At 28.7% G+C, this 71,617-nt stretch overlaps 7 protein-coding genes across 12 annotated transcripts in view; 4 read left to right on the top strand and 3 right to left on the bottom strand.

The window, feature by feature from the left end:
* LOC101504555 (phospholipase D alpha 4-like) overlaps nt 1–412 on the top strand; it is a 4,967-nt gene extending 4,555 nt beyond the window's left edge. For both annotated transcript variants that reach the window (XM_004510308.4, XM_004510307.4), the window contains exon 4: nt 1–412. This exon is cut by the window's left edge. The gene's annotated coding sequence lies outside the window, so the exon portion shown is untranslated.
* Nucleotides 413–21,441: 21,029 nt separating this feature from the next.
* Nucleotides 21,442–25,878, top strand: LOC101505072 (calcineurin B-like protein 10). 2 transcript variants are annotated; one of them, XM_004510309.4, is made up of 9 exons: nt 21,442–21,623; nt 21,713–21,893; nt 21,978–22,060; nt 22,907–22,966; nt 23,813–23,921; nt 24,030–24,082; nt 24,352–24,432; nt 24,519–24,631; nt 25,469–25,878. In XM_004510309.4, exons 1-9 carry the CDS (start codon nt 21,603–21,605, stop codon nt 25,542–25,544), a joined length of 777 nt encoding a protein of 258 aa, XP_004510366.1. In that variant the 5' UTR covers nt 21,442–21,602; the 3' UTR covers nt 25,545–25,878. The 2 variants fall into 2 exon arrangements, with proteins under 2 accessions (XP_004510366.1, XP_004510367.1); XM_004510310.4 differs by having other exon boundaries at nt 21,454–21,623; nt 21,750–21,893.
* A 996-nt stretch (nt 25,879–26,874) lies between these two features.
* Nucleotides 26,875–30,935, bottom strand: LOC101505609 (3-epi-6-deoxocathasterone 23-monooxygenase CYP90D1). 2 transcript variants are annotated; one of them, XM_012718599.3, is made up of 8 exons: nt 30,678–30,935; nt 29,935–30,259; nt 29,146–29,295; nt 28,806–29,060; nt 28,603–28,692; nt 28,332–28,517; nt 28,116–28,237; nt 26,875–27,214 (listed from the first exon to the last, which is right to left on the bottom strand). In XM_012718599.3, exons 1-8 carry the CDS (start codon nt 30,890–30,892, stop codon nt 27,124–27,126), a joined length of 1,434 nt encoding a protein of 477 aa, XP_012574053.1. In that variant the 5' UTR covers nt 30,893–30,935; the 3' UTR covers nt 26,875–27,123. The 2 variants fall into 2 exon arrangements, with proteins under 2 accessions (XP_012574053.1, XP_004510368.1); XM_004510311.4 differs by having other exon boundaries at nt 28,815–29,060.
* Nucleotides 30,936–35,263: 4,328 nt separating this feature from the next.
* On the bottom strand, nt 35,264–38,350 carry LOC101505934 (uncharacterized). Its single transcript, XM_004510312.4, has 3 exons — nt 38,178–38,350; nt 37,926–38,105; nt 35,264–35,879 (listed from the first exon to the last, which is right to left on the bottom strand). The coding sequence occupies exons 1-3, from the start codon at nt 38,236–38,238 to the stop codon at nt 35,572–35,574; spliced, it is 549 nt and encodes a 182-aa protein (XP_004510369.1). The 5' UTR covers nt 38,239–38,350; the 3' UTR covers nt 35,264–35,571.
* A 16,079-nt stretch (nt 38,351–54,429) lies between these two features.
* LOC101506247 (beta-galactosidase 1-like) lies at nt 54,430–61,452 on the top strand. 2 transcript variants are annotated; one of them, XM_027336299.2, is made up of 19 exons: nt 54,430–54,572; nt 55,101–55,196; nt 55,328–55,440; nt 55,533–55,599; nt 55,741–55,833; nt 55,997–56,140; nt 57,046–57,134; nt 57,401–57,506; nt 57,602–57,689; nt 57,813–57,931; nt 58,033–58,197; nt 58,570–58,748; nt 58,897–59,006; nt 59,127–59,236; nt 59,402–59,512; nt 59,598–59,708; nt 59,859–60,064; nt 60,162–60,498; nt 60,820–61,452. In XM_027336299.2, the coding sequence occupies exons 1-19, from the start codon at nt 54,453–54,455 to the stop codon at nt 60,928–60,930; spliced, it is 2,475 nt and encodes an 824-aa protein (XP_027192100.1). In that variant the 5' UTR covers nt 54,430–54,452; the 3' UTR covers nt 60,931–61,452. The 2 variants fall into 2 exon arrangements, with proteins under 2 accessions (XP_027192100.1, NP_001266102.1); NM_001279173.1 differs by lacking the exon at nt 54,430–54,572 and adding an exon at nt 54,724–54,947.
* Nucleotides 61,453–61,580: 128 nt separating this feature from the next.
* On the top strand, nt 61,581–64,612 carry LOC101506575 (uncharacterized). 2 transcript variants are annotated; one of them, XR_012163880.1, is made up of 7 exons: nt 61,581–62,075; nt 62,534–62,586; nt 63,100–63,187; nt 63,265–63,363; nt 63,861–63,985; nt 64,219–64,382; nt 64,449–64,612. XR_012163880.1 is itself a non-coding variant. In XM_004510314.4 (6 exons), exons 1-6 carry the CDS (start codon nt 61,725–61,727, stop codon nt 64,253–64,255), a joined length of 753 nt encoding a protein of 250 aa, XP_004510371.1. In that variant the 5' UTR covers nt 61,581–61,724; the 3' UTR covers nt 64,256–64,612. The 2 variants fall into 2 exon arrangements, 1 of the variants encoding a protein (XP_004510371.1); XM_004510314.4 differs by having other exon boundaries at nt 64,219–64,612.
* Nucleotides 64,613–67,220: 2,608 nt separating this feature from the next.
* LOC101506912 (transmembrane 9 superfamily member 7) lies at nt 67,221–71,367 on the bottom strand. Its single transcript, XM_004510315.4, has 7 exons — nt 71,187–71,367; nt 70,069–70,233; nt 69,848–69,957; nt 69,574–69,682; nt 69,372–69,484; nt 68,807–68,957; nt 67,221–68,718 (listed from the first exon to the last, which is right to left on the bottom strand). The coding sequence occupies exons 1-7, from the start codon at nt 71,316–71,318 to the stop codon at nt 67,561–67,563; spliced, it is 1,938 nt and encodes a 645-aa protein (XP_004510372.1). The 5' UTR covers nt 71,319–71,367; the 3' UTR covers nt 67,221–67,560.
* Nucleotides 71,368–71,617: the final 250 nt, after the last annotated feature.

Below are 71,617 nucleotides of genomic sequence, written 5' to 3'. Positions count from 1 at the left end.
GAATTTAAACAATTGTTATAAAATTCCTTAATATCGAGAAGTAAGTTATTTTAATATAGTCAAATATATTTAATTATGAGATTGATTCTTCTGATGATTATAAATAGGTACACATTTCATTAGCTAGCACATCACGATAAGTTGATCTGTTAGATTTGTTTATGGAACAAGTTGAGGTATAATAGATACTTCACTAAAGAAAAACCAAAGGTGTGCTTGCCATAGCCTGAGTCAATAGCCGTTGCCATGTTGCAATTATCCTCCTCCTATTCTTGAGAATGCTACTAGTAAGTCCTAAAACATTGTAGCTCTTGTATAAAATAATCTAGTTGAGCCACCGAAAATGTCCAATTCGAAAGTAATAATGTGTATTTAATAATTGAATTATAAGATTATATTTGAGAAATTACAATTTTGTTTCATATATTTTTATTTGAAAAATTATTTCCTATTATTGTTTGCATTTTTCGTGCTTTCAATAGAATATTTTTTCTTAATCCTTCGATATTAAGAAAAGGAGTATAATCATTTCTCCTTTGCTGTTATACACAGACTTGCATCTCTCACATTTGTAGTAGTTAAATATTCTTTTTTATTTAGACAGAATAAGTTGTTACATAGAAATTAGCAAGCAGATATTCTTTTTTATTAAGATCTGCTGTAACATGTATTTTTTTTTCTCTTCTTTAATAAGACAACTTGCATGAGATGTTTATTAAATTATTAAATTTTTATAAAAAAATCTTGTCAAAAATAAAAGTCAAATACAATTTTGGTTTATGTATGGACATAGACGTCGATATATCATGATAGTTCTAAAATGTATTTTATTTTTAATAAATTAATAATTATATAAAATTATTTAAAATGATTAATTAGATGTGGTATTTTATTAATTTTTGAGCGATTATAACACAAGTGGTACAATTTAGGGTTTTAAAGTTTATTTTTATAACCAAAGTAATAAAATAATCCTTGAATTTTCGAGGTGCGAGTTGTACAACTGAATAGTCTTAAACTTCATATTTTAAAATAATTATTCAAATTAAATAAACTCATTTTCTTTTGTCAAAATAACTTTTTTAATCAATAATGAAACACACTTTTTTTAAAAATAATCAATTCATATGTATTTCTTATCCAAGAACTATATAGCTTTGATTTCTCGATCGCATCAGAAGATACGCAGAAGCAAAATCGTACTCTTGCCAATATGGGTGAGAATAGGTTAGGCTATGCCAGACTTTGAAATACCTGAGTCTGACATACGATTAACTTTTTAGGCTTAAGTTTGAGCTACGGCCTATCATAGTTTTTTTCCGGCTCGGTTTGACCTTTTTAAAAGTCTGGCCTGACCAGAAAGCCTATTTAAAAACCTTATTAACATAAAAATATTTAAATGTTATTTTACGTATCTATACATATTAAACAAAAAATGATTTTTCTAACAAAATGATTTTTAAAAAATCTGAAACAAACACCATTTAAAACCTAAAAAATGATTTTTGATTTCAAATAATAGATTTTTTCCTAAAACAAATGCAGACATTATTACCTCTCAAACAAATATGAAACGACTACTAATATATATATATATATATATAGGTCGGTCTGTCAGGCCTAATAGATTTTTTTATAAGACTGAGTCTGACCTATTTAAACAAATAGGCTTTAAAAAAGTCTGAGTCTAGTCTTTTTATTAAATAAGTCAGGTCAGACCATAAGTAGGTGATAACTATTCATCATATGCATATTTTTCATTGTTTTTAGTCTTATCTATCTTTAATCATTAATTAATTTGAAGAGTTATTTGATATATTTTGTTGACTTTAGTTCTTTGATTTAATAAAATGTTTATGTTCTTATTTCCTTGATTAAGTAGAGATTTTTCGTAGTTTTGCGTTGTTTCTTTGCATTAGTGCAGTGCTGAATTTTGGTGAGAAATTAATATGACATGTGTGGAGTATTTCGGTCATATGTCCAATTGGAGTCAAACCAAGTGCAAATGAAATCTAAGATCCATAGCTACAACTTGCATGAAGACACCGAAATCCCATTAAGACTCAAAAGAGGAGAAAAATACAGAAAACGTCAAACAGGCGCATGAAGCGCAACAGCTGCGTCCGGGGCACATTTCCCCCCTTTTGAATATGCCGAGTCGCGCTTGAAACGCAAATTCCGCGCCTGGGGCGCGTGGCACACAACTGAATGTTTAAAAATGCATTTTTCACTTTTTAGGGATCTTTTTTACTATTGGGAAGTTGGGATACTTGTGCCATAGCATAAACACTCAAAGCAACTATTTCAAACACTATTGGAGCAATTTTATCAAGAATCATTCATGAATATTTCTTGTAATTCTTCTCCAATCTCTATCTTTTTTTATCTCTGTCATGAGTAACTAAATCATATTTGTTAGGGATGAGTGTAACAAAATAAAACCCTGATTTTTCTGATTGTATTTCTAGTTATATGAATGAGTTTATTAAATTATTTTTCGCATCTATGTGCTTAATGATTTTTATTGCTTGATCAACATTAAAATGTTCTACAATTCGTATTTTGAAACGGAAGTGGACTTTACGAATGCTTGAGATGAGAAATTCATGAATTTTTAGTCTAGGAATAGATGTAGGTCATGAAATCAATTAAATTAGTTGTAGAGGCAATAGTTTAAAAATAGAAAATTCTTGTATGCTTAATTCTAATCTTAAATCCACTAAGGAATTATGGATTACTTTGAAATTAAAGGTTATGTCACTAAGACATTAGGGCAAGAATAATAAAGAGAATTCGGTAATAATTCAATAAAAGAATTCAATAACTAGGATCAAATTAGACACCAAGGTTGAATTTGATAAATATTTAATTTTAATAAGTGTTAGTAATTTTATTATAAAAATAAGGAATTACAAATTATTTAGTAATATGAATTAGTATATGTCTTATCCATAAATGTTTCATTGGTGTTTTCCAAAAACTTTTTAAAATGGGAGGAGAATCGAGTCAATCTAAAAAATTTAAAAATAGAGAAACCATAAACAAAGTTCAAAACTCTGATAAAAGAGAAAATTATTAACTTAAACATATTAAGATTTGCTTATAAGAAAAATATCAATTGATTCTAAATAAAAATCTTTAGTAATGTTGGTAAAATAATAGAAATTAAAAAGTAATAGAAATATCTTTAGTAATGTTGGTAATTTTTAACTTTATATTTAAAAAAATTATCTTTATGATAAATTATTTTAAAATAATAGAAATTATTTTAAAATAATAGAAATTATTTTAAATTCATTATTATAGATTAAAAAAATAATTTTGATATTCAATTACTTACCTATTCATTGTTAGAGATTTTAATATAATAAAAAATAAATTTCTCAAAAATGATTTTTATGATTAGTTACTCAAAATACTTTCTCATTTTAATTTTTTTTATCAAAAAAATTTATAAAAAATAAAATAAAATACTTATGGCAATTTTTCATGAGAAACTATTTAAACTAATTTTTCATTTAAAGTTATTTTTATTAAAAATTTAAAAAATTTAAAAAGCTTTTTTTTTAAATAGTAACTAATGTGGCCAATAGAGTCAAATAAAATGAATATTCTTTGTGATTATTATTTTTATTCGATTTTTTTTTTCTAGTTCTCTGGAGAACAAGACAATCGAAAATCAGAATTCAATTGCAAGGTAAATAAAGCCTTACCAAAAGTTATTCTAGTAAGGAATTGAATTATGACGATTCTAAATGATTAATTTTTAAGTAAAGTTTAATGTGGTGTTGATATCCACTGCTTTAGAATATACCTTGCTAATAATATTATTGTTATTTTTAAATTTTATTTATATGTATAAATTTAATATTAAAAATTATAACTTCCTTTCTATAGAAAATATGATTTAATTTTTTTAATTTTATTATTATATAATAATTATTTTATTATATTAATTATAATAAATATAATTTTAAAATTTATTATTTTATATATAAATGAGTGCATGATAGAAAAATCTAAATCTCGTCATAGACGAGAATGGAAATTTAAATTTCAGGGTAAAAAAATCTGATATGTACAATTATTTTCTTACTAGTTGGATGTAGATGTTGAAAATTAAAAAACCTACTAGTAGACCATAATTTTTTTTTGACTAATGAATGATTAAAAATCAAACTGAACATAAAAATTATGTAGTTAAAAAGTAAATTACTACTTAATTAATAGTCAAATATAACTGAGAACATTTTTGTCAGGTGTATAAATAAGAAAACATTGCATTAACATAGCACAATAACAAGTAGGAATTACAATGGAAACTTCAGGAAAGATGGTGTTGAAGTTTTTGGTGTTGCTTTTGGCTATTGTTAGCACACTAGCTGGAGCCATTGATAGTGTACATGAAAAACCAATCTTGAAGGAGTGCTCATCAGTTCTGCCATGCCATAGACCATTGATATGTTGCAAGCCTCCTAGTACTCTTTAGAATTCTACAGAGTCCTAAAACACTTACTATGTAATAATAAGCTAGTTGGACAGCAAAAAATGTCCAATTAATATATATGTAATAAACGAATTATAAGATTATATGAGAACTTACAATTTTATTTCTGGTATTATTATTTTATTTTATTTTTTGAGGTATTATTACTATTGAAAAATGATTTCATATATTACTATTTGCTTTTTTATTCTACTGCTTGTGTTTGTTATTGGGATTTTCTTTTAATCTCAACCCTCGTATTCTTAAGAGGATCTCTAACGATAATAAAATAAGTTCTTCTATCAATGTATATTTACGTAAAAATTGGTTTTTGACGAATTTACTATTAAACCTATTTAATGAATATGTTGAGTTCACATTTGCCTCACATTCTCTCTTTATTTATGTGTAAACCCTAATTCAGTGTTTCAATGTGTAGTCTCATTAGTTTTCCTTTATGGATTCAAGTTTAGTATATATAACCAGCTTAATTAAACTATTATAACGTAAGCACTTATTGTATAAGTGCATATGCATAGACTATTTCTATAACAAATGATGAATTTAAGTCGAACTGTTTTCGTATAAATTGGTTACATAACCTATTTTTGAGAGTTTATGGACATGTTATAATCTATTTGTATAAGCTCGCCCAAACAATCTTGTAAGTGTTTATGACAATAGACAAGTTCAATGTAATATTGTAATAATGCAGTAATGAAATAAGGCATTGTTGCATTCACCATATATGAGTTATTATTGCATAGAAATATGACGGCTCGTATCATGACACCAGCAAATTGGGTTTAATACACAAATTTGGAGTTCGCTGGTTCCGATTTGCAGTGAATGAAACTACTCCGTGGTTTCCAATTATTGAATCCAAGTTTGTTAACAATTTTTTTCACCAAATTTGCTCCTATAATTTTTATTTGTTTTTATCAAATGCAGCTACTATGTGATTCTCATATAGTGTAGTTATGCAGCTAACATCAATGAAATGATGTGAAAATAACAACTTTGATTGTGATTGTTTTTTTTAAATCCTAATTGTGTGCTTTTTTTAAAGACAATAATATGTGTTTGGTTTTGAGTCTGTTAGGCTTATTGTGAATATATGCTTCAAATCATCCAACTAAAGTTGGTTAAGCTTTAGTGGTTGTTATAACTACCTTTGACCATGTTAGCTATAACAAGGTAGTTATAGTTAGTAAAACTTGTTTGCTTTTATATACAATAAATAAAGCTGTAATATTGTAGCAACTTGTATGTTATTGTAGCAGTAATAGCTGGAAACTAAGAGAGGCGTATGCAATTATGGATTTATAGAAATTAAGAGAAAGAAGATTAAAGGGAGAGAAATAAATATTGAGTGAAAAGACTAGTATTGCTAGTTCATAAACAATGATAGATACTTGGAGTTCAATCTTGAGAAGACTTTAATCTTGTAAAGTTCAATTAACAATAGTGGATTAATCTTCCTTGCTAGCCCGTGACATATGTCTTATCAATTGAGACCGAACACGCAAAATCTAGATGTTATTCTTCCCTTATACTTCTTTACTTTTCGTTTAATTCAATCGAGAACACTGTTTTTTCAGTTCTGTCCAGAACATTCTCATTTTTCTGGCTATTCTGGTATTTCAGTTCTGTCCAGAACGTTCTCCGTTTTCGTTTTTCATCTACAATTGTTTGTTTGTCTGTTTTGTTGGTTAATTCTTGTTGCAGATCCCAATACTGTTTTAATAATTTGCGCCTTTTGTGGTAAATGGAGCAATAATTATTGGAACCACAAAGAATGATAATCATGTTGAAATTCTGAATGTGACCAGAGGAAGAATTGAAAAGAAATGATCAAATGGAAATAAACATAGGTCCAATTCAAGATCAAAATATGTCTTGAGATGTTCTTGAAGAGGAAATGCTATGAATTAATTATTCTGATATTGAGTCAAGGTGGAGAGCTGTGAATATATACATGAAATAGATTATTTTCTGTAAAGCAGAAAGTTGGTACATGAGAGCAAAGACAATGATTGAATTATTCTAATATTGAGTCAAGGTGGAGAATTGTGAATATGTGCCTCAAATCATCTAACTAAAGTTTGTTAAGCTTTAGTGGTTGTTATAAATACCTTTGGTCAAGTTAGTTATAACAAGGTAGTTATAGTTAGTAAAGCTTGTTTGCTTTTGTATACTATTAATAAAGCGATAATATTACAGCAATTTGTATGTTATTGTAGCAGTAATATTTGGAAACTGAGAGAGACATATGCAACTCATGATTTATAGAAAGAAGATTAAAGGGAGAGAAAGAAAGATTGAGTGAAAAGACTAATATTGTTGGTTCATAAACAGTGATAGATGCTAGGAGATCAATCTTGAGAAAACTTTAATCTTGTAAAGTTTAATTAACAATAGTGGATTAATCTTGTTTGCTCGCCTGTGACGTATGTCTCATCAATTGAGACCGAACACGTAAATCTGGATGTTATTCTTCCCTTATCTTTATTTATTTTTCGTTTACATTGATTGTGAAAACTGTTCGCAGAACATTCTCTGTTTTCAGCAGAAAATTAAGAACGTTGTCCGTTTCTGGTTTTTTGATTTTTTTGGTTTTCAGAACATTCTCCGTTTTCAGCAGAAAACCAATAACGTTCTCTGGTTTTCTGGTTTTTCAGTTACGTCCAGACGTTCTCTGTTTTCAACAGAAAACTCATAACGTTCTTCGTTTTCGTTTTTCCTCAGCAATTGTTTGTTTTTCTGTTTTGTTGGTTAATTCTTGTTGTAGATCTCAATATTGTTTTAACACTTATCATTACCACTTACAAGCATAGTGTTGAATCTGTGGTCAGGTTGTACTTGCACCCTTTAACTTTTTTTTCTTTCTATCTCTCTATATGAAGGAAGATCTTATGTTGGCACTAATTAAGACCACAGTTGGCAAGAATTTTTTCCTTGACAGGGTATAATCAATTTTACAACTGTTATCAGTTCTCTTTGTTTTTTGTTTTCTTGATTTCTTTCATGAATCCTTATTGTATTAAGGAAGTTGATTTTTGGTTTGTAAGAAAAACACCTTTCAAGGAAGACCAAATACATTCACCCCCTTGAATTTTGGGTAAATTGGGGTGAATCTTTGTTATGTGGAGATATTTTACTTTCATTTTGTTCGCACAACTCAATCTATTTATTTTCCTTCAAGTTATTTTCATCCTTTGGAATCTGAAAGCCAAAATCCCATAACATATTCGATCTCCGATCTATCCCTTTAAGATTTTTGATAAAGTTCCACCATTGCAGCCCAATTTTCTCCAATTTTATTTTGATTTCTCTATCGCATCGAAAGATACGTAGAAGCAAAACCGTACTCTTGTCAATCATAATAATCAAAAAATTATTTATATTTTAAATACATTTTTATCTCTAGATTATTTTAAAAAATGGATTATATTTGCATTAAAAAAATGGAGAAATTAATAAGTTAACGTTAATTTTTGCACAATTAATTATATGTAATTGTATTTTAACGGACGTCGTAAGGTGCTAATACATTTCCTAAATTTGATTTCAAAGACCATTTATTTTTTTAAGGTTTCCAAATATTTTTTCTATTTTAAAATAAAATTTCATAACGATTCCATTTAATTCAAAAAATATTTGATATTTAAGACCGCGACGGTTGTTTAAAAGTGTTATTGGAGCACTTGTTAGCTTTTGCCATAAAAAAAAAAAACAAAAAAAATAACAAAAAACAATGTTTAGAATGTATTATGATTGCTTGAGAAGTTTTGTAAGTTGGGTGAGGGTGAGATAACATGATATATAATTGAAAATTTAAATTTTCCAAAATCTTTTAGTTTTAAATTTTTATTTATGGTAATGTCTATGCTAATTTAATTTTTTCGGAACCTTTTATCTTTAAATTTTTGTTTACTAGTAGCAATAGTAACGGCAACAACGACGGTGATTGGCTCGAGAGAGGAGAAAAACGACGAGGATCGATAAAAAATAAAAAAAATTAAGATTTCAAATCTAAAATCTACAAGAAAATTGATTTGGTAAATTTAATAAATATTAAAGTTTAATAAGTTTTAGTAATTTTATTATAAAAATAAGGAATTACAAATTATTTAGTAAGATGGATTAGTATGTCTTTGTCATAAATGTTTCATTGGTGTTTTTCAAACCAACTTTTTAAAATGGGTGGAGATTCGAGTCAATCTATAAAATTTAAAAATAGAGGAACCATAAACAAAGTTCAAAACTCTGATAAAAGAAAAAATTATTAACTTAAAACATATTAAGATTTGCTTATAAGAAAAATATCAATTGATTCTAAATAAATATGTTTAGTAATGTTGGTAAAAAAAAAACTTTTTTTTTATAATGTTAATTCTAAATCAATGGGTCCATTTGTTATAAAAAATTGAAACCAGTAATTTTTAACTTTATATTTAAAAAAGTTATCTTTATGACAAATTATTTTCAAATAATCAAAATTATTTTAAATTCATTATTATAGATTAAAAAAAATTCGATATTCAATTACTTACCTATTCAATTGTTAAAGATTTTTATATAATAAAAATTACATTTCTCAAAAATGATTTTTATGATTAGTTACGCAAAATACTTTCTCATTTTATTTTTTTTAAAATTTTATTATTTAAAAAATTATAACAAAAAAATAAAATACTTGTGGCGATTTTTCATGAGAAACTTTTAAATTAATTTTTTATTTAAAGTTATTTTATTAAAAAATTAAATAATTTAAAAATCTTTTTTTTAAAATAGTAACAAATGGAGCCAATAGAATCAAATAAAATGAATATTCTTTGTAATTATTATTTTTATTCAATATATTTTTTTAGTTCTCTGGGTGACAAGATCCTCATAAATTAGAATTCAATTGCAAGGTAAATAAAGCCTTACCAAAAATTAATTTAGTAAGAAATTGAACTCCGACGATTCTAAATGATTAATTTTTAATTAAAGTTTATTGTGGTGTTGATAGCCTTACCAAAAGTTAATTTAGTAAGAAATTGAACTCCGACGATTCTAAATGATTAATTTTTAATTAAAGTTTATTGTGGTGTTGATTTCCACCGCCTTAGAATCTATCTTGCTAATAATATTATTGTTATTTTTAAATTTTATTTACATGTATATATTTAATATTAAAAATTATAATTTTCTCTCTATAGAAAATATGATTTAATTTTTTTAATTTTATTATTATACAAGAATTATTTTATTATATTATTTATAATAAATATGATTTTTGAATTTATTATTTTATATATATAAATGAGTGTAGGACAGAAAAATCTAAATCTTTTCATAAACAAGAATAGAAACTTAAATTTCACTATAAAAAATTTGATATGCAATTTATTTTCTTACTAGTTGGGTGCAAATGTTGAAAAGTCAAACCATACCACGTTCCACTAAATATGAATTAAGTGAAACTAATTAAAGAAATTTATGGATTCTTTTAACAATGTTTTTATATCAAAATATTGACAATAAATTTTTTTTGACTGACGAATGACTAAAAATCAAACTGAATATTCAAATTATGTAGTCAAAATGTAAGTTACTACCTAATTAATAGTAAAATATAACTGAGAACATTTTTGTCAGGTGTATAAATAAGAAAACATTACATTTACATAGCACAATAACAAGTAGGAATTACAATGGAAACTTCAGGAAAGATGGTGTTGAAGTTTTTGGTGTTGCTTTTGGCTATTGTTAGCACACTAGCTGGAGCCATTGATAGTGTACATGAAAAACCAATCTTGAAGGAGTGCTCATCAGTTCTGCCATGCCATAGACCATTGATATGTTGCAAGCCTCCTAGTACTCTTTAGAATTCTACAGAGTCCTAAAACACTTACTATGTAATAATAAGCTAGTTGGACAGCAAAAAATGTCCAATTAATATATATGTAATAAACGAATTATAAGATTATATGAGAACTTACAATTTTATTTCTGGTATTATTAGTTTTTTTTTTTCTTTGAGGTATTATTACTATTGAAAAATGATTTCATATATTACTATTTGCTTTTTTATTCTACTGCTTGTGTTTGTTATTGGGATTTTCTTTTAATCTCAACCCTCGTATTCTTAAGAGCATCTCTAACGATAGTAAAATAAGTTCGTCTATTAATGTATATTTACGTAAAAATCGGTTTTTGACGAATTTACTATTAAACCTATTTAATGAATATGTTGAGTTCACATTTGAAATCACGATAGTTTAAAATTCATTAAAATACAGGTAAAATCAAATTATAGATTTTTTTTTTGTCAAAATTCCAATTTATGAAAAATACAAGTAAAATCTAATTAATAAAAAAAAAAAAACAAAGTATTGTTGTGAAACTGATGGAGTATGAAGTACGCATCGTGATAGCTTGAGAAGTTTTGCACATTGCTCGATAATGAGATTGAGATTGAGATTGAGATGAGATATGGACTACATTGTATCTCTGGTAATTCAATTTTTCTATAACATTTACATTCGAATTTCTGTTTTATTATAAATCAAAATTTGAATTTATTGTGTTGTGTTGTGTTGTTTATCAGAGATCGAGTTTGACTTTTGGAGAAACACTAGTAGGGTATATAAGGTGGAGGTAATGAACTTGGGAAGGGCCTCAAGGAGCACCCCAATTTTGTGAAGGAGGGAGAACGCAAGCAATATTGACCACCACACACACGCGCGCGCTGCTGCCGTCCGTCCGGCCCGGTTCAGCCCGACCCGACCTGGCTTGGCTTTGGCTTTGACTACGTGGTGTATTATTAATTTTGCATGAAAATTAATTAATCATTTTAATTAACTAATTGCTTGTGTTTTTTCTCTAATTGAAACGTTAATTACGTGTTGTTTAAAAGTGTTATTGGAGCACTTGTTAGCTTTTGCCATAAAAAAAAAAAACAAAAAAAATAACAAAAAACAATGTTTAGAATGTATTATGATTGCTTGAGAAGTTTTGTAGGTTGGGTGAGGGTGAGATAACATGATATATAATTGAAAATTTAAATTTTCCAAAATCTTTTAGTTTTAAATTTTTATTTATGGTAATGTCTATGCTAATTTAATTTTTTCGGAACCTTTTATCTTTAAATTTTTGTTTACTAGTAGCAATAGTAACGGCAACAACGACGGTGATTGGCTCGAGAGAGGAGAAAAACGACGAGGATCGATAAAAAATAAAAAAAATTAAGATTTCAAATCTAAAATCTACAAGAAAATTGATTTGGTAAATTTAATAAATATTAAAGTTTAATAAGTTTTAGTAATTTTATTATAAAAATAAGGAATTACAAATTATTTAGTAAGATGGATTAGTATGTCTTTGTCATAAATGTTTCATTGGTGTTTTTCAAACCAACTTTTTAAAATGGGAGGAGATTCGAGTCAATCTAAAAAATTTAAAAATAGAGAAACCATAAACAAAGTTCAAAACTCTGATAAAAGAAAAAATTATTAACTTAAAACATATTAAGATTTGCTTATAAGAAAAATATCAATTGATTCTAAATAAATATGTTTAGTAATGTTGGTAAAAAAAAAACTTTTTTTTTATAATGTTAATTCTAAATCAATGGGTCCATTTGTTATAAAAAATTGAAACCAGTAATTTTTAACTTTATATTTAAAAAAGTTATCTTTATGACAAATTATTTTCAAATAATCAAAATTATTTTAAATTCATTATTATAGATTAAAAAAAATTCGATATTCAATTACTTACCTATTCAATTGTTAAAGATTTTTATATAATAAAAATTACATTTCTCAAAAATGATTTTTATGATTAGTTACGCAAAATGCTTTCTCATTTTATTTTTTTTTAAATTTTATTATTTAAAAAATTATAACAAAAAAATAAAATACTTGTGGCGATTTTTCATGAGAAACTTTTAAATTAATTTTTTATTTAAATTTTTTTATTAAAAAATTAAATAATTTAAAAATCTTTTTTTAAAATAGTAACAAATGGAGCCAATAGAATCAAATAAAATGAATATTCTTTGTAATTATTATTTTTATTCAATATATTTTTTTAGTTCTCTGGGTGACAAGATCCTCATAAATTAGAATTCAATTGCAAGGTAAATAAAGCCTTACCAAAAATTAATTTAGTAAGAAATTGAACTCCGACGATTCTAAATGATTAATTTTTAATTAAAGTTTATTGTGGTGTTGATTTCCACCGCCTTAGAATCTATCTTGCTAATAATATTATTGTTATTTTTAAATTTTATTTACATGTATAGATTTAATATATTTAATATTAAAAATTATAATTTTCTCTCTATAGAAAATATGATTTAATTTTTTTAATTTTATTATTATACAAGAATTATTTTATTATATTATTTATAATAAATATGATTTTTGAATTTATTATTTTATATATATAAATGAGTGTAGGACAGAAAAATCTAAATCTTTTCATAAACAAGAATAGAAACTTAAATTTCACTATAAAAAATTTGATATGCAATTTATTTTCTTACTAGTTGGGTGCAAATGTTGAAAAGTCAAACCATACCACGTTCCACTAAATATGAATTAAGTGAAACTAATTAAAGAAATTTATGGATTCTTTTAACAATGTTTTTATATCAAAATATTGACAATAAATTTTTTTTGACTGACGAATGACTAAAAATCAAACTGAATATTCAAATTATGTAGTCAAAATGTAAGTTACTACCTAATTAATAGTAAAATATAACTGAGAACATTTTTGTCAGGTGTATAAATAAGAAAACATTACATTTACATAGCACAATAACAAGTAGGAATTACAATGGAAACTTCAGGAAAGATGGTGTTGAAGTTTTTGGTGTTGCTTTTGGCTATTGTTAGCACACTAGCTGGAGCCATTGATAGTGTACATGAAAAACCAATCTTGAAGGAGTGCTCATCAGTTCTGCCATGCCATAGACCATTGATATGTTGCAAGCCTCCTAGTACTCTTTAGAATTCTACAGAGTCCTAAAACACTTACTATGTAATAATAAGCTAGTTGGACAGCAAAAAATGTCCAATTAATATATATGTAATAAACGAATTATAAGATTATATGAGAACTTACAATTTTATTTCTGGTATTATTATTTTATTTTTTGAGGTATTATTACTATTGAAAAATGATTTCATATATTACTATTTGCTTTTTTATTCTACTGCTTGTGTTTGTTATTGGGATTTTCTTTTAATCTCAACCCTCGTATTCTTAAGAGCATCTCTAACGATAGTAAAATAAGTTCGTCTATTAATGTATATTTACGTAAAAATCGGTTTTTGACGAATTTACTATTAAACCTATTTAATGAATATGTTGAGTTCACATTTGAAATCACGATAGTTTAAAATTCATTAAAATACAAGTAAAATCAAATTATAGATTTTTTTTTTGTCAAAATTCCAATTTATGAAAAATACAAGTAAAATCTAATTAATAAAAAAAAAAAAACAAAGTATTGTTGTGAAACTGATGGAGTATGAAGTACGCATCGTGATAGCTTGAGAAGTTTTGCACATTGCTCGATAATGAGATTGAGATTGAGATTGAGATGAGATATGGACTACATTGTATCTCTGGTAATTCAATTTTTCTATAACATTTACATTCGAATTTCTGTTTTATTATAAATCAAAATTTGAATTTATTGTGTTGTGTTGTGTTGTTTATCAGAGATCGAGTTTGACTTTTGGAGAAACACTAGTAGGGTATATAAGGTGGAGGTAATGAACTTGGGAAGGGCCTCAAGGAGCACCCCAATTTTGTGAAGGAGGGAGAACGCAAGCAATATTGACCACCACACACACGCGCGCGCTGCTGCCGTCCGTCCGGCCCGGTTCAGCCCGACCCGACCTGGCTTGGCTTTGGCTTTGACTACGTGGTGTATTATTAATTTTGCATGAAAATTAATTAATCATTTTAATTAACTAATTGCTTGTGTTTTTTCTCTAATTGAAACGTTAATTACGTAATTTCCCTCAACCGAGTCATATCTGATCCAGTCTTCCTCGTGCGTCTGTTTTTGCCCGGTCAAAACCCTAATCTTTGGTCTCACGTTTCCCTTGTTGTCCGGTCAAAAGTCAGAGTCAAATCCCTAAGTTTGGAGCGCACGTTTTGGGGGCTTGGAGCGCACGTTTCTAAGGGCCACTACTTGGAGCGCACGTTCTGATGATCCATGATTTTCTCAGATCAAGTTGCGGATTTCCTCTATAAATAGAGGGTTCTCCTCAGTTGGAAAATCACACCAAAAGCTCTCCGTATCTGAGGCTTTTCTCACTTATCCCCCTTCTTACTTTTTCTTCTCTTTCTTTCGAGTGGTCTTAGTGCCATATTTGAGTATCAGTCGTACGACTGTCATATTGATGGTGTAATTCTAAAACAGTGTTCTATAGTGCAGTAGAATTTCGATATAGAGTATCTGGGCTGTTTTATCCTGGGGACTTCGTGGTTGATAGTATGCCTTGCACAATTTTGGACAGTGCCTCGAAACGTCTTAAAGAGAGCGACCTAGTCCGCGACTCAACCCATTAATTTTTTCGGTGGCATAATTGTTTTCAAAAGGTTTTTTCGAAATTCAAAAACAACAATTCAATTTTTCTATAACCTTTACATTCGAACTTCTTTTTGATTATAAATCAAATTTTGAATTTATTGTGTTGTGTTGTTTATCAGAGATCGAGTTTGACTTTTGGAGAAACGATGTGTGCAGTTTTCATTCCATTGATCGGAATAGTTGAAACCTTGTTTTATAGCTTAGCCGGTTGCTTCGATTTCTGTAGTTCATAGCAGAAGCGGAAAGAGAAGTTCTCTTCTACATTCGACGATTTTCTTGCTCTCGCCAACGATTCTCCTTGTTCGTTTCTCGATTCCTTCCTTTTTCGCTCTTTTTTTGTTCAGGAAAAACCTAATTATTATTATTTGTGATTTGTGGCGGTTAGTGTGAATGAAATAGAGGCGTTGTTTGAATTGTACAAGAAGTTGAGTTGTTCAATCATTGACGATGGACTAATCCACAAAGTATAGTAATTAACTAATTAACTAACTGCTATTTTTAATTTGCCTCACATTCTCTCTTTATTTATGTGTAAACCCTAATTCAGTGTTTCAATGTGTAGTCTCGTTAGTTTTCCTTTATGGATTCAAGTTTAGTATATATAACCAGCTTAATTAAACACTTATAGCGTAAGCACTTATTGTATAAGTGCATATGCATAGACTATTTCTATAACAAATGATGAATTTAAGTCGAACTGTTTTCATATAAATTGTTTACATAACCTATTTTTGAGAGTTTATGGACATGTTATAAGCTATTTGTATAAGCTCGCCCAAACAATCTTGTAAGTGTTTATGACAATAGACAAGTTCAATGTAATATTGTAATAATGCAGTAATTAAATAAGGCGTTGTTGCATTCACCAAATATGAGTTATTATTGCATAGAAATATGACATTTCGTATCATGACACCAACAAATTGGGTTTAATACACAAATTTGGAGTTCGTTGGTTCCGATTTGCAGTGAATGAAACTACTCCGTGGTTTCCAATTATTGAATCCAAGTTTGTTAACAATTTTTTTCACCAAATTTGCTCCTATAATTTTTATTTGTTTTTATCAAATGCAGCTACTATGTGATTCTCTTATAGTGTAGTTATGCAGCTAACATCAATGAAATGATGTGAAAATAACAACTTTGATTGTGATTGTTTTTTTTAAATCCTAATTGTGTGCTTTTTTTAAAGACAATAATATGTGTTTGGTTTTGAGTCTGTTAGGCTTATTGTGAATATATGCTTCAAATCATCCAACTAAAGTTGATTAAGCTTTAGTGGGTGTTATAACTACCTTTGACCATGTTAGCTATAACAAGGTAGTTATAGTTAGTAAAACTTGTTTGCTTTTGTATACAATAAATAAAGTTGTAATATTGTAGCAACCTGTATGTCATTGTAGCAGTAATAGCTGGAAACTAAGAGAGGCGTATGCAATTATGGATTTATAGAAATTAAGAGAAAGAAGATTAAAGGGAGAGAAATAAATATTGAGTGAAAAGGCTAGTATTGCTAGTTCATAAACAATGATAGATACTTGGAGTTCAATCTTGAGAAGACTTTAATCTTGTAAAATTCAATTAACAATAGTGGATTAATCTTCCTTGTTAGCCCGTGACATAGGTCTTATCAATTGAGACCGAACACACAAAATCTAGATGTTATTCTTCCCTTATACTTCTTTACTTTTCGTTTAATTCAATCGAGAACACTGTTTTTTCAGTTCTGTCCAGAATATTCTCATTTTTCTGTTTTTCTGGCTATTCTGGTATTTCAGTTCTGTCCAGAACGTTCTCCGTTTTCGTTTTTCATCTACAATTGTTTGTTTTTCTGTTTTGTTGGTTAATTCTGGTTGCAGATCCCAATACTGTTTTAATAATTTGCGCCTTTTGTGGTAAATGGAGCAATAATTATTGGAACCACAAAGAATGATAATCATGTTGAAAGTCTGAATGTGACCAGAGGAAGAATTGAAAAGAAATTATCAAATGGAAATAAACATAGGTCCAATTCAAGATCAAAATATGTCTTGAGATGTTCTTGAAGAGGAAATGCTATGAATTAATTATTCTGATATTGAGTCAAGGTGGAGAGCTGTGAATATATACATGAAATATATTATTTTCTGTAAAGTAAAAAGTTGGTACATGAGAGCAAAGACAATGATTGAATTATTCTAATATTGAGTCAAGGTGGAGAATTGTGAATATGTGCCTCAAATCATCTAACTAAAGTTTGTTAAGTTTTAGTGGTTGTTATAAATACCTTTGGTCAAGTTAGTTATAACAAGGTAGTTATAGTTAGTAAAGCTTGTTTGCTTTTGTATACTATTAATAAAGCAATAATATTATAGCAGTTTGTATGTTATTGTAGCAGTAATAGCTGGAAACTGAGAGAGACATATCCAACTCATGATTTATAGAAAGAAGATTAAAGGGAGAGAAAGAAAGATTGAGTGAAAAAACTAATATTGTTGGTTCATAAACAGTGGTAGATGTTAGGAGATCAATCTTGAGAAAACTTTAATCTTGTAAAGTTTAATTAAGAATAGTGGATTAATCTTGTTTGCTCGCCTGTGACGTATGTCTCATCAATTGAGACCGAACACGTAAATCTGGATGTTATTCTTCCATTATCTTTATTTATTTTTCGTTTACATTGATTGTGAAAACTGTTCGCAGAACATTCTCTGTTTTCAGCAGAAAATTAAGAACGTTGTTCGTTTCTGGTTTTTTGATTTTTTTGGTTTTCAGAACATTCTCCGTTTTCAGCAGAAAACTAATAACGTTCTCTGGTTTTTTGGTTTTTCAGTTACGTCTAGAACGTTCTCTGTTTTCAACAGAAAACTCATAACGTTCCTCGTTTTTCCTCGGCAATTGCTTGTTTTTCTGTTTTGTTGGTTAATTCTTGTTGTAGATCTCAATATTGTTTTAACACTTATCATTACCACTTACAAGCATAGTGTTGAATCTGTGGTCAGGTTGTACTTGCACCATTTAACTTTTTTTTCTTTCTATCTCTCTATATGAAGGAAGATCTTATGTTGGCACTATTTAAGACCACAGTTGGCAAGAATCTTTTCCTTGACAGGGTATAATCATTTTTACAACTGTTTTCAGTTCTCTTTGTTTTTTGTTTTTTGTTTTCTTGATTTCTTTCATGAATCCTTATTGTATTAAGGAAGTTGATTTTTGGTTTGTAAGAAAAACACCTTTCAAGGAAGACCAAATACATTCACCCACTTGAATTTTGGGTAAATTGGGGTGAATCTTTGTTATGTGGAGATATTTTACTTTCATTTTGTTCGCACAATTCAATCTATTTATTTTCCTTCAAGTTATTTTCATCCTTTGGAATCTGTTAGCCAAAATCCCATAACATATTCAATCTCCGATCTATCCCTTTAAGATTTTTGATAAAGTTCCACCATTGTAGCCCAATTTTCTCCAATTTTATTTTGATTTCTCTATCGCATCAGAAGATACGTAGAAGCAAAATTGTACTCTTGTCAATCATAATAATCAAAAAATTATTTATATTTTAAATACATTTTTATCTCTAGATTATTTTAAAAAATGGATTATATTTGCATTAAAAAAATGGAGAAATTAATAAGTTAACGTTAATTTTTGCACAATTAATTATACGTAATTGTATTTTAACGGACGTCGTAAGATGCTAATATATTTCCTACGCATAATCGATTTTTTGAACCCAAAATTTGATTTCAAAGACCATTTATTTTTTTTAAGGTTTCCCAATATTTTTTCTATTTTATAATAAAATTTCATAACGATTCCATTGAATTCAAAAAATATTTGATATTTAAGACCGCAACAGTTGTTTAAAAGTGTTATTGGAGCACTTGTTAGCTTTTTCCATAAAAAAAAAAACAAAAAAAAAACAAAAAACAATGTTTAGAATGTATTATGATTGCTTGAGAAGTTTTGTAGGTTGGGTGAGGGTGAGATAACATGATATATAATTGAAAATTCAAATTTTTCAAAATCTTTTAGTTTTAAATTTTTATTTATGGTAATGTCTATGCTAATTTAATTTTTTCGGAACCTTTTATCTTTAAATTTTTGTTTACTAGTAGCAATAGTAATGGCAACAACGACGATGATTGGCTCGAGAGAGGAGAAAAACAACGAGGATCGATAGAAAATAACAAAATTAAGATTTCAAATCTAAAATCTACAAGAAAATTGATTTGGTAAATTTAATAAATATTAAAGTTTAATAAGTTTTAGTAATTTTATTATAAAAATAAGGAATTACAAATTATTTAGTAAGATGGATTAGTATATGTCTTTGTCATAAATGTTTCATTGGTGTTTTTCAAACCAACTTTTTAAAATGGGAGGAGATTCGAGTCAATCTAAAAAATTTAAAATTAGAGGAACCAAAAACAAAGTTCAAAACTCTGATAAAAGAAAAAATTATTAACTTAAAACATATTAAGATTTGCTTATAAGAAAAATATCAATTGATTCTAAATAAATATGTTTAAGTAATGTTGGTAAAAAAAAACTTTTTTTTTATAATGTTAATTCTAAATCAATGGGTCCATTTGTTATAAAAAATTGAAACCAGTAATTTTTAACTTTATATTTAAAAAAGTTATCTTTATGACAAATTATTTTCAAATAATCAAAATTATTTTAAATTCATTATTATAGATTAAAAAAAATTCGATATTCAATTACTTACCTATTCAATTGTTAAAGATTTTTATATAATAAAAATTACATTTCTCAAAAATGATTTTTATGATTAGTTACGCAAAATGCTTTCTCATTTTATTTTTTTTTAAATTTTATTATTTAAAAAATTATAACAAAAAAATAAAATACTTGTGGCGATTTTTCATGAGAAACTTTTAAATTAATTTTTTATTTAAATTTTTTTATTAAAAAATTAAATAATTTAAAAATCTTTTTTTAAAATAGTAACAAATGGAGCCAATAGAATCAAATAAAATGAATATTCTTTGTAATTATTATTTTTATTCAATATTTTTTTTTAGTTCTCTGGGTGACAAGATCCTCATAAATTAGAATTCAATTGCAAGGTAAATAAAGCCTTACCAAAAGTTAATTTAGTAAGAAATTGAACTCCGACGATTCTAAATGATTAATTTTTAATTAAAGTTTATTGTGGTGTTGATAGCCTTACCAAAAGTTAATTTAGTAAGAAATTGAACTCCGACGATTCTAAATGATTAATTTTTAATTAAAGTTTATTGTGGTGTTGATTTCCACCGCCTTAGAATCTATCTTGCTAATAATATTATTGTTATTTTTAAATTTTATTTACATGTATAGATTTAATATATTTAATATTAAAAATTATAATTTTCTCTCTATAGAAAATATGATTTAATTTTTTTAATTTTATTATTATACAAGAATTATTTTATTATATTATTTATAATAAATATGATTTTTGAATTTATTATTTTATATATATAAATGAGTGTAGGACAGAAAAATCTAAATCTTTTCATAAACAAGAATTGAAACTTAAATTTCACGATAAAAAATTTGATATGCAATTTATTTTCTTACTAGTTGGGTGCAAATGTTGAAAAGTCAAACCATACCACGTCCCACTAAATATGAATTAAGTGAAACTAATTAAAGAAATTTATGGATTCTTTTAACAATGTTTTTATATCAAAATATTGACCATAAATTTTTTTTGACTAACGAATGACTAAAAATCAAACCGAATATTCAAATTATGTAGTCAAAATGTAAGTTACTACCTAATTAATAGTAAAATATAACTGAGAACATTTTTGTCAGGTGTATAAATAAGAAAACGTTGCATTAACATAACACAATAACAAGTAGGAATTACAATGGAAACTTCAGGAAAGATGGTGTTGAAGTTTTTGGTGTTGCTTTTGGCTATTGTTAGCACACTAGCTGGAGCCATTGATAGTGTACATGAAAAACCTGTCTTGAAGGAGTGCTCATCAGTTCTGCCATGCCATAGACCATTGATATGTTGCAAGCCTCCTAGAACTCTTTAGAATTCTACAGAGTCCTAAAACACTTACTATGTAATAATAAGCTAGTTGGACAGCAAAAAATGTCCAATTAATATATATGTAATAAACGAATTATAAGATTATATGAGAACTTACGATTTTATTATGAGAACTTACAATTTTATTTCTGGTATTATTAGTTTTTTTTTTTTTTGAGGTATTATTACTATTGAAAAATGATTTCATATATTACTATTTGCTTTTTTATTCTTCATAAAAAATCAATTTTTGACGAATTTACTATTCAACCTATTTAATTAATACGTTGAGTTCCCATTTGAAATCACGATAATTTAAAATTCATTAAAATACAAGTAAAATTTAATTAACAAAAACGAACAAAGTACTGTTGTGAAACTGATGGAGTATGAAGTAGGCATCGTGATAGCTTGAGAAGTTTTGCACATTGGTCGATGACGAGATTGAGATTGAGATTGAGATGAGATGAGATATGGACCACACTGTATCTCTGGTAATTCAATTTTTATATAACCTTTACATTCGAATTTCTGTTTGATTATAAATCAAATTTTCAATTTATTGTGTTGTGTTGTTTATCAGAGATCGAGTTTGACTTTTGGAGAAACGCTTTGTGCAGTTTTCATTCCACTGATCGGAATAGCTGAAACCTTGTTTTATAGCTTAGCCGGTTGCTTCGATTTCCGTAGTTCAGAGCAGAAGCAGAAAGAGAAGTTCTCTTCTACATTCGACGATTTTCTTGCTCTCGCCAACGATTCTCCTTGTTCGTTTCTCGATTCCTTCCGTTTTCGCTCTTTTTTTTTTGTTCAGGAAAAACCTAATTATTATTATTTATGATTTGTGGCAGTTAGTGTGAATGAAATAGAGGCGTTGTTTGAATTGTACAAGAAGTTGAGTTGTTCAATCATTGACGATGGACTAATCCACAAAGTATAGTAATTAACTAATTAACTAACTGCTTTTTTTAATTTGCCTCATATTCTCTCTTTATTTATGTGTAAACCCTAATTCAGTGTTTCAATGTGTAGTCTCATTAGTTTTCCTTTATGGATTCAAGTTTAGTATATATAACCAGCTTAATTAAACACTTATAATGTAAGCACTTATTGTATAAGTGCATATGCATAGACTATTTCTATAACAAATGATGAATTTAAGTCAATCTGTTTTCGTATAAATTGTTTTCATAACCTATCTTTGAGAGCTTACGGACATGTTATAAGCTATTTGTATAAGCTCGCTCAAACAGTCTTGTAAGTGTTTATGACAATAGACAGTTCAATGTAATATTGTAATAATGCAGTAATGAAATAAGGCATTGCTGCATTCATCAGATATGAGTTATTATTGCATAGAAATATCATGGCTCGTATCATGACACCAGCAAATTGGGTTTAATACACAAATATGGAGTCCGTTGGTTCCGATTTGCAGTGAATGAAACTACTCTGTGGTTTCCAATTATTGAATCCAAGTTAACAATTTTTTTCACCAAATTTGCTCCTATAATTTTTATTTGTTTTTATCAAATGCACCTACTATGTGATTCTCATATAGTGCAGTTATGCAGCTAACATCAATGAAATGATGTGAAAATAACAACTTTGATTGTGATCGTTTTTTTTAATCCTAATTGTGTGCTTTTTTTAAAGACAATAATGTGTGTTTGGTGTTGAGTCTGTTAGGCTTATCATTACCACTTACAAGCATAGTGTTGAATTTGTGGTCAGGTTGCACTTGCACCCTTTAACTCTTTTTTCCTCTCTCTCTATGAAGGAAGAGCTTACATTGGCACTATTGAAGACCACAGCTGGCAAGAATCTTTTCCTTGATAGGGTATAAGCATTTTCACAACTGTTATCAATTCTCTTTGTTTTTTGTTTTCTTGATTTCTTTCATGAATCCTTATTGTATTAAGGAAGTTGATTTTTGGTTTGTAAGGAAAACACCTTTCAAGGAGGACCAAATACATTCACCCCCCTGTATTTGGATAAATTGGGGTGAATCTTTATTATGTGGAGATATTTTACTTTCATTTTGTTAGCACAACTCAATCTTTTTATTTTCCTACAAGTTTTCATCCTTTGGAATCTGTAAACCAAAACCCCAAAGCATATTCAATCTGTCCCTTTAAGATTTTTGATCAAGTTGCACCAATACAATCTAATTTTCTCCAATTTCATCTTGAGTCTGTCAAGTTTCAATATGCTTTCTATCTCAGTCTTAAAACTCTGAAGCTGGATTGGTTTCACCAGTATGATTAATTTATGCATTATGCTTTGTTTCAATGGTCTTCTGTTTCTATGTTGACATAGATATATCTGCTCCCAGATGAAAAATTTCGGCTAATAAATTATATGATGATACTCAGGGTTCCAATTATTCATCTTTCCACTCCACATTTTCCCTCTAAAATTCCTTTGGGACATTACGGACTGTTATAGACCGATTGATGATTTAACCAGTCCAATATGTTATGCAATCATCAAGTTCTTGTGCTTTCCATGTCATTCCTTTTGAAGTTGTATAGAGGGATTGGGGCATTAAGTTTGTGATAATCTATCATTTTAGACATATGTGTATACTTGATTTCCAGAAAGATTTGTTTTTTATGGCTAATTGGCAAATCTTCCTTTATGAGCTGTATTATTAAGCTCATTTGATTATTTGTAAAATTCCTAGGTCTTTGATCTCTTTGATGAAAAAAAGAACGGCGTTATAGAATTTGAGGAGTTTGTGCATGCTCTCAGTGTCTTTCATCCTTATACTTCTTTGGAAAAGAAAATTGATTGTAAGACTCCAGTAAGCATTTTGCAGTAGTATTTTTATATTACTAGCCATTTTAATACCATCATCAGTATTGATAAAAATCAATTATAATTTCTTGGGTTGCTTGCAGTTGCTTTTAGATTGTATGACTTGAGACAGACTGGATATATTGAACGAGAAGAAGTGAGTATCTTGGCATGTTTGTGTTACGAATGTGTTATTGGCTCAAACATATTTCTGTTACTTAGAATAGTTTTGCACTAGCATTTTCTTAGTGCAATGCTGATTTTTAATGAAGAAAAGTGTGGTGGTTTGTCCATTGAATAATGTATAAAAACTAAGTTCAAGTAACCACCATGAAGGCTATGCTTTTTTATATAGCATGTTTCCCCTTATGCTTTTATGTTTACCACTGTTTTGTAACTATTTTGTTATCCCACAACTTTTTCCAGGTTCGACAAATGGTGGTTGCCATTTTGTCAGAATGTGGCATGGATGTGGAAAATGAAATCCTTGAAACCATTATTGATAAGGTAATTGTTTGCTGGAACATTTGTTTCTCTCTTATGTTGCATAAGTTTAATCCTCTAACCTACCTTTTTATAAATAAAAAAATCAGACATTTCAAGATGCTGATGCTGACAAGGATGATAAGATCAGTAAAGAAGAGTGGAAAGAATTTGTCATTAAGAACCCATCACTCTTAAGGCACTTGACTCTTCCTAATCTGAAGTAAGATACTCTGATGCCTTACCTCTTTCTCCCATATCTTATATACTCCCTCCATCTCACAATGAGTGTCATTTAATGTTTTTGCACACAAATTAATAAATGAAATAATTAGAAGAAAGAGATAAGTTGTTTTACCAAATTACCCATCTTAATTGTTGGTGAGTTTTTTACTATTATTAGTGCAAAATATAATAATGTTTTAGAAGTTATGTATATAGTAATCATTGAAGGGTAGTATAGGAAAAAATTAATTAAAGTTGCATTAAAAATTGTAAATAACATTCATTTCGAGACAATTTTTTTTGTGCTAAAGTGATACTTATTGTGAAACGGAGAGAATAACTTGTAAAGTTAGTGTTACTTATAAGAGTTGATCATTATATTTTTTACTTCATGGGATGAGTGAATGAGAATGACTTATTGGAGGGATTAGTATCTAAGGTACTAGCAAGTGCTGTATTGTTCAATTCACGACTTGCATAAATGGTCAAGATAAATAAATATTAACATACATAAACTACAGAGAAAGTATTGAAGTTTGAAAGAACATCGTTGTCAGCTCTGCAAACATGTCAAACTAAAAATTGAAGTTGTGTATAAGTCTGTTGGCAAGACTAATAAATTGTTAAACTAATGATTTAAACAAGTTAACTTTGAGTCTTTGACGCATTGCTAATATAAATTTTATTTATACTCGTTTAATCATCAATCCAATTTAAACTCATTCTAGGCACCATTACCAAACTTAGGACAATATTATAATTCAATAGTTTGGACTTTGGATTGCATTGGTTAGGACTGAGTTCAAGCTTTCATTTTTGTTTGGTCATTGGCCAGGGACATAACCACAGTATTTACCAGTTTCATTTTCAACACCGGAGTTGATGATTCCCACTGGCAAGTCAATGGCTAGTAAAAAACTGACATCAAAGAGTGGAGGCTTGTTCTGGTTTGATGCATCTGTTGCTACTGTCCTGAGAATTAGATTCTGGCGATATTACTCTCCCATTGATTTCAAGTTCAAACAAAGAGTTATTTTGAAAGTGGACAAATCAACCAACCCTTGAGTAAAGGGGTGTTCCAAAATCTGATCCAAACCAAGTAATCCGTTTAAATTTGATTACATTGCAGTTTAGTGTACGACTTTGGTTTGGGGCGGTGTACAAAATTTAATGTACAGTTTAGAAAACCATTTGAATGATTGAAATGTGATTTATTTAGTATTGAAACTAAAATTTTGTTAGACACTTTAACGTATTTAAATTATACATATAGTCTCCGGGTAGATGCAATGATGTGGTCATGCCAGAAAAGAATGGGACTGACAACAGCGCCCAAGGAATTAGATTAAGATCTTAGAAAGTTAAATAAATAAAGAATAAAAGAAAGTTAGATTAAGTTTAAGAAGCGCAGTTAGAATTAGATTTTAGAAAAGGGATGCAATCATAGTTACGTTGATTTCCATTCTCAAAACTAATGATTGCATATCGGATTCCATATCAGTTGACAACAACTGATTAAATGAACTTGAAAAACTCATAATCTCGAAGTACTGCAGTTTTCTGTTTAACCAATAAACCTTTTCCCCCTTATTTTAATAAATTAAGGATTAAAAGAAACAAAGGATTGGGTTCAAGTTCAACTTTGGAGAAGAACGAATTGGAGTTAATGGGGGATCAAGAATCTGATACAGTTAGATTCATGATGAAAGGCAGTGGACCTCATCTATTATACTTATGTTTCCCATTTCAATCATCCCTATCTAAAGTATGAATAAATGTATTTAGAATGGACTTTCAGCAACTTGTCCCATGAATATTATTATTTATGGGGGACCCTTGAACTCAAACCACTATTTTTCCAAGTCCACTTATTCATCTTATTAAATCCTCCCCTCCCAATGAAACTAAAAAGAGAAAAAAGAAAAGAAAAGAAACAAAGTGGGGAAGAGAAAGGGAAAAAAGAGGAACTCTTGATATTTAATCGAGATGAAAGTGTTGTCCCTTCAATCTAAATTTTTTCCTTCCCTTGCATACTAGTTAAAATGGAAAAGAAAAGTTGGTGAAAAGTAAATGCTTGCTTGTTCATGGGGTCCCTTTTGTCTTTATGTGCAAAGACAAATGCAACGGAACAAAAAAAGCTAATGAAGCTCCCCACACGTGTGTCTACATTAGCCAAATTTTCCTGGCCCCCCATTTATCCGTTTTTATTTTGTTGAGTAATTTTCGAGTAAAGATTCTCCATTTTTCAAAAGAAATTGAGACGTCAATTACTATAGTTTTTAGATGTACAAAGAATATAAAGATACACATTTCCGAAATTAATGACATTAGTTGAACATTTATACACCAAAATTCATAACGAAATATTTATTTATTTTTTTTGTAAGAAATGGAGATGATTTCTACTTGTATTTGTATATTTCATATACTGGATCTGGTTGTACTGTATTGGTATGTAGAAGTGGCTTCATGCTTTCTGGCTAAGACAATTTACGGTTCCACTCTCCTTACTAAGATAGGCATCCTTCTTTTCATTCTTACTGTGGGGAAGTTCACTATTGTATCTTCTTCAGCATACCATCTGCATGCATGTGAAACATTAAAATTTAATATGTCTATTTGTCATTGCATTTTTTTTTTTTAACTTTAATTAAAAGTATGAAATTAGCAAAGCAGAAAACATCTTAAAGTTTAGAGAATTTATAAAAGAAAAGCATAAAAGTGCATTATAGGATTGGTTCTGAACATCAAGTAATTTTTGCTTCAAAGCAAAAAAATAAGTAAACAGTGCCAAGAAACAGTAGTCAAATGTATTTGTCCAATGAAATAACAAATCTTAACTCATTATTATTAAACACCAAAGGTTAGGATTAAATGGCTTTTCTGAGTTCTGATGTATCATGTAGGGCTTTCTGGCCCCCATAAACTTTACAACTTGGATTCCACCTTTGTCCATAAGCAATTAGAAAGAGTTCATTTTTGCCATTATTCTACTTGAATAGCTGTGATTTTCTTCTAATTAATTTAGTTTGAAAATAGAAAATCATGTGTGGAAATGTAAAACTAAAGAAAAAAAGCCCACATAAACTCTACTTAACTACAGAAGGGCAAACAAAATCATATCTGCTGTAATGTTATGATTTTGCTTTTGCTCCTATGTCATATATAAGGATATACAAGTGAAGATGAACAACAACGATGTCTAACAGTAAATCATAGTATTACATTAGACATACATTAATATTGTTTATCAATGGTTAAGTATCTCTTTTATAAATATAAGTATAGAATGATTGAATTTGACTCTAAAGTGAACAAATCACTGTAGAAAATATAGTGAATAATGTCAACTATTGATCATCAAATGAAGGTTATAATTTTGTGCACATACATGACCAATCATAGGTGGTTATAATATCAACCATTGATCAACTCACTTCATCAACTTCTCACTTTAGAGGAGTCAAATCCAGAATTATTACCTGAACTGAGTAACAAGGTGATGTAGAAAGATGGAAGCTTCCAACCTGGCCAAGTCAATTCCAGGACACAGCCTTTGTCCTCCTCCAAAAGGAGTAAAATTGTAACTATTCATGTCCTTATTCTGAAATCCCTCAAATACATCAGTTAAGCTAATCATATAATGATTCATAAAGAAGCTATACCAAGAACTAAAGAGTAGAGGATTTTTTTCTTACTTGCCACCTCCATGGATTGAATTGATATGGCAACTCAAAGTTTTTCTCATCTAGATGAACTGATCTAAAATTTGTAAATACACACCATCCTTGTGGTATGAAATACCCTTTAATTTCAACATCTTTTAAGGCCTTTCTCATAACACCATTTATAATATTTCCCATTCTCAAAGTTTCTGTGATAACCTGTATAAGTGGAACATTGAATTAGGCAGCTTAAAATTATGGATTACTTCTGTTTGTGTTTGATAAAGAGCCATCTTTTACTTACTTTTTGAGTAAATGGCAATGATAAGTAATCACTCCAACATAAAGTCTCACCAAGCTGATCTTTTAGTTTCTTGAGCTTTATGTTTTCCTCCTGTGAATCGTCGAAGTTCAGTTACCAAAAGCTTATCAAAAATCAGTTCAAGGACTTTTATAAGACCATGTATGTTTACATTTGTACATATACATACATGCATGCGCACATACATATCGTACCGTCAATTGTTGCAAAGCAACAGGACATTCTGATAGGTACTTTGTAGCTAGAGTCATAAGAACTGGAACTGAGTCCTCTCCAGGAATCATCATATCAATAATATTATCTGCTATTAAATCATCTGTCAATTTCTCACTTGTATCAGTAAGAAGCACATCCACTACATCTTTTGGAACTTCAAAGTTGCCTTTATTTCTTCTAGCTTGGATAATTTTTCTCACTAATTTCACCATTTTCTTTTTTGCCTGAAACCAAATGTGAAGTCATTAATACTGCAAGGCCAAGTATACTTTATATGGTAAAAGAAACAAATCTCATTAATTGACTTGCCTGTAAAGATTGATAAAGTTTGGTTCCTGGTAAGTTTATTGGCAAAGACATTAGACCAGAGATAAATTCCTGAAAATGTTTTTTTAGAAGCTCCATTTCTTCACCTGGTTCCAAACTAATCAATGCCTTGACTAGTACATGGAAGGCAATCTAGGGACAAATAAAGAAGTGATTAATTGTTGGTGTTAATTAGTATCTTGGAAAATAGTAAATTATAATAGTCTCTTTTTGAATGCAGCATGGTTCCAATAAAATTATTTTAAAATACATAAAGATAACTAGGAGTTTTACTTTATAGTTAATAATTTTGTGTTTGGATTGACGGTGAATTTGACATAATTATAGTGAGTAATTTAGTAAAAACTACACTTTGTAACTTCAACAAAATCATGGTGCCACCGCAATTTCACTAAAGTCACCATGATTCCGAACATCTGATCACCAATTATTACTTTTACAACTCATACAAAAACATGAGGAGAAAGGGAAAGGAGGGTCACTTTTGGCACATAATTTTTGAATGGTTGTTTTCATATAAACAACTTGAACACAGAAAAAGATGATGCCAAATATATAATTAAGAGATGGAGCATGCATTTTTTGTTTTATATGTTGAAGATAACTCTTTTCTAGAAGTCACCATAAGAGTTCAAACTTTGAAGATAGATTCTGACACCAACACCATGTGTGTGTGAGAGAGAGAAAGAGAGGCAGACAAAGATAGGCACAAACTCACACACACTCACAAACCTCTGTAGAGACAGAGAAGTGAAGAAAACAGAGGTAAACCTTTTTTGTTTCATCTTGTATGTATATAGGTTGGTCCTCCTTCCATTTTTCCATTGATTCTTGAACATACTTCTGCATATCTGTTGTAATTTGAACCTTTAGCTGTTGAGACTTGAAGAAAGCTCCTATAAGTCCATGTATTCTCCTTTGTAAGGTTCCATTGATGAGCAAAATAGAAGACTCTCCCATCAACTCCATCAAAGACTTGGGATAAGAAGGAACAAAAACCTTTGCATCACTTTGGAGTATGAACTTGTTCACATCTGCATCTGTTGAAACAATGGTAGGGCTTCCAAATATGTGTGACTTGAAAACCTTACCATACCTACAAGTTGAAACAACACAAATACTTGTCAAAAACAACAAACACAACTTTTCTTAGTCACATCACACTTTGAAATTTTGTTTGAATTGACTTATTTCAACTTATCTATTGATGAAGCACTTGTGAGACCGTTTGCAAGAGCTTACGATATGTTTAAGAATTATTTTTAGCTTATTTTGATAAATTCTCCAGATAGTTCATAAAAACAATTTGAGTTTATTTTGTCTTTTGTTATAAAAATAAATTATACATAAACACTTATTATAAGCGTTTATGTTGTAAACATTTAATTAAATTGTTTATCCAAAGAGAACTGGATATGTGTTGCTTTTGTGGCATACAATAACCTCAAAATGGATTCGTACAAAGTTAGCTATGAAAGAAACTGAATTAAACTAGTGCATGATGATAAACTTACATGGTTCGTCTCTTGTCCATGAAGCTCTCAGGATGATCAGTGTAAGCACAAGAAACAAACTCAATGGTTTCACCAATAAAAGGCCAACCAAGAGTGCCTAATGGAAGCTGATTTTTGTGTTTTGATTTGAGCTTATGACTAAGCCTATTCTTGTAGTATAGGATCAAAGTGCACAAGAAAATTAGTGTAACAAATAGAATCCAAGTAGTGTCCATTGTTTTTTCTCACACGCTCTATGATATTTCTATAGCTAGCTTTGCCTTATATATGCATAATAATCAATCATTATAATATATAGATTTCAATGTGCATGTGTGTGTGTACACGCGTGCAAGAGGGAAAAAGTAAGAGGTTTTGTGAAGCATGAGCTAACTTTTTTTTTTTTGAGTTAACAAATGCTTTTAGTTTTTGCAAATAAGAAATTTTTGTTTTTAATTCCTTTAAAATAATCTTTTATTTATTAGAAAGGAATTTCAACTCAAGTCTAGATTCACTTATTTTGTTCACTCTTTTCATTCCCTTAATATCAACCTTTTTATTATGGTATTGGGTCGATGTAGAAGAAGATGAAGGTGAATTGAAATCCACGTAATTGATCATGTGTTGCAACTTATCATATTTATTCTTTTAAAACAAAAGTTGTTTTATATAAAAGCAAAGAACAAAGTCTTTTTTTTTTATGGAAGGAAAAAAAAATCCCAAACACAAAAAAAAAAAAAAAACTTTTAATAAAGATAACATCACTCCTATCAACCTAAAAGATAAATAACACAATAAAGATTTATTTCAAAAGATCTATCTAAAAATCATTTGTAAGTCATATTTAGTAAAAGTATCCGTTACTTGGTTAGTTTCACGATAAATGTGAAATATAGAGAAATGATCTAACTAATGGAAGATGTCAATAATTTAGTTCAGAGAATAAGCAAATTCAAACAAGAACTTTTTATAATGGTCACGAGTCACACCTCCACAAGTTGCCGCAATTCCATGGTTAATCACAACACCATCCTCATTCAACTTCACACGACTAAACCCTAAAAAGGTCAACCAGATGGAACGAGACACATTATTACCATAACGAGTATAATAAAAAAAAAAATCTTTCTTGTATTGATATCTCATTATATAAAAAAAAAAGTCTTCCATATATTGATATCTTGGAATATTTATACTAATTGTGCATGTTTGGTTTCTGCTTAGTTTATGATTTTGTTTCATGCTACACAAAGAATATAAGGAGAAATCCCCACAAAAGGGTATGATTGTTATTGGAAAGGAATGATTGTTGTTTTAACACATTGGATTTTGGCCCCCCCCTTTCTCCTTTCCTTTAATTCTTTGGCAATAGCAGTTGGGGTGACATCGTGCATTCATGTGAAACTCAATAAGTCCAACCACGTTCTCAAGTTATCATCATTTCCTTCCTTTCTCTTATTATATGCTAGAGCCTAGAGGCCACATCTACCTTTTTTTTCTCATTATAATACAAATTTGCTTTTCTTTTCACATTATTTGAATCCATAAAATGTATTGGACCAATGGTACGGATAGTCTTTTTTTTTAAGAATTTAAAATTATCCTCCGGAAGTGTAAAAATTTATTGGATAAACAATCATTTTATCTCTTAAATTGTGATTGAAATTATTAAAATTACAAAAAATATTTTTGAATATGTATTTTATTAGTCATTTTGATTCTTGAATATATCTTTTATTAGTAAGAATTATGTTCTCGAATTTGTTTTTTCTTAATCAATTTGACTCATAAAATTACTAATAAGAGATAGAGTTAAGAATCTGTTAATAATTTTAAAACAATATATACAAATATAAATCTAACTATAGTGTCTTTAAATGTTTTCCTTTAATTGGAACAAACAAGAATAAAACTACAATTGGATGTTCATTAAACCTCCACACATATTTTTTATTAATAATCTCGAGGAAATAAACTTCAATGATCTATAGTTTGATCGAGTGGTAATTAAAATATGATAAAAGATTGTTTTAGTCGGATTTTAAATTTAGATACTCTTGATTGACTCAACTTTAATTTTAATTAAATTTAATTGTATTTTTTGTCTTCTAATCTAACCAAAATGAGATTTCAATCCCCTCGTTTCTAACTTCTAGATATTAGTCCCTTGTTTCACATGTTTTATGATTATTTTTTATTCCACAATCCAATTTAGATCTTTTTTATAATGTGTCGCACAATAAGATAGCAATTACATTTAATGATGTGACATTGTTAATTTTGACTTGAAATATTGAACTTTAAAAAAATAAGTTTATATTTAACCAATGAAACTAAAAAAAATGGTCAAGGAGTATTAGTGATTTTTTTTGTCCAAGTCACCAATATAACATCATTAAATGTAAGTTCTCATCATTAATGAATATGACTCGTTATAAAAACATGTCCCCATATTTAGAAATAGAGAACTACAGTTGTATTTTAAATTAAATAAGAAAATCAAAAGTACATTTAAATCTTTAAGTTAATCTCCGTGATTTTAATGATGAAATAGAAATTGAAAAACGATGATTCGATTCTATACCTTTAATTAGAGGAGAAAAACAAATTGGAGTATTATATAGAATGAGATATGTCGTATTCCATTCTATCTCATTTCTTTGATATTCATATAGTAACATGATGTAGTACATTGTAATTTGTAGCACGTCTATTTTGAGACCTCTCTACAAACGGTTATGTTTTGGAACTACATTGTAATTCGTATAACATCTATTTTCTTTTATCTTCCATGATTTTAGTTTAAATATATTTTTGTTTTTTATCTATTATTTAATATTTGTTTTAATTATTTATATTTATTTTAATTTAATTTAGTTTTTATTAAGATTACATGCTTAATCTTATAATTGATTTAAAATTTGATTTTAATAGTTCGTGTTAATAATTATATAGATATTTAAAAAGATTATAATAAAAATAATTAAAATATACCACTTATAAAATATAAAAGAATAAAATAAATAAATAACTAAAAAGAATAATAAATAAAAAGACAATTATCAAAATTATATTTAAATCTTTTATTTTTTAGATATCCAATTAGTTACAATTACAAATACCATATTTATCTAATTATATTTTTTAAATTAAATGTAAAGTTAAAACGAATGGTGCAGTGGTGCCTCCGTTATTTATAACAATCTATACAACCTATATGATTTTTATTCTTTTTTAATGTATAAAAATGTATAGGAAAGTTGCTATCGAAGAAAAATCACCTTCACATTTTCTGTAGGAATAATTCATTGTATTTTAATACCAACTTTGATTGAACTATTTGACTGTAGTCAACAGTGGCCGATTTCTAGATTATATAGTTTTTTATATAACCTTTTTATAATGCTAAACTCAAATCATTTGTTCAGCTTTTGTCTTAGTTTAAAGATAAACACCTCAAATAAAATTTAATTTTCGAAAAGCAAGATCACCTATCAAAACGAAAAAAACTGCCATTCTAGAGATTATTTGGAAACAAAAAAAAATATAAAAACTAAAATGAAAAATAGAATAATCTCTTTATAATAAAATATAAATAAAAATAATAGTTAAAAAATTAATATATAAAAATTAAAATTAGATACATCAAAATTTCAATTATCCTTTTTATTTATAATTCATCAAAGAGTAGTATATTATAAGGATCAACAATTCCAAGTAAAAAAAAAAAAATACAATTCCATGTCCATATCCTTTTGGGGAATTGTGTATGGTTGCTTACATTAGGCCCATGTGCATCTCAAATAGTCAGTCACTGCCCTCAAATTTGAAGTTGTTGATTATGCTATTAAGCACCTCATGTCATGGAGAATATGCTTGGTTTTGGAAGTTGGAAATAACAAATTATATTAAAAGAGAGACAAGTTGATGATGAGGGGATGCCCAATGTATTTATCAACAACTCATACAATGGCTTGACCATAAAGATCCTCTTACCAAAGCTGCTGGAGTACAAGACAAAATTTTCCTACATGTTTTTATATGTAAAATAAGTCACTTAAATTAATAATAATTTTCTCTTTCTTTAATTTATGCTTATTAAATAATAAAAATCTTTATTGTAAAAGAACTTATAAACTATGTTTAATATCCAAGAGAAAATGAAAGCAAACTTTATTTAAGTTAAAAAAAAAAAACAGTTTATGACAACAAGTTATTTAGAAAAGCTTTTGATGATAATAGAAAAAGACTGTTGGGTGATGAAGGAAGTCAGAGGAATTTAAATATTTAATTTTTCTTCTAATGTAAGACTCTTACTAATATTAAACTCAACGATTTACATATCCAGATATATGGAGAGATAGTTTTTCATAAACTATTTCAAACACTTAGCTTAATGCTTATGTCAAGATAAGTCCAAATAAGTTCTTCCAAACACACACCTCAGCAATTAAAAGTTCGTTGTGGCTGCAGAATTGTAATTCCAATCCAAATCTGATGCTTTAAATTACCCAAGTAAATTTTGTTCATCAACCTATTCACTTGCCATGTAATTATGGTTGTAAAGTGTAACTCAAATCTTGCTTTATTCATATAACAAATGAGGCTATAGGAAATGCACATGACATTTATAGAAGAACACAGGTAATATACATAAATTGCCGTTGATTTCTTGTATTACTGTCTAGTAAGAAAGAACCAACAAACCACACCCAAATTTTGCATATGACAAATTATGACATCAGGGGACTTTTAACTCAAATCAAATCTAAACAAATGTACAATCTAAAATTCACAACCCAACCAAGCAGCCAGAAACGAGAACGATTGAAGGAATCAACTAAAGTATACTCAAATTAAAAAGTTTCTTGTTTTTTTTTTTTTCCTTCGAACAACGACAAGAGAAACATCGTCATTAGATACTTGGGATAGATTTTGACCGAATTAAATTTTTAAGTAGAGCTTTCTCATCATCAATTCTCCGTTTCTCCTCTGCATCTTTCGGTTTGATCTTCCTCTTCTCTTCCAATATCCACTTCAAGAGTTCGCGTTGTTGGTTTTCAGGAATTGGTTCTCTTTTGATTACAGGATTCACAGTTGGTGGCAGGAACACAGATGTCTCGGTGACTGGAGCTGTAGTATCTTTAACTGAATCGGGACTTGCGTCTTTTTCCTCCTCCACGGTATCTTTCTTCTTTGTGCTTGTCCTTGTAAACAGATATACTACAGAATTCAGACATTGATCAGTCAAATATCTAGCAACAAGTCCAGGATAGGTTAGATTTTCATATATTAATTAGGAAATTTTAATTTTAACAAGTATAAGACTATAGAGCTTTTGCAAATCTGTATATAGGATGATCTATTGATAAATTATGAAATTATAAGATTACAGCAAATTGTAGTCCAATACAGTACTAAACATTATTAAGGTATGTGCTTGATTATTTTTGTTGGTCAAACCTTGTTTGAATGAATCAATAAAAAGAAAATTATACATCATAAAAGTGATTGTCAAAACCATAAAACCTTCAAAGTTGCAATGATAGGAAACTAGTAAACAGATCTTAGAATGATGGCGGAAGGCCCAAAATCAGCCATATAAAAACACCGTTGTGGCCTATGGCACTGCCATGGCAGGCATTCCTTCACAAATTGCCTATAGCAGTTGTCCAAAAATACGTCACGCCGTGGCGGAACGGCAGTGCCATGCCCCCCATTTAACGACACTGGCTACTAACAACCTCAGCTATTATATATTAAGAAAATAATAATCAAAACAAGAATAACACCAAAGAAGACAAAAGGATACTATATTGAACTCAAATCACAGAAACATGAGTGTATCGATAGAAGATGAAAATAAACAGAATAGCAAAGAAGGAAATAGAAGGAAGAACACAAGAAGTAGCTGATGAATGCTAATTTCCTGCCCCAAGACAAGAATTAATTCTAGAGGTGTAAAATTGATTTTAATAGGTTGTTCTCGAGTAGAATTGATTTTACCTCCAGAATTGATTCTAACTTAAGGTTGGGATTTTTAGTTTTTGAGTCTAAACGTGATTTTTACACTGAAATTTATTGTTCAACTCACTTTTACGTAATTATATCCAAACGTAAACCACTTTTCATTCAACTCATTTTAAGTAAAATAAATTTGTCACCGCAGATCCAAACTGCACTAAACCTAGATTATGTGGCTATCCTACAAAATCGTGTCCCCTCCCTATTCTTAATTGCCTCCCTTCGTCTCATTTTTCCTAGGCCCCACATAATTTCCACTTAGCATAACCATCTCTCCCCTAAGTCAAGCAAACCGAGAACCGTCTGATACCCACGTTCCGAATTTGTAAATTGATTTCCAATACCAAGACGGAACATGAATCGTCCAATCTTAATATGATGGTTATGATTGTGTGATTGCGGAAAACATGTGAACCCGTAACTACAGGGAACCTAGATCCAAGTCTCCTCTACTCCACAAATACCAGCATACCCTCCATATCTCGGGGCACTTAAACATCAGTCACTATATTAGGCTCAAGAGTCTATCAGTCTCTATCTTGTCCACTACTATTTTGGCCTTTCATAAAAGAGCCATAATGTTGGCTAGCAGAATCTGAAGATCATTAAGCCCACATCCCCAATAAAACATTACTGCATAACTTATGATCTCACTCACTCACAAATCACCCTCACAAATAACTAGTCAAAGTCAGATGCAGCATAATGGAGCATCATATCAACCAGCCTGCCTCAACCGATATCAACACATCAATTTTCAAGACTATTTTACATACAATCACGGGTCAGCCAAACCAAATAACACCCAACTTGTAGTTTCAATTTAGCCTCCCCCATTTCTCAACAAGTAGAATCAAATATTCAATTCATGGATCAAATGGTGTCATAATGTTCCATCATATAGCATATCTCTTTCCAGCTCATTAATCTCAATCTCTACATACTCGCTTGGTTTGAGAAAAAAAAATCTATTTTCATTTCCTATTTTCATATTTAATTAGAAAACAACACCTTCTCTATGACCAATATGTGATAATACAATAGCAATCAACAAAGAACTAAAGCTATCAATTTTAAAGAGATAAAAAGGAAACTTTGATTACTCTCCAACACATCAACAAATACAAATCCAAAAATCAAAAGTAAACAACAGTCAATAAATTGATTAAATTAAAACCCCATTTCATAAATTTCACGAATCATAAAAAAGGGTCAAAAGAAAAAACCCAAAAAACAAATTTTTACCTCCAACACCGAGATTCACAGCCAATAGCATAGGCCAAAGGAACTTGTAGCGCCGAACAAAGGGTTCTTTGAGCGGAGGCGGTGGAGGAGGAGGAGGAGGAGACGCCGATTGAGTCCCCATCGCCGGTGGCGAAGAGAACTCGTTTGATTTCTGTTGACCTCGAAATTGCTTCAGTTGCGCTGTTAGAAAAGACAGAAACAAATATGAATCGAAACAAGAGAGAGAGATTAAGAGTAATTAAATGTACTAACCTTTTCGAGGCTTGTGAGCATAAAGCTTTGGAGAAGATTGATGAGAATCAGATTCACTCATTCTTTTCTTCAATTTCAGCTTCAACTTTAACCAGATCACACTCTTCTTCCCATGCAATGCAGCCAAACTCTTTTCTTCTTTTTTTTTTTTTTTTTTACTTTTTTTTTTGTTTGGAATGTTTTCTTAAACTCATTTTGAAAAATATATATTAAAGGTAATTTATGTTTTTTTTTTATGTAAATTTTGGTTTAAGTACTTTGAAACAAAAATTCATTTGTTTGATACTTATGTAAAACATAAAATTCATTTAAGTTAGATGATGTGGCATACTTACATCATTAGATATCATATCCCATAAAATATTATTAGTGTGATCTGACATTGAGTTGTGACGTCAATATTCAATAAATAGTTGTCAAGTAGTAAAGAAGAAAAATAAAATAAAATATAATTAAAAAAATTAAAAATAAAAAAATTATAAACTATAATATGAAAAATAAAAAGAACAAACATTAATTTTGATTATTTATTTCAAATAGTTTATACTTACTTTCACTAAAATAAATGTTGGTTTTGATAGAACAATACTCATTTTTTATTTTTATCTTAAAATCATTACTCTCACTCCATCAATATTTAATATTATATAATAGACACTTCAGATTGAATGTGTATCAGATGCATGGTAAGTGTTGATGTTTGATGTTGACACAAGGCTAATGTATATAATTAAAGTAAATTATTTTTATTTTCTTAAATGAGTTTGTATTGGTGCTTCATAGTTCAATATATTAGATATTGTACTCATAAGGCATACATGAACATCCAATTTGAATTGTTAATAATGTTGATTTTGAAGGCTTGTATTGAATCTCCTCCATACTTGATCTTTGTCATCTTATTTTAATACAATACATCTATCGATATTCTTCTTCGTATCTAGAACTATTCTCAAACAATATAAAGGTTTTCACAATTTTATTGATCTATTAACTATTATTATTATTTTTGTGTACTTAAGTAACTATGCACTAAAAGAATGTTTATTTTCGATTTCATTAAGTATAAGTTGTTTTGCATGTTCAAGTTACTATAAATAAGACTAGAATTATAGCTGAAACTTGATGAGTAAAAATTATTATTATATAATAATTTAGAAGATTATTCAAACAATTAAGTGTAAAAACTTTTACGTATCATCCACAATGAATCCATTTTCATATTTGACACCAAACTATATCTCTTTGTGGTGATGTCAAATTTATTGATGATTATTCATGACCATATTAATATATCTATCGTTTTTTGTTGTTGAATGTATTATACCCTATCATTGTGATAAGGCATATATAACACATTCATACCACTGATTAACTCATACGAACTCATAGTATAGATTTTACTCGTAATTCTTTATCATCCATGTGCTGTAATTTTGATGTATCTTCTTAAGAATACAGTTCTCTGAAAATGAAAGACTTTTTTTGGTTAACAAATGGAAACATATTTAAGGACAGATGCAAAAGATCAAGAGTAAACATTGTGTTTGTCAACGAAAAAAAAATGGAGTAAACATATTACTCAAGTAGATGATTGGGCTTTTTCTTTGCTGGCCCAAATCCTTTTGTGCTGTGCCATTTGGCTCAAAAATATCCGGGCCAAATTTGCAACAAAAAACAAAGAGAGAAAAAAAGAAATTTACAAAAGAATAATTTACAAAGTCGATTGGGCCAAAGAATAATTTACAAAGCTAGTATCAAATATTAGAAAATTTTACCCTATACCCCTTACATTTTATTTTTATTTCATGAATACAAGGAAATAATATTTTTGTCCTCGTATAAATTTTAAAATTTGTAAAAAAATTTCCACCAAAAAACTTTTTTTAAGTTTTCTAGTATATAATATATACTTCGGATAACTTTTTCCAAGTTACGGTAAACTTTTTTTAAATTTTCCGATAAAGTAGTTACACTTTAGAAAACTTTTTTCAAGAAAATAAGTTATTTTAAATAAATTAAAAATTTAGTGTATACCAGAGAAGGTAAAATCTTTTGTACTGAAAAACTTTAAAAAAAATTCTAGTAAACCTTAATTTGGATTAATAAAATAAAAAAAATCAAGGATATGTTTGACATTTTAAAAAATTTATGGGAGTATAAGTATAAATGTGGGGATACATGATAAATTATTTAAAATTTTATTGGCTCAAAACGAGTGTAATAGATATACATTGTTAATGTAAATTATAAAGTATCATTTTATACTGATAATAAATAAAAATCATTGATTTAGTAGTTTTTAAAAATGATATTTATTAATTATGGAGTGAGATTATTTGATGTCAAAATAAAATTGATTTACACCTATAGGTATATAATTTATTTTCTTTTGTAATTAAGTACGGAACAATGTAAAACTTACAATGTTCCATAAAACTACTGCTTTTCATTTTTGGAACAACATAATCTAGCAAAGAAGAGCAATTACTTTTTTTTCCCTGTAAAAGAATAATGACCATTGATCATTAGTGGTGTAAGTTGTTCCCTCGTTTATCAACATATATTGGTTCTTCATTGTTAGACAGACAGACAGAACAATTCATAAGGATGGTTGAAAATCTTCCACAAATTGTTTGATCCATTTTATTTGAAGAAAAAAAAATATTATAGATTTGTATTGTAAGTTAAAAGTGTAGCTAGTCACTTGAAGTGACAACAACTAATAACAAATTGTGTCCCTTTGGATATGACTTTGATTTCTTAAATTTTATCCACAAATTAAATTTAAGTTCTTCAAAGAGAATGTATATGTGTTGATGATAGAGTTTGTGTTGTAACATCAAGGATAAGGCAGAAGCAACTAGATAATGACTCATAAAAGAGGATTTGGATTAATGTTATCTATATGCTGAAGTTGTAACAAAGTATGGCTGTTCATTTGGATAGGCATCGGAGAACAACCATTCTAATAGTTTCATATGGATATGTTAATGGTATTTAGCTTTCTTGCTCAATATATGACATTCACATTCTTTTCATTCAACAAAAAAAAAATCTAAAAATAAAAAATAAAAAGAGTGGTATTCCCTTTGCATAGGAAGATAATATTATTTAAAAAATAAAAATCATGGGCAGATATTCTGTCTATCCTTTTGTTGGAGGAATTTTAGGATAACCCTCTTACATATTACATTGAATGTGTTATTTATTAGGCTAGTAGGTAGGTCCCTCCTCGAGTAGAGATGCTCAAATTGACATTTAGTTTTACATCAACAAGAAAATGAAATAAGAAATAATGGGCCAAAGCCCATAGTTGGGGATAAGGGTCTATTGTCTAGGATTTTTTTGAAAAAAATTAACTATTATGTTGTATAAAAAATTAATTTGTTTTTAGAGATTTTTAATTTTTATGTAAAGTATTAGCTAAGTGGTGTTTATTTACAATCATAAAAATTAGTTTTTTTTTTTTAACTATACAACATACTCATTATAATCAGATTTCTCATAAATATTTTTGAGTAGATTTTCATTACAATTTCTTTTATTTGAAATATATTTAGATTATTTTTAAAGGCTTAAAATGCATTGAAAATCAGTAAAATGTGTGTTTTTATTAAAAAGATATTTTTTCATAAGATACTAAAAAAACTACTCCAAATTCATATGTTTAGTGGCAAAGCAACACAAAAAATTGAAAAATAGAAGAATGAGAATACAAGTTCCGAAAGAAAGAAGTGATATTCTTTAACAAATAATTAACAGAGTAACTATGTTATGTTTCGCCTCAAATTTTGGCATGTTATTTATGTCATTCAATTATTTTATATTTTAATTAATTTTTTTATTGTTGTTATTTTTCTTTTTCTAAAAATAAATAAGATTATCCGTCTTTCATCATTCTCCTCCATCTATTTGAACTTTTAGTGGGATGTGTTCGAACTAGCTTAGTTAAACGATTGAACAATTTTGTGCAAACAGAACAAAGAAGCCAAAACTACAATGCATCCTCTTTTTTATTTCATAAAAAATGGAAGATAATAGAAAGTGTTTATGTGCCCCTTAGAACACGTATAGTGGTCCAACATTTTAAAAATAACATATAGTCTCTCTTTCCCACCAAAAGAAGCATAAAATTAATTTGCTGCAATATTAATTAAAGAATAAAACTTCTATTTAACACAATACTATCTTTTGTGTCCGGTTAGTTTGATTAATTGGAACATGGTCCTTATTGGCATTGTCTAGTTGTGTATCAATGTGAAATGACACTCAACAAAATTTTGCAAAATGTTTAGATTTTAGAACATGGGGTGGTCCCATTACAACTTCCAAAAAGACAAAACAAAACAAAAATCATAGGAAATTAAGATATCCTACCTTGAGTTATATTTAAGCAATTTAAGTTTGGTCTATAGGAGTTTCAAAACTTAGAGGAAAATCCTATTTCAAGTAACTATATGGTAGTTGAACCAAAAGTGTATGCACCATGCCAACTAGTTCTAACCACCTTCATTTTTTTGGGGGTCTCAATCAAGTTTAACCAAAAGAGAAGTACAATTATGTTTTACTAACACTAGAAAAAGATGTATATTAAGAGAAACTTCCAATGATGTTAAAGAGTTAGGAACTTAGGAAATATCATTATTATTTAAAGAATATTTTCCTTTAATTTCATAAATGACATATGAGTTAGGTATAGTACAATCAACGACTTCAGATCTCATATTATTACAATGATTAAAAAAAAATAAAATAAAAAGGATAATTGCTGACCAGCTAAAGGTCATATATATATAGGCATAATGTGATGAAAGGTGCATCTCAATTACTTGCAATAAAAGAGTGGTATAATCAATAAATATAGGATCTCAAGAATATGGACAAATTTATTTTTGATGAAATGAATGTCTGCTTATAATTTATTTATTTATTTTTTAAGGAGAGTGATGCAAGTGGCTATCTATTTGCCTTAAAGAAAAGGGATTGAGATGAGAGGGAAACAAATGAGTGATTGGTTAGACATCACATTAAAAGATAAGGGGACCCTTGATGCTCTTTATTATGCAACCCAAAATCAAGATTTTAATCTTAATTTTATGGCTAATCATCCAATTTTATTCATGTTGAGAAAGATAGCATTGTTGCATCTATCTTTATGCATATAGAAAAAGTTTATAATAGTTGATTTTTTTCTCACCCACTACAACGTATTAAATTTTAGGCGCGAACATCTTAAAACTAATTGATTTGAAAATCAACTTTTATAACCGTAAAAGAATAATTTAAATTTTAAATTATTGTAATAATTATTTATCAATTAGTAGCTTTATATTTAAGTCAATGGAATGTACAACCCTAAAAATGAATTACATTAAAATTTAGACCCTAAATTCTTACAACCATTAATTAAAAACAATTTTATCAATTGAATCGACTAAACATCCAAAATTTGAATAATTAAAACTATTGAAAATAAAGTGGAAGTAATTATTAAATTAGATAAAAATAGACCAAATGAATTATATATAATAGATGTGATTTATATATATTAATGAATTGAATAAATAATCCACTTGTCGTGTTCGTTAAACTGTTTTATTCACAATATATTTAAACGAAAGATATAATTGATTAAAATTAAATCAAAATATCCTACGATCAATTTTAGTTGAATCGATAAATTTAAACCCAAATCTATCAATAACCAATCGATGCTGAAATTAAATTGTGTTTTTGTCTTATAATTTGAATGTGAATGATCACAATTTCAAACTCCACCGTACATATATTACAATATAAAAAAACAAAGTGCATACATGCACATATTTTAAAGGAAGCTTAGAGAAAAAGAAAATGACAAGATGGTCTTTTAACAAAAGGAAATCCTTGTTGACACATCTTTAAACAATTGCATTTTAATATTAATTTTTCATCAATTTAGTATTAGGATGTACGACACTATGAGTACTTGATTCTTTCTACATGATAAGGTGACAAACACTATCATGTTTATAATTTATTGACTACATTTTATTGCCGTGTAGAACTCCATCTCCATTATTATTAGAATATTAATATTCAATATAACTTATCTAAAAGTAAGACTCAATAATTAACAACACCTTCATCATTTATATTAAAAAAAAAATAAAAAAAAATAAAAACCTTCCAATTCACTCGCCTAATTTGATGAAACAACATTAAGTTTAAATGAACTTGATTAATTATAACTCCAATCTAATACTCTCACACTTAATTTGAATTTGATCAAAATGTAGCTTGGTTTACATTACACATTAAGTTGATGATGGATAAGAATTACAATTGGTCCCTCTTTAAACATGCACTTTATTTATGCCCACACATATTAGTAACCACTTGTTTTGTTGGATAAAATATGAATAGACCCTACCAAATCCGATTACTAATGATGGTGACTTGGCTCGAGATGCAAATGCTTAGCCACAATATCACAAAGTCTATGTGGCAAACTCATCCTTTTTACAACATTATTTCCTTTCCTTAGATATGTTTGAATTGGAGACAACATTGTGTTTTCATACTCTTAAGATTAAATACACTTTTTCTCCTTTTATTTTAATTGATACATAATTTTACTTTATTTATTATTAATTTTGAGATATTATAATTGTTATGGTTCACAGATTTCCATTTTTTTTTCCACAGTTGATTTTAAAACTTATTTTTATTATAATTTGTCTTTTTTTTTTATTAATGATCTGAAATTACGTTTGATAACATTATATTGTTTATTGCTGAATTCGACCACAACCTTGTTAAAACTATTTTTTTTTTCAATTTCATTCATCAAATCTAAACTTATTTCTTCAAAATATACGTTACATCATCAAATGTAATTTTATATTATTAATAAATATAACACGTTATAAAAAATATGTCTTAAATTAAGTTGTAGATCCTTCGTATTTGTAAAACAAAACAAGAAAAGTACATTTTTATTTTCATTGAAAATAGGAATTAAAAATGTTTTTAAACTTAAATTATATATTTTACTACTTTTTTATTCTATTTTATGTACAATATAATTAATGACCTCAGATTAGTACAATGATTAAAATAAATAAATAAATAAAATAGAAAAAGATAAGCTAAACTGCTAATTAAAGATGATAAGAGTAGTGAAAAGGTGCATCTAAGTGAGTTGGCTAAATACGTGATTAGAATTAGATCAATTTATTTTAGAATTCAAGAAATGCAGGTGTTTATTTGATTTTATAGTGACAAAAATTAATTTAAATTAATTAATTTTAATTAAAAATAAAATAATTTACATTTAAATATATTTTTGTAAAAGTAACTTAAACAATTATAAATTTAAATATAAATATCACATTTGAACTTAAAAACTATAAATTTCAATTAAAATTAAAATCAACTTTAAAAATAAAATTAATTATACTCAATATCAATTAAATATATCATAATCAATTTTATAAGTAAAAAATTTGCAAAGGAGGAGTCTGAGCAATTTGATTGTTGATAGGTAACATTTGTTACTATCTAGCTACCTCAGCTTTGGAAATAAATAATATTTTCCTCCAATAATAATTCTCCGGAAAATCCTCTCATTTATGATTCTACGCATATTTACTTTTTTGTTGTTGTTGTTGTTATTTTATAAATAAAGAGGGAGGGAATATATCTTAAATATAAATAAAAATAAATTATATTATTTTATCTTAAATATAAGTAAATATAATTTATTTTTATCCTATTTAACTTGTATATAATTTTTTTGTTAGAAATCACCGTAAAAAATTATGCTTACCTAAAAGCTACACTTTGTAGCGATGAGTGAATTTGCAGTGGTGTGAGGTTACTAAATTTCTAAATATAGGTTAAATAAAATTTATTTTAAAATGTTATTAGAGAGGATTTTTAAAAGTATTTAATAAGATTTAATTGATATTTTTTCTACCTTAAACCAAAACTCAAAAAGGCCATCTGCCCATGTGCTGAATTATTTTTGTGTAGAACAAAATTTGATTTTCACCAATTAATGTTGAACATGTGATTTCAAATAATAATTATTAGGGTACTGGCAATGGACATGGTATAGTAGATATGTTAATTTATTAATTAAGGTCACGAAAATGGTATTGCTGGTAATAAATGGGAGCAATTAATATGGCTAATTAGTCCACGCTTGTTTAGAAGCTAGCTAGATGATTAATTAATTAATTAATTAATTAATGAATCACACAGCTAATAAACAACTATACTAGATCCTGATTCAGTAGGGTACCTACCTCTATAGTACTCTTTTCTATTTTGGCAATAATCAAACTTCTTACCAAACATACCAATTATTTTCCTTTCAATTAGATTTGATATCAATCTAATTAAAATAAAAGTTAAAATGTTGGAGAAGAATTACTTGAAGTTATTATTATGTGAATTTTGAAGTGAAATTTGTATAACGGTTTATATATACATAGGTCCACCATGAAAGGATGCACCAACAAAATGAATAAAGATTAGTTAGTGGAAGACAGAGCATCTAACGAAATACCTTCTTTTATCAAGTTGGTTTGACTTTTGATCCATAGATGCATGGTTCCATGTGAAACTTCATGGATATTAGATGTTGAGATGTCTTGAATTTTGAATTTTAGGATGTAGATAACCCAAAAAATGGAGGTTGAAATTGGCCCACCAACATTGTAGAAAAATTTTGTAAAAAAAAATTGTAGAAAATTGAATTAGACAATTAGATCACAAAATATACATAATGTGATGATGTCTTTTAATCTTGAAAATGTTGGGAAATATGTTGTAGAACTTTGTAGTTTTAAAATTTAATTTTGTAATAATTATTTAAATCAATATGATTTTTTTATAGCCATTTTCTAGCGATCAATATCTATCTCCTTAATCAAGTCAATCATATGCTTTTATCAAATTAATTCAACTAAACAAAAAGTGTTTCCTTTAAACACATTTGTTTTATACCCAAAAATTATTTAACATTTGACTTCTTTGTTGCACATGAAGATACATAACAACATCATCCACTCATGTCAAGTGCAAAACTAAATAATTTTATGAAGTCTTTTTTTTTTTCAATTACATTTAATAATAAATTTAAGAATAAGGAGAAATTAATATTTTAAATATGGCATGAATTTTGCATAATTTTTTATAGTAGTGGTTTGACATAATAGCTCTCGCGGTCCCTTAACTTAATTTTAGGTAACATTTCATTCATTCATTTATTTATTTTTCTTGATTTAATTTCTTTTTTTTTATTTTAAATAACAAATTGATCTTTTATATCTTAAAATATAAACAATGTTATCATTTTTTTTACAAAAATTCATCAAAATTTTCAAACAAAACCCTTAAAATTAATTATCATCTTCAATGTAATGCAAATTTTATCAAATGCATAACTCAAATATTCAAATAAATTCATATTTCTATCTCCAACAACATCCAATTCATCAAATAAAGAATGAAAATATGAGTTTATTTGAAGATTTGAGTTATAAACTTGATAAAATTTGTATTATATTGAAGATGATAATTAATTTTTTGGGTTTTGTTTGAAAATTTTGATGGATTTTTTGAATTTTTGTAAAAAATTGATAATATTGTTGATATTTTAAGACATAAATGATCAAATTGTTACTTAAACTTAAATAAAAGACTAATCGAAAAGAAAAATAAATAAATAAATGACTTAAGTATTACCTGAAATTAAGTTAAATGACCGCAAGAACAATTATGCTTAATTGTTTTTAGCATATGTCATAGAGTATTAATATATTTTTTTATGCATAATGAACTCGTGGTCTCAAAATATAATTTCAAATGTTATTTTTAAGTTTTGTTTAACGATTTTTTAATTTTTTTTTTCTTTTTTAAATAAATTTTGGTGGGATCTCTACTATTTTAACAACCCTTAAATTTGTAGGTCCCAAATAGCAAGGTAATGAGTGTGTAGGTTTGCTAGCTAAATATGGTGCCTCTTATGAGGATGTTTTCAGTCTTGAATTGTCTACCCCTTAAATACATTATATTTTCTTTCCCAATTATTGATGCATCATATCACGTATGTGTATGTGAGTGAATGCTGTGTAATTTTACATAATTTCATATGAACCATATTAAGATTGTTTAATTAACTTATGCATATGTCAAATTTAACCTTTTTTTTATACACATGTTAAAGTTTAACTTTACGATATATAAAACTACCATCAAATAAGTTATTAGTAGTTTAATTAGGTACGTTTGAAAGCCAATTAGTTAGTGATGTAAAAAAGAAGTCAATTATAAGTTATATATTAAACACTGCACCAAATAATTTGTGTACATGCTTTACTCCCCTTTTTAGGTAGCACTTCAAAATAATACAACTTATATTCCTCAATTTTTTTACTAAGAAAATTAATGCATTTCAATAAAAACTAATGTTTCCATACAAAGTAAAACATGATAAAATAAACAGAGAAACAAATTATAGATCGTGTTTTCCTTTTCGCATGATGTTTAACGCAAGTTTTGAAAATAAATATATATCGAGAAATATTTTCTCGACATCCAACATTGTATAATTTTTAAATATATTTTTCTCTCTTATTGGAATCCAACTACATACAATTTTAATGTATTTTATACAATATTTGATTTGTGTGTTAAAATAATACGGCTCATATAATAATTAACCATTATGTATGCATGCTAACTATCATATATATATTATTTGTTTAATTGTGTCTTTGGAAAAAGAAAATAAAGAGTATAAGTTGTATTATTTTGAAATACTACCTTAAAAAGGGAGTAAAGCATGTCTAAAAATTATTTGGTATAGTGCTCAATATATAACTATAATTGGCTTCTCTTTTTACATCACTAACTAAATTGGCTTTTAAACTAACTTCTATAATGGAAGATAAGTCAAACACACACACCCTTGAAGGCTAAGTATAAATCGAATATGACATGAATGGTTTTAACATATTTTAGGATATTATTTGATACTTGTAAGTTGTTGACAAGCATGAAAATGAAGGGAGGTGAGGTTGCCACTTGCTAGGTTGGTGTTGACAATTATGCATGGAATGGTGAGTGATTGAGTGAGTGGGGAAGAAGTGAATATATATACAAAAACAAAACCTTAATTCTTTCTTTGCTTTGTATGTGGATTTGGAAGTTGTAACGGAATTCCAATGAGATAATGCTTATAATTCATAAAAGCTTATGTAAAAGCAACTAATTTGTTGTTTCTTTCTCTCTTTCCCCTTTCTCCTTCCGCCAAGTAAACCCATCAATCAATTTTTTATTTCTAAAAGTGAAAGGTTGCTTCTTACTCTTTCTTATAGGATTAGCTAATTAGGTTTCATTTGTTTGTTAGAAATCAATTATCACCAATGGACGGATCAAATTCTTTTATTTTGTGACGCAAGATTTGGATATTGATTTCATATAATACAGATAATTTATTTTTAAAAAAATAGACAAAATATTTCATACGATCAATGATGATTTAACTTAATTTTTAGTAATAATTTAATTTTTTTTTTGACCATTTATTTAATTTTAAGTAATAATTTGATATTTTATGTTTAGAATATCAACAGTGTTATCATATTTTACAGAAATCTAAAAAAGTTATCACCGTCTTCAAACAAAACTCAAAAAATTAATAACTCAAATATTATAACTCAAATATTCAAATAAACTAATAATTATATCTCCAACAACATCAAATCCATAAAATTCAGAATTCACATTTTAAGATTTAGGTTACAGATTTAATTTGGAGAATGATAAAAAGAAGAAGATATTGTTTGGGTGATTTGGGGATCAAATCTTAAAGTGTAAGTTCTTTATTTGATGGATTTGATGTTGTTGTTGTTGGAGATGAAGATATAAGTTTATTTGAATATTTGAATTATGGATTTGATGAATATATGCATTTTCTTGAAATTGATTGTGAATTTCCTGAGTTTTTTTTGAAAACAATGATGGATTTTCTAAGTTTATGTGAACAAGGATAACATTGTTGACATTTTTAAACATAAATGATCAAATCGTTACTTAAAATTAAATAAAAGATCAAATCGATAAGGAAAAAAAAATAACTGAATTGTTACGTGAAATTAAGTTAAAAGACTACGACAAGTATTTTGCTTTTAAAATATTATTATTTATTGTGTTTAATAATCTACATGTAATACTTTTCTCGTCTTATAATGGGTGATTAATATGATCCTTTCATATATATTAAAATAAGAATTTAAATAGATCTTTGATCCTTGTAATTATAACATTTTATTTATTTTGATCTTTGTAATTTTTTTTTTTGTTTAATTTACATTCCTGCAAATGCATATTCATTTTAGAATTGTCATTCATTCAAACTTCTATCAAAAAATTATAACACTGTTAAATTAACTTCACAATGTTTTAAATAATTTTTTTTGAAAGGAAGATTAAAATTTAAAACTTTAATTTCTATTGGCTCTCTTCACACATTCACCCATTTTCTCTTCATCTCCTGCTCACGACCTTTAATTTCATTATTTATACCATATATATTTTGTTTACCAATTTTTGATGTCGATCCCATCCCAAATCACAGAGAAAATACATTTGATTTGCTTTCCTAATTTTTTTTACGCGAGTAAAAGTACCTTTAGTTTTTTCAGCAAAAATTCTTTTAGTGTCAAGTGATATCTTGCTTTGTTAGTCTCTTTTAAATATAACCAGAGAAGTCAAACTAACATCTTCAATAAAAATAGTAAAGATAAATCCTCTAATTCTCTGCTTTATTTCTTTGTGAAAAAAAATATTTGATCTACACCTCTTCAAAGTAGAAATAAATTATTTTCAAGCATTTATTTGCCCCGATTTTCAATAACACATTTGAGCATAAATGAAATTAAAAATAGTGTAATAGTATCTTTAAGGGTCAAAGTGAAAAGATCGTGAGAAGAATGAGAGAAAATGGGTGAATGTGAAAAGAAAGAAACAATATAAATTAGGATTCTCGATTTTGGCATCCCTTTCAAAAAATAATCATATTTTTAATTTCTAATTTTTTCAGGTTTAATTGCAGTTTTTGTCTTCTATTTTATAGTCTCTTCATTTTATTTCTCCCCAATTTTGGTCTCCAAACAGAATTTTGGTCCAAAATTTAATAAAATTTTATTTTTTTAAGTCGCATTTCACCATTTATGATCATAGATTTCAGATACAATTGTTGTACAATGAGATCTTGAGACATGATGTAACTTAAATAAACGCAAAAAAAAAAAACAATTTCATAAAGTTTTAGATCTAAATTCTGTTTGGGGACCAATTAAATTCATTTAAAATAAGTGTATAAATAAATAAAAATTATTAAATTATTATTATTAAATATTGATCTATTCAATATCAATATAAATACAAAGTAAAATATATTGACTTGATAGTTTTCCAAATAATATTAATTGGATGAGAAAATTTAAAAAATAAATTATTGATATTGCGTTAAAAATCGCACGGACAACTCTTTTTCTTACATTTTTTTTAATAAATAAATGATTCCATTATGTATTGTGGGAGTAGTCTATTGTGCTATTTATTTTACATTATTATCATTTAATTAAGTGCGCAGTACATTAATATACATAATTGTACATTCAGACAATTTGCGCAATGCTATAAATGAAATTTATTAAATTTTGTTTTAGCAAAAATGAATTTTTTTATTACTGGGAGTAAAACTAAATATTTAAAGAAACTATATTGACTTCTCAATGAAAAGAAAAAGAAGTTGAATATTGCTAGTTCTGAGTTGTTACTGTAAATGGGATATTCTTCATTCATGTGTAAAGATTTATTATTTTTTTTATAGACAAAACGGTAAATACTATTTGAAGTTTATACATAAAAAGTTATAATTTATCAAGTTTGATATGATCACAATAAGTGGTAACTATCTTCCTCAAGAATTTTAACATCCTTACATTTTAAAAAATTTAATTCAAACCTACCTCTATCAAAGCCAGAATAAATTATTGCAAATCAGATAAATATTTAGTTGCAAATCAGTTAAATTACTGTAAGAAGTAATGAATGATCAGCAACTATGCTGATTAGTGGGAGTGACCTATACCTATACCAAACAAATGTTTGATTTGACTCTATTTAAGTGCATGTTTTGTTTAATTAATTTAATAAACATTATTTAAAACTAGTTACATGAAAGGAGAATCTCTGAACGAAAATCAAATATATGTAAAGTATGATTTATGTAGGTTACTTAGCTGACCGGTGAACTTTGCACTTTTTTTTTTCTTTTACCAATTTATGTGTTAATAGTATAAATTTTAACACATGTAATATTATGTTTTAAATTTGGATTTTTGGTTTTGAAATGGAACGTAGAAATTGTCGTGGAAGAAAGTGACGATGATATTCTAAACTTCTCGATTGGGTAGTACTTGCACACACTCTGACAATAAAATAAGTTTTTATTAAAGAATTATATATTTTCATAGTTATAATTTAGCGTACATTTACTATTTCATGTGTCTTTCTTTATACATCGAATTCTTTAGAATTTTTAGAAGAGTTCGAAGAAGTCATAAGAGAGAGAATATATGATATATATAAAATTTGTGTCATTTGTAATAAGAAGTTGTGGTCGTCACATGATAATTATAATCAGAGTCTTATTACTATCAAATGGCTCAAAATGCGGATAAGGTGAACTATTGTGGTCCATCTTCAATTGATCTCTTTTTCGGCCATCATGTGGTTAAGATTGAAAGTGTAAGGAGCTATTGTGGTCTATCGACTTCATATTCCTTCGATGAGTGAGAATTTACCATAATTTGAGAAAATAATAGGATATTATCAAATCGACTTAATCCAAAATGGTATCATTCTTAATGAATTTGGGCTTTAACATACTGAATTTGGTCTAGAAGACATTCAATTAAATTACACTATAATATCAATTTATTATATTATTTTTTAAAATATCTTCATAAATATATTTTTTAATTAGTAGTTACTAGTTAGCTTCGTGTACAAATGGAACCTAAAACACAATAAAATATATAACACAGGTTGATTTTCCATTTGTTTATGAGGAGCAATGCATAAGAATGGAGCTGAGGATCTTTTTGCCGCTACTCGTTTCACTTCAAAAAGATCATCAAAAACGCGTTTTGACCAATAAAATCAAACACACCTTTATGAAATTCAAATTCAGTATCTAGTCGATGTTAATTGTTAAATAAAAATATTAATTAATAATAATACACACAAATTTATTGATAAAGTCCCAATTAATATGAGATAAAAGGTGATTTTTTTTTTTTTATAAAAAATAACATAAAAGATATTACATACTAGCTTTTTAAAAATAAATTACAGTAAATTTTATATAATATTAAAAAGTGGCACTAATCAAATCATACAAATTAATTTATTAACACTTGCAAATACAAATAAATATAAACTTTTTGTGTAATTAATATCTCATATCTGCAAGGACAACTTCAAAATTAATCATTTGATTAACCCCTAGATTATTTTTGACAGATGTTTTACATTTTAGTGTGGAACAAGGTGACAATAACAAACTATTTCCATGTTTTATTTGTTCTAAAATGGTATGTATGTTTATATTTTTTACATTTCTTAATCAATGATTTTATTTAAATAAATTATTTCTTTAACTCTTACTACCATACATACACGTGTATGGTCTATTTGTTTTTATCGTAAATATAATAGAAATTAATTTTTTTACAGAATTATTTAAAGAAAAATCAAATATTTGATTGAAGTAAATAATATACATATACTTATACTTAATTAATTAAATAACAAAATATAAATAATATAGTTTAAATAAAAAGTAAAATTGAAAAAAATACTACACTAAAATCATATATTTCTTTTATATATACTATATAATTTGTTTAAGTACAATGTATGTACTATATAAATTTAAATGACAAAATTGGAAGAAAAAAAATACTACATAGAGTCTAGATTTATTTTATTACTTTGTTTTTCTCTTTAAAATTCGACTACACACAATCACAGTATATTTGAATGTATTTTATAGAATGTTGAATATAAAGTCTATTTTGTGTAATATATATATTAATTAGTAAGGGAAAAAAGAATTTCAATTTGATGGTGAAAGGACAAAGTGTGTCCCACTGAGTTTCCCTCTGTAACTCAGACTCAAACAGCATCCACTCCTCACATTTTTGAATGTTTATAAATGCAACTCCAAACCACTGCAATAACAAAGTAACAACATCCTTCACACAACAAATACTAATTTCTTTATTCCAAAAAAAAACCAACACTTTCTCTCTCTCACTCTCTCAGGTTTCAACCAGCTCTCTCTTTTTTTTCTTCCTTTCACACACTGTTTAGAGAAAAATAAGTAAACACATAACAAAAGTTGTAGAAAGCTACAACATTTCTCTCTCTATACATTGAAGCATAGAATAAAGTGTTGAAAGACTACTTCTACTTTATTACAAAGCAAAGAGAACATTGAAGTTTTTATTTTTATTATTATTCATTGTTGTTATCATGGGCTTCAAGCTCAATGTGTTGTTGCTATTGGTGTTGCTTTCAAGTTCATTGATTGGTCATTTTGAAGCCTCTGTGTCATATGATTATAAAGCTATCACCATTAATGGACAAAGAAAGATTCTACTTTCTGGGTCTATTCATTACCCCAGGAGTACTCCTGAGGTATTTTCATCAAATGTGATTATGGGTTGTTTTCATTTTGTGATTTTATCAAATGGGGTGTTTCCAAGTTTCTACCTTTTGTTTAAAAGGAAAATGTTTTTTTTGTGTTGTGAAATTTGAGGTTTATTTGTTTTTTTTTTTTTTTGGTTTCAGATGTGGCCAGATCTTATCCAAAAGGCTAAAGAAGGTGGTTTGGATGTGATTCAAACTTACGTTTTCTGGAATGGACATGAACCTTCACCTGGAAAAGTAATTAACATAAAACAATGTTTGTTATGCTAGTAGTGTAATTTAAATAAAGTTATTTTTTTTCTTCTAGTTTTTGTGATTTCAATTGAAATAATAATTAATTTTTTATTTTTATTTTTTTATTACTGCAGTACTATTTTGAAGGGAACTATGATTTGGTGAAGTTCATAAGGCTGGTGCAGCAAGCAGGACTCTATGTTCATCTAAGAATTGGTCCTTATGCTTGTGCTGAGTGGAACTTTGGGTATTGAAAGTTGAATTTTTTATTTTACTTTAGGAAAAAAACATGGTTAGTTGAAATTTATTAACAGCTTTATCTGGTTAAATTTTTTTTAGAGGTTTTCCTGTTTGGCTCAAGTACATTCCAGGAATCAGCTTCAGAACAGACAATGGACCTTTTAAGGTGAGATAACTATCTTTAAGAATCACTAATAATAGAAAGAAAACAAAAAACAAATGTGTTGTTATATATATTTCATGTTATTATTTTACCCTTCTACTAACTTGATTTTTTTACCTTTTTTTTTATGTTTCTGTGGTGAAGTTTCAAATGCAAAAATTTACTACTAAGATTGTGAATATAATGAAAGCAGAAAGACTATATGAGTCTCAGGGTGGTCCAATAATTTTATCTCAGGTAAATACCCTTATGCTTAATTCAACCACTTCCTTTATATCTGTCAAAACAAAAATCACTTCCTTTGTATTTTCTTGTAAATATATCTCTTTTTAATGAAAAAAATATAATCTTGTTACTTTAATAAAGGTATTTACTTTTGGTACTATTGTTTTTTGCACAGATTGAAAATGAATATGGACCTATGGAGTATGAACTCGGTGCTCCTGGTAAAGCCTATGCTCAGTGGGCAGCACATATGGCTATAGGACTTGGTACTGGTGTTCCATGGGTCATGTGCAAACAAGATGATGCTCCTGATCCTGTTGTAAGTTCAGCTTATTTTTACCTTTTTAAAGAAAAAAAATCTTTTTTTACCTTTGCCTAACTTGTGAATTGTAATACGGGTGATAATAGGTCAAGTTGACCAACAAGAGCTTATGGCCTAGTCTACGTCAGACTCAAGCCATATTAGTTTTTTTAAAATAGACAAGGCTAATGTTTTTTTAAAAGCCTATTTATTCGCTTGTTAGTCTATTCAAAGATATGTCTCATTACTTATTTATAGATGTTAAATGAAGTAGGTTTTTAAGTTGGCTTATATGTCATACCACTGATAACAAATTTTCATAAAAGTTAGACTAAACTTAAAAGAAGCCTACGGCAGACCACAAGTTAGACTTAGGCCTTAAATTTTTTGACAGGTCAGACTTTGCAAAGCCTAGCTCGGCCTAGACTATTTTCACCCTCAATTGTAAATGTTGTCTGTGAGAAGTGTAAGCATGAAAATGATAGAAAGGGAAGAGAAAAGGAGAAATGATGTGATTATAAGAAAGTGAAAGAGAAATACAAAGGGGTGTAAAAGGAGATGTAAGAGAAAGGAATGTGAAAAATTAAGATTATTCTCTAATCTTTATAACTCTTTGTCCTTGGTGGGGATACTACTCTGCATGTTGCAACCATATTGTTCAAACCATTCAATGCTATTCTCATCATCATGCCCAGTTTTTTAGCATCATAACTTTAATGAAATTACCCTACATGCATGTTGTTAAAATTCAAAATTTGACACTAATCAATTTCTGTTTTTTAGCAAGAGAGAGATATAGTTATATAAGATAAAGATTAGAAATATTATCTTTGCATGTAAATCCAATTTTTTTGGGATAATGTTGTATTGACTTTCAGTCAGGGTCATTTTCCAGCTCCTAATTCTAGTGTAAAATTTTGCAGATTAATACTTGCAATGGTTTCTATTGTGATTATTTCTCTCCAAATAAGGCTTACAAACCAAAGATGTGGACAGAAGCTTGGACTGGCTGGTATGATAAATTTGTAGCCTATGAAGCACTAACATACATACTGACATGGCATTGACAATTACACATAGACACTGATAATAATTTGAAAAATAGAAATAATTGAATGTAGCCACATGTATCGGTGTCATGCCAGTGTTAGAAACCTAACACATTTTCAGTTTGACATGATGATGCAACATAGTTTGTAGCTCATATTGGTGCCTTGTTACTTCTTAAGAGGTATTGCCTGATTGTTCACTGCTTGTATTCCTTTTTTAACTTTGTAGGTTTACTGGATTTGGAGGTACAGTTCCTCATAGACCTGCCGAGGACTTGGCATTTTCAGTTGCAAGGTTTATACAGAAAGGAGGATCATTTATCAATTATTACATGGTAACTTCAATATCATTGATTTTTCAGTGTGTCAGTATATGATTCACCCTTTTTTGTTTAATTCAACTAAGCCTCTTTGCTCTGTTCATTTTCAGTATCATGGTGGAACAAATTTTGGAAGAACTGCTGGCGGCCCTTTTATTGCCACAAGCTATGACTATGATGCACCTCTTGATGAATACGGTATTGACTTGAGATTCAAATATCCATGATCTATATCTATATCTACTGGTATTAAGACACAGTTTTATAGTTTTTGTTTAATTCCATTCATTGAGTTATTATACTATAATTTTCACTATGCAGGGCTTCTTAGGCAACCAAAGTGGGGTCATTTGAAGGATTTACATAGAGCAATAAAACTCTGCGAACCGGCTTTAGTTTCTGCAGATCCTACCGTAACTCGTCTTGGAAACTATCAAGAGGTATATCTCAACAATTCAGTTATCTGAGATTTTTGAATCCTATTTAAGTTCTTTGTAATAATTGGAAAAAATGATTACCTTTCATCACTGATATCCTACAGGCTCATGTTTTTAAGTCAAAGTCTGGAGCTTGTGCTGCATTCCTTGCAAACTATAATCCACACTCTTATTCAACAGTTGCATTTGGGAATCAGCATTACAACTTACCTCCTTGGTCTATAAGCATTCTTCCTAACTGCAAGCACACTGTCTATAACACTGCAAGGGTGAGCAAAAACTTGAACAAACTTTTATTTCCAATGGCTAGAACTGGCACAGTTATGTATTATGATGCAGATTTTGATCCTGTTTCTATAAACATTTTAATAAAGTGGTTTTTGTACAAGTGCTTATGTATAAGCTGTTTTTTGTAAAGTCAATGTGTTTTCATATAAGTTATAAGCTGTTTTTCGTAAGCTATCTTGGAGAACTTGTGGAAATAAGCTGAAAATGGCTTATTAGCTCTTTCAAACAGTCTCAAAAGTGCTCATGCTAGTAGATAAGCTCATATAAGTCAATACAAACATATCCTTTATTACTGTAAAGCTTGACCAAGTAGAAAATTTCAGCGACAGTGATAATTTGAAATCTCTTTACAGCTTGGTTCCCAGAGCGCGCAAATGAAGATGACACGTGTTCCTATTCATGGAGGACTCTCTTGGAAAGCGTTTAATGAAGAGACAACCACTACTGATGATAGTTCCTTCACTGTGACTGGCTTGTTAGAACAGATAAATGCAACTAGAGATTTATCTGACTATTTGTGGTACTCTACAGAGTGAGTGTCATATTTATAACTTTGCATTTTTCTTACTCCTTTTTTTCTCTTACAATTCTTGGTTATATTATAGCATTGTTAATATATTTATTCATTCATTTTGGTTTTCTCCGTATTGAATACTTATGTTGTTTCTTTTTCTTGCTAGTGTTGTGATCAATCCGGACGAAGGATATTTTAGGAATGGAAAGAATCCTGTTCTTACAGTATTATCTGCTGGTCATGCTTTGCATGTTTTTATCAATGGTCAGCTGTCAGGTGAGTCGCAAATCCTCGGTTTATACCATTGAGCTTATTATCAACGGAATCTGATAATTGTCTAATAATTTCACCTTCATCTTCAATACATTGAGCCTATTCTTTATCCTCTTGTGTCAGGAACTGTATATGGAAGCTTGGATTTCCCCAAACTAACTTTTAGTGAGAGTGTGAACCTTAGAGCTGGTGTTAACAAAATCTCCCTTCTAAGTGTTGCAGTTGGACTGCCGGTTTGTTTTCTCCCTCCCTCTCTATTTGTCTGCGTGTGTGTAAAATATTATCGACTCAAGATCACCTATGCACATCAAAACTAGCTGGTTTTTCAGAAATATGTAATGTAGTTGATGTCATGATGACTATGTCAATGTTATTCATTTGGTGCATTTTATATACAGAATGTTGGTCCACATTTTGAAACATGGAACGCCGGTGTTCTTGGTCCAATTACATTGAATGGTCTCAACGAGGGGAGAAGAGACTTAACATGGCAGAAGTGGTCATACAAGGTTCTTTAAACATTCACCGCGTTTTCTCAATTTTTGTCATTGCTTGAGTTTGCTTGATATTCATTTGAATGCATGTTTCATTTAGGTTGGTCTTAAAGGTGAAGACTTGAGTCTTCATTCTCTTAGTGGAAGTTCCTCTGTTGATTGGCTTCAAGGATATTTAGTTTCTCGAAGGCAACCGTTGACTTGGTACAAAGTGAGTATCATAATTCCTCTATAACATTGCAGAAGTTACATAAACATATGTTTTTGTTTTGCTTTAATGTTTGTCTATATTGATCCATTCGTCTTAATTTAGTACTCTTTGATTAAATATTATTCTTATGAACATTATATGCTATTGCAGACTACTTTTGATGCCCCGGCCGGAGTTGCGCCGTTGGCTTTAGACATGAACAGCATGGGAAAAGGTCAAGTGTGGTTAAACGGACAGAGTCTCGGACGTTACTGGCCTGCTTATAAAGCAACTGGTTCTTGTGATTATTGCAATTATGCAGGAACTTACAATGAGAAAAAATGTGGAACTAACTGCGGCGAGGCTTCTCAACGATGGTAAGAAATATTTAACATTTTAACAGTTTTGTTTTAATGCTGATGAGAAACACCGAACGAACTAAACTAAACTAATTGCTGTCCGATCAAATTTCAGGTATCATGTTCCTCATTCTTGGCTGAAACCAACAGGAAATTTGTTGGTTATGTTTGAGGAATTAGGTGGTGATCCAAATGGAGTGTTTTTGGTTAGAAGGGATATAGATAGTGTTTGTGCTGATATTTATGAGTGGCAACCAAATCTTGTTAGTTATCAGATGCAAGCTTCTGGTAAAGTAAGCAGACCTGTGAGTCCAAAAGCACATTTGTCATGTGGTCCTGGACAAAAAATCTCATCAATCAAATTTGCCAGCTTTGGCACTCCGGTAGGGTCTTGCGGAAACTACCGCGAAGGAAGTTGTCATGCTCACAAATCATATGATGCTTTTCAAAGGGTATTGTTACTTTTTGTTCTATGTTCTCTACGATGGTTCCTTTTTTTTAGAATAAAGGAGATAACACAGTCAATATAAAATTGTTTCACATTGACAACCAATCACATCTGGCTAAGACTACAAACAGTTATGTAACTGTTTTTATTTAAAAACGGTAAAATATGGTATGACAAGTTGAAGATTTCTGATTGGATGTCAGTGGAAAACAACTGTACTGACAGTGCATATCCCTTCATCTCTTTACCTGGAAAAAACACAACTTTTCAATGATCCATAAATTTTAATGTCCCTTTTTTCTCATTACATTCTTTATTGTTGCAGAATTGTGTTGGTCAGAGTTCATGCACCGTGACGGTATCTCCTGAAATTTTTGGAGGTGATCCATGTCCAAATGTCATGAAAAAACTCTCAGTAGAGGCCATTTGCACCTGATCATTTTCAATCTCAGAAAATAAATGGAACAAAGATTTAAAATATATTTTTCCTTATGCAATTCAATACATGGTTTTTTGGTCCATCAAAATCTACTACACTTCTAGATCACCAGCAGCATTAAATTTGGCTTTTACAAAGGTGAAGTTGCAGATGAACACAACACACTATTTGGTTGAAAAGCCTATAGAGAGTTGCTGTGATGATTGTGGTTATGTTATGTGTATATATATTGGTATTGAGCTTGTGTTATATACAAAGGTGAAAGAAGTTGAAAAGTTGGTTGATGCACATTGAGATGACACCAATTGAGTCCATGTGCAAATTGGTTTTTGCTTGTGTGGAAGTCTCTTGCTTCCTGTAATATTATTCTTGTTATTACTATAAATTGTTTTCCTTTGTAGATGCATGGAGAGAGCAATTTAGTTATTTTCTATTTGAGAGAAACTTTCTAATGTAATAAGATTAGACATGTTAAATTCAGTGATAATGTTATTATGGTTTGAAGTCCTTGTTTCTTCATTCTGTCATGTCTTGGTTTTATAACAATATTCTTCTGTTATGCTTTTACATAAAATTATTGTTTTCCACATTGGATTTAAAATATATATATTAATAGATGGAATGTAATCCATATTATAAAAATAGAAGTGAATGACGGTGATGAATTAGTTTAATGACTCCACAAAAATAGAACTGCCCCAACGAAATAAAAAGTCAAAAAGTGAATTCGTATGTAAGAAGTGGAAAATGAAGAGCAACACTTTCTATTATTATACTCTTCTCTCACACAAATGCACGATCCTCCATTCTCCTTCATTCTTCTCTTCGTCATATTCGTACCACCCATCGTCGCTTTCTTTCTTTCATCTCTCCGCAAAACACCCCACGCCACTCCGAATCTCGCTTCCTCCGATGATGACCCGAACCCGTTGCTGGAGTCGGGTCAGGATGAATTGAAGAAGAAAAAGAAGAGGAAAGGCAAGAAGAAGAAAACGAATGAATGTTTGGATTCGGATACCCGACCCGAATCGGAATGTTTGAACCCGTTTACTTCTTCGAGTAGTGTTATGCAGAAGAAGATAAAACCGCACTATGATGAGCTTGTTAAATGCAACCATTCAAATAAACTCACACTCTCACAGGTTTATCCAACTCTCCTATTACTTACTTATATGTTTGCATTCAATCTCAATTCATTTAATTACTCCATTATCTACTATTACTCAAATTTTAAATGTCCCTAAATATGAGTTCATGTAGTAGAAAAAGAAAAATTCCATACATTAAAGTAACTATATATGTTTTTTTAATATCTCTAATAAATACTATTAAATGTTTTAGAAGATGAGGAGTTAGAGTTGTACACATTTATGTATGAAAAGCAGAAAAGGTAGTAGTATTTTAGAAATAGCAAGATATACATAGAAAAAGAGCTCCATTCTTCATAGGTGGTTTTAGTTTTAAAATCATGATAGATAATCGTTTCATTTTCTTTGTTTCTTCATAAAATGTCAATCTCTTTGCAAAAGAGATGGTGGCATCAAATTTATTTAAACGTGAGCACCTTCAAAGATAAATATTTTTTTATTTCCAAATGCAGGTTGTACAGTTTGCAAACAGTTTGGTTGATGCTAGGAGTGAGCTACAACACAAGTATTTCCTAATAGCAGCAACTTGACATAGTTTTTTTTTCTTTTTTTTGCTAAGTCCTTTACACTCTTGAAAATTCATGGATAATATTGTATATTTCTGCTTAGACTATGCTGCTATGGATGAGAATGATAGTTTTCACCTGTCTGTTCATATACTCATGATATGTTACATAATTTTATATAATCATCTATTGTTTGAAGTTTGAACTATTTGTATCTTTAATTATTTCTGACTTGATTGAGTTAGACATCAATTCTTGTGAAACTCGTTTAAAACTTCAAATCACTTTATCTGGGGTTGGGTAGCCAAGCTGGTTAGAGCTAAGGGTAAAGGAGTTAAAGGACCAGAATACAAACCTTGATGAAAGATAAAATACTAACGTAACAACTTATATAGTAACATTTGCCTATCCAAAAAATCACTCACTTTATTGGGGGTTATATGCATACTCAGATCTTTCCATTTTATGTCTCATGCTATTCTGATTGTCTTCATGCTCTCTTATTGTAACAGGGCTGATCTGATACAACGCAAGTTTGTGATAACAAAAGCTTTACTATGCAAAGCAGAAAGATCTTCTTTTGACCGACTTCGACAACAGGTTGGTTTGAATATTTGATAGCAAGAAGTTTCATGTCAATGGAAACTATTCAGTGTTACTTTTTTTCAATATTTCAGATATACAAGCTTGAATTAGAGCAAAAACGATTGGAAGAGGATGCTTTTGTTTATAATTGGCTTCAACAACAGCTTGAACTCTCACCAGCATACAAGAAGGTATACCACAAGCTCTACATATCATCAATGTGACACTTTGTGGCTTATGGAGCCTAATTGTACTTTTTTACTTGTTTTTTATTCTTATCCTAATAAAACTTTGCAAATACACAATGGATGATAAAAATGTTTTTCATAAAATAGAATTTCATTCATTATATCAGTCAGTCTACATTTTTATTAAAAAGTTTACTTGCATAAAACTTGTATAATAAAAAGTATGTCATTGATTCTGTATTTTTTATTTCTAAGAAAAGAAAATAGATATGATTTTTCAATTAAAAAGTTATAATATTTTCACGTATAAATCTTATTCATAATTAACAAATTTTCTGTTTTTCAAATTTTTACAATTACATTTATGCATATAAAAACTACTTGCCATATGGATTTTTGGGTGACTTTGTATGCTACTTTGTTTCTGTTCATTATAGATTTCTGATATTAACTAACATTTTGCTATGATATACTAACTGCACATTCCTCTGTCTATAAAGATGCTTGAAATTGGAGTTTCCATGGAGAAGGAAAAATCCTGTAAGTTGGGAGACAGAAGAGATGATGAATTTTCTGACATTTCTTTTGAAGAACTATTGGCACAAGAAAAGAAGGATTCATTTTGGTCAGTTATGTTTCATTTATTGTTTGCAGATGTTAAAAGTGTGCCTTTCTTGAGGAATCAAAAATAATTCTCTTTTTATAAGTGCAACATTAAATGTACTATTGCATTATTCAATAAAAAAAATTACTTTTGATTCCTTAGCTGCTTGTGAAGGGCCCTTTTGTTTATTAGTTAGTTTTATAATTTCATAGAAGTCTTACTGATTATCAATAACCATTTTCTTATTTTCACAGGCAAAGAAATGGGAAATCAAGACAAAGTTCAAGCTAATGACACTGCTAGTTTAGATAACATTAACTAGAGTTAGTTTAGGATGTAAATCCAAATGCTATTTCTGTATTTTTTGGATTGCCACAGGCATGTCCTTTTTGGTTCTTTTCCTGTGCTGTTTTTTGGTGTTATATGGAATGGATCTATTGCATGCAACTGCGGCACATCCGTAGTCGTCGGACTGACGGCCCAGATTGCATGCAATTTTCACTTCATGCAATCCAGATCTATATAATTATAGCTTATATTGCTTGAGTTTCATTGAATGGATGTGACGTTCAGATATATACTATGAAAACAAACTTATGAGGTTTTGTTTGCTGAGCTAAAAACAGATGAGACTCTAATGCTGCTCCTTACCTGGACTGATTTTTTAATATTTAATGAATTATGAACTATTGTTTTTGGGAATTTTTATTCTAATATCCTCTTCTTTTTTTTATATTTTTATTTATCAAATTGACACAATGTCAATAAATAATATCAAAATGCCCTACTTTTAAATTTCAACAGTTAATCGCAAGTCCGGCATGCGACACGGTGAAGGAAATTTTTATAAAACTTAATAGAAGGTCGTATCTCTAGGATGTGACCATGTACTAGGCCTATTTATTTATTTATTTATTTATTTTCATTTTTTCAATTAGAAAATTATTTATTTAATAAAATAAAAATAATTTTAATATTTTAAAAAATAAAATATTATTAATAAATTAAAATAAAATACATGAGTTATATTATTTTAACAACTCTCTCCTATTTTGTAGATAAATTTAAATTATTTTAACAATTATCTCATGTTTTGTAGATAAATTAATAATTTAATTATATTTTATTAACAACTTCTTCCTATTTTTTCTCTGTATCAAATAAATAAATAAAATAATAATAAAATAAATTATATTAATAAAATAAAATTAATTAAATTGAACAAAAAATACATTAAAATAAAATATTATTAATAAATTAAAATAAAATATATTAAATTGAAGAAAACAATTGTGGTTGACTTGATGTTCTTAAACAAATAATGTGTTATATTATTTTAATAACTCTCTCCTATTTCGTAGATAAATTTAAATTATTTTAACAATTGTCTCCTGTTTTGTAATAAATTAACAATTTAATAATATTTTGTTAACAACTTCCTCCTATTTTATCTTCGGATCAAATAAATAAAAATTAATAAAATAATAATAATAATAATAATAATAATAATAATAATAAAGTAAATTATATCAATAAAATAAAAATTAATTAAATTGAAGAAAAAATATGCGGTTGACTAGATGTGTCTAATCAAATAAAAGTGTTATATTATTTTAACAACTATCTTCTATTTTGTAGATAAAATTAAATTATTTTATTAATTGTCTCTTATTTTGTAGATAAATTAAGAATTTAATTATATTTTATTAACAACTTATTTTTTCTCCAGATCAAATAAATAAAAATTAATAAAATAATAATAATAAAATAAATTATATTTATAAAGTAAAATTAATTAAATTAAACAAAAAATACATTAAATTAAAAAAAATTACAAATTAAAAAATAATTTAAATTAATGAGTTGGGGACATTCGATTATAAAAAGAAGAAACAACTTTGTCCTAATTAAATTAATTTAAATTTATATACAAAATAGAAAAGTGTTGTTAAAATAATATAACATGTTATTTGTTTAAGCATATCTAGTCAACCACATTTTTTTCTTCAATTTAATGTATTTTATTTCAATTATTAATAAGATTTTATTTTAATTTAATTTATTGTTTTGTTCAATTTAATTAATTTTATTTTATTAATATAATTTAATTTATTTTTATTTTTATTTATTTAATCTGGAGAAAAAATAGAAAGAAATTGTTAATAAAATATAATTAAATTATTAATTTATCTACAAGGTAGTAAATAGTTGTTAAAATAATTTAAATTTATCTACAAAATAAGAGAGAAAGTTGTTAAAAGAATACAACACGTTATTTATTTTAGTACATCTAGTCAACCACATTTTTTTTTCAATTTAATGTATTTTATTATAATTTATTAATAATATTTTGTTTTTTTAAATATTAAAATTATTTATATTTTATTAAATAAATAATTTTTGAATTATAAAAATGAGAAGAAAAAAATAATTAGACCTGTGGTCGCATTTCCAGAATGCGACCTTCTATTAAATTCAAAAAAAAAATATTCTTCAGTATGTAACATGTCAGGCTTGCGATCAACTGTTAAAATTCAAAAGCATGGTATTTTGGTATTATTTATTTTGGTCCATGCTGAAGAATTTTTTGACCTTGTTTTTTAAATTCCTTGTTTTTGACCTAGGGTGTCTACCACTACCAGTGGGATTTAGTCGATTTTGGCCAAATTTATTTTTGGAAATTCATTATTAGATTCAATCAAAATTTATTGATCTGAGTTGGTTTAAAAATCCGTTATTTTTTTTGTTAAACTCGAACCCACAAATCCAATGATGAGCAAGGTAGTTTAGATCGGGATATGTCTTGAGACTATTTTTAAAGTTCAAAAAAATATATTCCATAAAAATTTGTATATTTAGACTCAATTTTATATTTAAGAAATTCAAACACTGGAACATCACTTCTAGATTCAACACAAAAATGTCTCTAAGTACATACACTGGAACATCACTTCTATCGAATAAATCAAACCACTTCAAATTTGGCCGAGTTACTTTGAGTTCAACCCAAAAAACTCAGATATAATTGTTATTTTTTTTTTAAATGACAAATGTTTGTTGTTAATTATTTGAGGGGAGTTGAATCTATAAAATCACCACACAAAAATTCTTATCACTCCTTAAATTATTGTTATTATTATTATTATTTTTAATACCAAGTTGTAACTTTATTGTATTATCCTTGTAAAATATGTTATGGCATGGTTTAACTAGTAGTTCAGTGTTGTCAAACATTAATAAACCAGTAAACAAGCAATTTACTCAATCTTACTATATTTGAAATATGCTGCAAATATCTCATCTGTTCCTAATGCCAAACATTCATTGACGTGACTAATTGTTGATCAAGTATCTCATCACTACATTGTGACATAGAAATATGCAGACATCTCGTCATCACTTCAGAAACTACCACAACAATATTAGAAAACAGTGCAACAAATTAACAGTAAATTGCTATCCTAACAATAAACAAAATGGGTTTTCAAGACGCCGGGAAGAGAACTTTGCGACGGTATTTGCTTTCAATCCTCAGAATTCCTACACTCAGGTTACGTGTTCATATCATATGATCATCCGCTATATGATGCATGTAATCAGTCAATCTTCACAGAAGAGTAGATCTTGCGTACAAACAAGAAGCAAGCATAGAAGCCAATAGTTCCAGTCAAAACAAAGAAGGCATAGGAAACGATTATCATATACCCAAAGTAAAGGATGCCCGAGACCAGCTTTGTAATCTCCAACTTGGTGAAGAAGTAGAAAATTGAGTAGAGGAAAAGGTACACAGCCGAGGATCCGGCAGTGAGGTAAGATCTCCACCACCAATTGTAGTCTTCACTGCACAATTGGAAGTAGCAAAGCACAACCGTAATCTCTGCACAGGTGATCAATAGGATGACGAACACTATGAAAAGGAAGCCAAATATGTAGTAGAACTGGTTCAACCATATTGATGTCAGGATAAAGAAGAGCTCGATGAACACTGCACCAAAGGGAAGAATGCCACCAATCAGAATGGAGAAGATAGGTGTCATGTACCATGCCTGCTCAGGTACTTGCCTAGGAATTTTATTAGTCTTCACAGGGTCTTCAATTGCTGGCTTTTTAAAACCCAAGTAACTGCCCACAAAGACCAAGGGTACCGATATACCAAACCATAAGGACACTAGAGCAAACATTGTACCAAAAGGGACTGCCCCAGATGATTGCTCCCCCCAGATCAAAGCATTCAGCACAAAGAAGATAGCAAAAAGAATGGCCGGAAACATAACTGCAGTTTTTAAGGTATTCCTCTTCCACTCTGTCCCTTTGAACATCTTGTACAAACGTGCCGAGGAGTAGCCAGCAAATAAACCCATAAAAACCCACAATAGAACCATTGCAGTCATGAGACCTCCACGATTAGATGGAGACAAGAATCCTAGCAAAGCAAATATCATTGTCACAAGTGTCATTCCAAATATCTGAACACCAGTACCAACATAAACACAAAGTAAATTTGAATTGATTGGAGGCCTGAAAACATCTCCATGAACAAGTTTCCACCCTGTTTCTTCTTGGGCCTCATCTTGGGTTTCTAGCTGGTTATAATTGGCAATGTCTCTGTAAAGAGTTCTCATCATGATCATTGCCACCATTCCAGATAGGAAAAGAACAATCATCAGAGAGTTAATGATGGAGAACCAGTGGATCTGATCATCATTCATTAGAAGATATGTGTCCCACCGTGATGCCCATTTGATCTCACTTTCCTGAAAAGGTGCAGCAAATCTTACCTCATAGTATCATATAATGGATGAGGTGAAAGTTGACAAGTAGCAAAAGTTTAATCAGCAATACCTTAAAGGAAACATCATATGTGAATACTATATCCTTGTTCGTATCAACTTCTTGAGGTACAGTACTACCTTGCATCAAATTCTTGGTATCCTTATTGCATGTTGTTACCTGTGGATTCTTGTCATTCCATTCCTTGTATTCATGATTAATACTGTTCACAGTAATAGAACTCGTGAGAGAAAGTCAAGAAACACATCACGCAGTACTTTGAAATCTACTACAAAGCAATCAAACATACAATATCTTTGTTTTATAGAAATTATTTCAATGCACGTGAAAAGCCCAAATGCAAAAGATGTGAGAAAGAGGACATGAGTAACTAATAGCTGGTTTATAAGATACTCCTATCTATAACAATGTTATATATCATCAGACAAAAGAAATGAAACATAACAGCGAACCGCTATATAATCTGTTTCATTTGCATCCTTTTGACCAACATCCTATTCCAGTTCCAGATATAAAACATAATATTGAACAAAGTTCGATCATGTGATGTGATACCGAGTCAAGAATGCAACACCCCTAAACACACACACACAGGTGGAGGGGAAAAGAACAAGACCTGTTTGGTGTGACCTCAAATCCAACAATACGAGCAAAACCAGTTTCAGGATCCTTGTGATACATGACTCTAAAACTTAAGTGGTTATTGATAAAATATTTCTCCTCCTTGCTCTGTATGAAATTGGGAAATCAGAATTTTGAGGACAAAAATGATACTTGAAATCTATAACAGAAATAAATGCTGAGCAACTGAGTTATACCCCTTGATAATTTCCTTTGAACCCAACACGAAAACCATGTTCATATGTTGTAGATTGACTTCCATCTCTCCTTTGTCTACGAACGGCAACTGGAAGGTTATCCAAAACCCTGCGTGTTCAATTTGATGCATTAAGACTCAAGGAAATATGAACAACAAACATAATAGCATATGGACAAGCTGGAAATCAACCAACAAATTTAACAGAAGTAATTTAATGAACTCAAACTCATACTACACAACTAAGCACCAACTTCAACATATTTATCACTTACATGTTCACTCGATATTCATCATCAATTTTTTCTTTAAAATTCTTTGCAGATTCAGCATCCAACGTATTGTGGCAAGCAACAGTACAGGATTGTTCTTTCCTCATATAAAACTGAGAAAAAGAAAGGAAAAAAATAAATAACAAAATTATTAAGGTTGACTTTACAAAACAAGGATCAATGATCATGAATTAAATGTTATCAAATTCAAATTAGATGCCCACCGTATATATTGAGTTTTCAATGCGATCACCTCGAAGAACCTCTCCCAAATTTTCTGCACTGTTCACGATCTTGGTTGGTTGGCAATACTTCAAGTAGTAGAAGTCATAAGGTAGCTGAGTCTTTGTAGACGACAATTTGTTCACCTTGACATAGAGGGGGTCACCCTAGTCCCACAAATGAAATAATAAATCAATATCTTCAAGCACATCATGCAATAAAAATAGAAACAATACTAAAAAAACAAATTGAAATAAAATGTTCTCAATCACAACCAAATCCCCCGAAATCAACAATTACAAGTTCACAAAAGGTACAGTACTAGGTTTTCTTCTATTTTTCTTCCTTGAAATGCAAAAATCTAACAAGCTTCAACACCCATCACACATGATGAAGAGCTTCAAAACAGAAAAGAGTAAGATTCAAAGAGCAATGAAAGTGCTTGATGCTGAAAATGAAGAACTCCTAAGTATCCTTCTCCTGCACTACACATTTTCCACACTATGATTTTGGCGATGAGTTTGACAGAAGCACAATATGTCACTGTGATTTTGAAAAAAATTACACTCTAGAACTTCAACAAAATCACAGTGCCACTATAATTTCGTCAAACTCACTGAGTACACACATGTTCGTTCATTGTTTACATTATATCATAATTGATATTGTCTTGGATCAAACATGATTTCATAGAAAACATGTGATTGTTTTATGTCAGGCCAGAGTTAACTTTGCCACCTTAGTCTCAGTTTGAGTATGAGTAACAAAATTTAAAACTAATTTTTGAAACAGGTTAATAAATAATTCACACTAATTAATAACGATAAGTGTCAAACTTGCTTTCATAGTAAAAAATACAAATCACTCCGCTTACAAATCTATCATATTCAAAGCACGTTTTGTCACATGCTCAACAAAACAAAAACTAAATCATCCTCAATGACCGAAACAATATCTCAGTTCGAAAGAGGGAAACAAATAAAGATAGCGCGATTCAACGCAGATCAGAGCTAAAACCCTAGATCCGAGCAATTTTAGAAGCGATAGAGAGCAAAAATAAGGACATCGCGTAGAAATTTGAAGACGAAACGAAAATAGAGAGGAGAAATGGAAAACATACGGTTTGGAAATCGCGAGGAGCAACGCCGGGAAGGTAGAAGGAGTGAACGGAGGAAATGAGGATGAGGAGAGTGGCGAAGATGATAGTGGTTTTAGGAACGGAGATGGTGGTGCATCCCATCATCTTCTTCATGTGATAAGAGAGAGAGAGAGAGAGAGAGAGAGAGAGAGAGAGAGAGAGAGGAAAAACGAAAATGAGATGCAAAGTCGAAATATAACAAAGAAAATGAGAATCAGTTAGGTGGTAGTGTTACTGGTTACTAGTCTAAATCACCGCACCAGACATTGTAGTAAATTTTGATTTATTACTCATTAATTAATTATTTTAATTAAAGTAAATTTTACTATTATATTATTAAATAACTAACAAAATACTCGTATACCAAACTGGTTGTTGAGCATTAATCGAAGAGTCTCATTTAATATATATAA

The sequence above is a fragment of the Cicer arietinum genome, chromosome 7, assembly GCF_000331145.2.
Source record: "Cicer arietinum cultivar CDC Frontier isolate Library 1 chromosome 7, Cicar.CDCFrontier_v2.0, whole genome shotgun sequence".
In the NCBI taxonomy this organism is placed as follows: Eukaryota; Viridiplantae; Streptophyta; class Magnoliopsida; order Fabales; family Fabaceae; genus Cicer; species Cicer arietinum.
The sequence above is the reverse complement of the archived record's forward strand: the minus strand, read 5'-3'. Positions and strand labels throughout refer to the sequence as shown.

Coding starts and splice junctions, on each gene's coding strand:
- LOC101505072 (XM_004510309.4), top strand. CDS start 21,603: ATGGACCACACTGTATCTCTG. Junction 24,083..24,351: donor GATATATTGAACGAGAAGAA/GTGAGTATCTTG, acceptor AACTTTTTCCAG/GTTCGACAAATGGTGGTTGC. Junction 24,632..25,468: donor TTGACTCTTCCTAATCTGAA/GTAAGATACTCT, acceptor GTCATTGGCCAG/GGACATAACCACAGTATTTA.
- LOC101506247 (NM_001279173.1), top strand. CDS start 54,783: ATGGGCTTCAAGCTCAATGTGTTGTTGCTATTGGTGTTGCTTTCAAGT. Junction 57,135..57,400: donor ACAGAAGCTTGGACTGGCTG/GTATGATAAATT, acceptor TTAACTTTGTAG/GTTTACTGGATTTGGAGGTA. Junction 58,749..58,896: donor TATTTGTGGTACTCTACAGA/GTGAGTGTCATA, acceptor TTTTCTTGCTAG/TGTTGTGATCAATCCGGACG.
- LOC101505609 (XM_012718599.3), bottom strand. CDS start 30,892: ATGGACACTACTTGGATTCTATTTGTTACACTAATTTTCTTGTGCACT. Junction 29,296..29,934: donor TACAAGATGAAACAAAAAAG/GTTTACCTCTGT, acceptor ATTTGTCCCTAG/ATTGCCTTCCATGTACTAGT. Junction 28,238..28,331: donor TCAATCCATGGAGGTGGCAA/GTAAGAAAAAAA, acceptor GAGGGATTTCAG/AATAAGGACATGAATAGTTA.
- LOC101506912 (XM_004510315.4), bottom strand. CDS start 71,318: ATGAAGAAGATGATGGGATGCACCACCATCTCCGTTCCTAAAACCACT. Junction 68,958..69,371: donor TTTGAGGTCACACCAAACAG/GTCTTGTTCTTT, acceptor TACTGTGAACAG/TATTAATCATGAATACAAGG. Junction 68,719..68,806: donor CATATGATGTTTCCTTTAAG/GTATTGCTGATT, acceptor GCACCTTTTCAG/GAAAGTGAGATCAAATGGGC.
- LOC101506575 (XM_004510314.4), top strand. CDS start 61,725: ATGCACGATCCTCCATTCTCCTTCATTCTTCTCTTCGTCATATTCGTA. Junction 63,188..63,264: donor TTGACCGACTTCGACAACAG/GTTGGTTTGAAT, acceptor TCAATATTTCAG/ATATACAAGCTTGAATTAGA. Junction 63,364..63,860: donor TCTCACCAGCATACAAGAAG/GTATACCACAAG, acceptor CTGTCTATAAAG/ATGCTTGAAATTGGAGTTTC.
- LOC101505934 (XM_004510312.4), bottom strand. CDS start 38,238: ATGAGTGAATCTGATTCTCATCAATCTTCTCCAAAGCTTTATGCTCAC. Junction 38,106..38,177: donor TGCTCACAAGCCTCGAAAAG/GTTAGTACATTT, acceptor CTTTTCTAACAG/CGCAACTGAAGCAATTTCGA. Junction 35,880..37,925: donor TGTGAATCTCGGTGTTGGAG/GTAAAAATTTGT, acceptor TGAATTCTGTAG/TATATCTGTTTACAAGGACA.